This window comes from Crocuta crocuta, unplaced genomic scaffold, assembly GCF_008692635.1.
Source record: "Crocuta crocuta isolate KB4526 unplaced genomic scaffold, BGI_CrCroc_1.0 scaffold811, whole genome shotgun sequence".
In the NCBI taxonomy this organism is placed as follows: Eukaryota; Metazoa; Chordata; class Mammalia; order Carnivora; family Hyaenidae; genus Crocuta; species Crocuta crocuta.
The window spans coordinates 822,624-880,487 of NW_027530352.1; the positions used below are offsets into that span (position 1 = coordinate 822,624).

The 57,864-nt window shown below is 45.2% G+C and overlaps 5 protein-coding genes across 5 annotated transcripts in view; 2 read left to right on the forward strand and 3 right to left on the reverse strand.

Annotated features, from left to right (window-relative positions):
• SLC17A4 (solute carrier family 17 member 4) overlaps positions 1-5,609 on the reverse strand; it is a 15,580-nt gene extending 9,971 nt beyond the window's left edge. Inside the window, exon 1 of the mRNA XM_077765714.1 lies at positions 5,522-5,609. Coding sequence (XP_077621840.1) covers positions 5,522-5,609 — 88 coding nt within the window. The remainder of the gene's footprint in view (positions 1-5,521) is intronic.
• Positions 5,610-33,866: 28,257 nt separating this feature from the next.
• Positions 33,867-34,262, reverse strand: LOC144232876 (histone H2A type 1-A). The gene has a single exon (XM_077765716.1). The coding sequence runs from the start codon at positions 34,260-34,262 to the stop codon at positions 33,867-33,869; it is 396 nt and encodes a 131-aa protein (XP_077621842.1).
• A 248-nt stretch (positions 34,263-34,510) lies between these two features.
• On the forward strand, positions 34,511-34,918 carry LOC144232877 (histone H2B type 1-A-like). The gene has a single exon (XM_077765717.1). The coding sequence runs from the start codon at positions 34,527-34,529 to the stop codon at positions 34,905-34,907; it is 381 nt and encodes a 126-aa protein (XP_077621843.1). The 5' UTR covers positions 34,511-34,526; the 3' UTR covers positions 34,908-34,918.
• Positions 34,919-38,509: 3,591 nt separating this feature from the next.
• LOC144232878 (histone H2B type 1-A) lies at positions 38,510-38,927 on the reverse strand. The gene has a single exon (XM_077765718.1). It carries the CDS (start codon positions 38,891-38,893, stop codon positions 38,510-38,512), a length of 384 nt encoding a protein of 127 aa, XP_077621844.1. The 5' UTR covers positions 38,894-38,927.
• LOC144232925 (histone H2A type 1-H-like) lies at positions 38,892-40,725 on the forward strand. The gene is made up of 2 exons (XM_077765768.1): positions 38,892-38,915; positions 39,222-40,725. Exons 1-2 carry the CDS (start codon positions 38,892-38,894, stop codon positions 39,612-39,614), a joined length of 417 nt encoding a protein of 138 aa, XP_077621894.1. The 3' UTR covers positions 39,615-40,725.
• Positions 40,726-57,864: the final 17,139 nt, after the last annotated feature.

Sequence of the window (57,864 nt, forward strand, 5' to 3'; positions counted from 1 at the left end):
TTTTTTTTTTTTTTTTTTTTTTGAGAGAGAGAGAATGAATCTTAAGCAGGGCCCATGCTCAGTTCAAAGCCTGACATGGAGCTCGATCCCATGACCCTGAGATCACGACCTGAGCCAAAATCAAGAGCCAATGCTCAACCCATGAAGTCACCCAGGTGCCCCGTTACAAACATCTTCTCTTACTATGATACGCTTGTCACACTTGATGAAGCTGCTGTGATGTGTTATCACTAGCTAAAAGTCCATACTTTATTCAGACTTCTTGGTTTTTACGTGATGTCTGTTTTCTGTTCTAGAATCCCATTCAGGATAGCATAGTACATTCAGTAGTCACATGTCCTTGGAATACGTATGGCTACGACACTTTCTCAGACTTTCTTGGTTTTTGACGACCTTCACAGTTTTGAAGAGTAGCGGTAAGATAGTTTGTAGAACGCCCCTCAACTGGGATTTGTCTGATTTTGCTTCATGATTGGACTAAGACAATGTGCTTTTGAGTGGAAGACGGCCATTCTCATCACATATCAAGGGTCCATACTATCAACATGACTAATCACTTAGCCTTCACTCACCTGGTGTGAGGTAGTATCAGTTTCTCCACTGGGCAGTTCCTCCTGCTTTCTCCCTTTCCAGACCATCCTCTGGAAGAAGTCACATGCACAATCTCCACTGAAGGAGTGAGGAACTACACTCCCCCTCCTTCACGTGGCATGTACACAAATATTTTTTATTTCTTCTGCAATGGATACACACACATTTTCTGTTCTGTAAAATCTCCCTGAATTTTTCTAGTGAAACCACCAAGATCTACTTTGTTTTAAAAGGGGTCAAAAACTTTTTGACAACTTACTTCACTTCTTACATGTGTTTTTTTGACATGAATGATTTTTCTTAATTCAAATTTAAAATTGTATTTTTACAGAAGTTATGGATATTCTCTCTTTCCCTGTAACTAATGCCTTCTACATTTTAAATGCTTCTGTTTCCCTTGTCCCCATCTGCTCCCAGAATGTCAGCTCTCGTGTGTAGCTTCCACTGCAATTTCCTTCGTGATCTGAGTCTACTTTTTTCTACATTTATGTTGTCTATTCTGTTCCTCCACATATTTTCCTTGAAGTTGTAGACACAGTGAACTGGATTCGTAATTAAGTTCTTTCATTCATTCTTATTCAATCTTCATTTTCTTCCCTTCTTCATACCGACCGTCTTCTGCTCCACTTGGCTTGCTACCCCTCTGCCTCTTCCATGACTTTTTTACACCTTGGCTCTACATCACTGATCCGATTTTCTGTAGTGATGATTTCCTTCCTTGCTGCAGCTAATTCCATTTTCACTCTGAAGTAATGTATTTTTCTCTTTAGTGTCCTTTTACATCTACAGTGGGTGGTTCTTTCACATTCTCCTGTTGATCTACTTCCTACTCTCTAAGCTTCTTCTTATTCTTGAGAACTTAAAATTAGAAACTTCAGTGTTTCCAGATAAAACAAGGACAGCAGTGTTATAATGGTTAGCAATCAGACTGCTCAGCTTTAAATCCGGATGGCGCCTCTTTGTGCCTTGACGCTTTAAACCTTACTTCCTCTGTGCTTGAATTCTGGCTCCAGTACAATGGGGATGATGTTAGTAGCACCTTCCTTGAAGGGTTGTTGTGAGGATTCAGTGAATCAATCCATATAAAGTGCTCAGAACAGTGCCTGGCACAAAACATGCACATACTATGCGATGATCGCTCTTTTGTCTAATACATTCTTTATATTTCTTTTTGTGCTAAAGTATTTACCTGGGTCCCTCGTGCTTCATCCCTGCAGTTGTGGACCATAAAGGTCAATCATTTGTGATTTTGTGCCCACGTGTTGAAACTCTTGCCGTGGGCCACCTTTGTGGTCTGAGGTGTCATGTGGTGGTAACAGCATGTGTGGGGGGAGGGGGGATGGTTTCTTGGAATTCTTTCAGTAATTCAAGGGAAGTAACTACTCTTCCATTAAAATTTTTTTTTAATGTTTATTTATATTTGAGAGAGAGAGAAAGAGAGAGAGAGCTAGCATAGGCAGGGGAGGGGCAGAGAGAGGGAGACACAGAATCTGAATCAGGCTCCACGCTTTGTGCTGACAGCACAGAGCCCAATGCAGGGCTCAAACTCATGAACTGTTGAGATCTTGACCTGAGCCAACGTCAGATGCTTGCCTGACTGAGCCCCCGAGGCGCTTTGGAACAGTTCCCTAGTTTTAACCTAGATAGAGATACTTTTTCAAGTGGTGTGTGTGTATTTATTTCTGTGACTTTCAGAAAGGGATGTTATTGTAGACTGGCCTTTTGGTGACATTCCTCCCGTGGGCTGGGGCTTTTTCCATGTGGGTTCTTGATAGTGAGGACAAAGCTGTGCCTGGTGCTGTTTGTGAAGATTCTCAGTGCCATCCTTGCCCTTCCAAGTTCTCCACAGTAACATAGAGACAGATACATGGAAATAGCATCTCTCAATCTACCATGCAAACAGGATTCCAACAATGTGGGCATTCTGGCAAGGTTTGGAAGGGTGGACACGGTGAGAAGCCATGATGCCACGAGGCGGCTATGGGCCCCTGTATGAGGCTCATTGATGGTAGACATGGGATTTCTGCCTGTGATGTTTGGGTGTCCCCTTGAAAATCACTCACTCAGGGGGGCACAGAGTCGTCAGAGGGGCCCATCTGTCCCGCACTCCTGGGCTTCCCAAGAGGGGCTGATATGATTCTTGCTCCTCTAGCCCTCCGAAGCCTGTGGAGCCTCCCAGTCCCTTATATTAAGCCTCTTTTTTCTTGAACTATATAGAGCAGCTTTTGTTTTTCTTACTGAACCCAGACCGAAGCTCACAGGCCTCTGGGAGATAGGGGATAGGAAGTTCGATGTGGTGTCTGTCCCATTCTGCCCCATGAACCCTTACTTGACCCTATTAGAGACATACCATTGACTTCTAGAAGAACCTCACGGTCCAGGTTTTCCCGGGGTCTCTAGGTGGACAGGAGCATAAGCAACTCCATTATGTGGCCAGGTGACTGGATGTGACATGTAATGGGGGAGGGGCATTTCTATGTGTCCCATGGAATACCAGGGTTTGGTTCAGTGAGTCTCTTAGAAACACAGTCATGCCGGAGCCCCTGGGTGGCTTAGTCGGTTAAGCGTCCGACTTTCGCTCAGGTCATGATCTCGCGGTTCGTGGGTTCGAGCCCCGCGTCGGGCTCTGTGCTGACTGCCAGCTCAGAGCCTGGAGCCTGTTTCAGAGTCTGTGTCTCCCTGTCTCTCTGACCCTCCCCTGCTCACGCTGTCTATCTCTCTCTCTCCTAGAAATAAATAAAAATATTAAATTAAAAAAAAAGAAGCACAGTCATGCCCAGCAAAGATGGTAGTACCTTTGGTGGCACCAGCACCCAGAGGAAACCCCAGCAGTGCCCTGAGGGTATAAGGCAGAGGACCCAGGAGTGTCCGGCAAGTGTGGGCCAGAGAGAGAGAGAGAGAGAGTTGGATGGAAACTGATGTTGGCCAACAATGGATGAAACAGCCATCAGGGTCTATTCATAAGCACTGTGAGAAATATTTGGAAGCTCAACAAATAGCCAGGTGGGACAATGAGGAGTAGTTGGGGTGCTGCCTCATCAGAATCTAAGAAATTATTATTATTAGCATGATGCCATTTGTAATGACAGGTCAGATGGGTTACAAAGGGATTTCCTGATATAGCTGTAGCTCCTGGGGTGCTCAGCACAAGACTAAGCAAGATGATAGGGTGGATGCCCTAGAAGACTGTAGAAGAAACCAGGAAGATCACCTATGAGTGCCACCACTGCCAAAAAGTAGGTTAAGCACAGAACACTGTGTGAGAGCTGATGATTATCAACTGTATATAAAGTTTATATATTTTTTACTGTGTGCCAGGCATTGTTCTAAATGGTTTACATATTATAAGTCATTTAATCCTCATTAATTATGATATGAGGTATATACTACTATTTTGTTTTTACAAATAAGGGAATGGAAACACACAAAGTTTAAGTAACTTCCCTAAGTTCACACAGCTCATAAATGGCAAAATCGGGATTGCAAACATAAGTTTATACATAAGTTCCTTATATTTCTGATCTTGGAGAGAGAGAGAGTTAGGATTGGAGAATTTGGCCAATGGTATAGTCCTATAGACTCTTAAGTGTTTAGAAATGGATGAGGTCTTAGAGATACAAGAGTCAAGCTCTCCCATTTTGCAGATGAGGAAGCTGAGGCATTGGAATAGTATTCATTCCAGGTCAAATGGTTCATAGTTAACTGTGGATGGAGTATTGGAAGGCACATCTCCTGATTTCTTCTTTGGTAGGTAAGATTTGGAGCATCCTCTTGTCCTTGAGATATGCCCACTTCCCAGCAGACACACTGGCTAAAATGTTAAGTATTGCAAAGCATCCCATCTTGGTTAGTGCTTTACTTTTCAAAGGCATTATCTATTTTTAGGTTTATTTATTTATTTTGAGAGCAGGAGAGAAGGAGCATGCACATACATGGGGGAGGTGCAGAGAGGGAGAGACAGAATCCCCAGCAGCCTCTTTGCTATCAGAGAGCCTGCAGAGCCTGCAGTGGAGCTCGAACTCATGAACCTTGAGATCATGACCTGAGCTGAGATCGAGAGTCGAATGCTTCACCCACTGAGCCACCCAGGCACCCCCTCAAAGGCAGTATCTTATGAAAAGGTTATATCCATAAGAAAATTAATGAATCACATAGCTATGAGTCATTAGGAATTTAGAGTAAACTAAGGTGTTCAACAATTTTTCTGAGTGAGAAGCACTCAGTTGTGCTATAGACAACATGGAGGAGAGAACGCAACTTCTAGGATACGGTGGAAAGGAAAAGCCTTCTCTCTTTGAGGCAGGTCTGGATCTGTCTGGACAGAGGGATCTAATGGGATGCTCCCGGGCTTAGAATCAGAAATACCAAGACTGATTTCCATGGTTTGTACTTAGCATCTGCTCTGAATTTTCATTTATCTGTAAATATGTCTTGATACCTACCTGTCCTATGTACCTTCAAGGTTTCTTGCAAGAAGTCAAATAATTCTCAGTAAAAAAATGCTTTATAGCAACATGGATGGACCTTGAGGGTGTTAAGCTGAGCGAAATAAGTCAGGCAGAGAAGGACAAATATCATATGTTTGCACGTATAGGAGGATTAGGAGGAACTTGACGGAGGAACAAGGGGGAGAAGAAGGGCGGAAATGGTGGGGGAAAGGGAGAGAGGCAAACCATGAGAGACTCTTGAATGCTGAGAACAAACTGAGGACTCATGGGTGTGGGGGGTGAGGGGAGAGATGGGCATGGAGGAGGGCACTTGTGGGGATGAGCACCGGGTGTTATATGGAAACCAACTTGACAATAAACTATCTGGGAAAAAAAATGCTTTATAGCTATATAGAGTCCCTGGCAATTGGTGGTAGCAAGAAGATGCTGTGTGTCATCAAAAGGGAAGTCAAAATGACACAGACCCCAGTATGTGAATTTACCTTTCCTGGAGGTTTGCGCTTGAGCCATATTGAAATTACGATCACTGGAAATATCGCCCGCTGCCTTTGCTTCTGCTCGACTGGACATTTTGGTTGTCTTCTCCCAGGGACTGGTGTTCGCCTTCTGAAATAAAAAAACACAAAAGCAAATATAGGGTGAAAAGTGTCCAACATCACACATGGCACTGCCCCAGTTCTAAGAAGTAGGAGGAAATATTTGGTGGGAAAGGTACTAGACCAGGCTTCAGGGGACCTGATATGTTGTCCCGGCTCTATCAGTAGCCAAATGTGTGGGCTTAGGAAGGCCACGGTTACCCTGGTCTTAGTCTCTGCTAAGTCTCTGCTTCTCTAAAATGAAGGGTCCTGCATGGGTTACCTTAATGGATTGTAATATTCTTTCTAGTTCTGTGTTCCCATGTCTCTCAACTGATATATGTATAGACTGGATGTTAAAATTGACAGTCTGAAATTTCATCTAGAAGATCCCAGTTGATTAAATTGCCCAAAAACCTGTCTATTATAAAATCTTGAAGATACCAGATAAAATACGACAAACATCTTTTTAAAGACATAGCTCCAAAGATAGTAAGAGATATCCCCATGGACGTAATGAAAAGTTTGCAGTATGAGCTAAATTTTCAGTGACCCTGGGACTGGGGTGAGGAGCTGACAACAGTTTCAGTCTTGAGCTCGAGGTCCCTGGGAATGAGAGATGGAGGCTTGGACCTCTGCCAGGAAGGCGATTATAATGGAGATCCTAGTATCTAGCCAGAGCCCTCGCAGGAATTCGGAACTGAGTTACAGAGGCTCTGTGCCTTGCAACAGTGAGACAATGATGACTTACACCGTCCTGAGCTCCTGTTTGAAAATAAAGAGCCTCTCCTGAAAATTCTGAAAATTCATCACTATGTCATGGAGAGTCGGGGGTTGGCATTTACACTGTTTTTATTGTCTGAGAACTCTTTCACAGCTGAACAACTCAACTAAGAACTGGGCCCAGGCTGATTTCCTCAACACAGATCCCATGGAATTACTGAAGGTGAAGCTCCACTTAATGACTTCGAGATCCAAAATTGTAAACAGTCATGGAAGCAACCATCCAAAGCGAATTCTCAGATTCAACCTGTAGCCAGATCAAATTGCTGAGAGCTTCCAAGGGTAAAATAAACTGATAAACGCATTATATAAGCCTGCTTGAAACAATTGAAGAAATATAGTATAGACTCTAAAACATAAGAAAAGACCCAAAAGAACAGGCAGATGTAAGAAAGACTACTTGAAATACAAATGACAAACTTAGGCATTAAAACAGGAAACTAAGTGACTAGATGTAGCTAAAAGACTGAATGAGTGAAATAGAAGGTAGAGCTAAGTCATTGAGACAGAATAAAGCTCAGGGAGGTAATGAGGAGTAATAGCAACGTTAGGGGGCCTGGGAAATGGAATGAAAAGGTCCAGAACATGATCACAATGAGTCTAAAGCCTGAGAAATGAAGTTAAAGCTACATCCAGCTACACCTACGTCTACTCAGAGGGCTCCCGTGGGATACAGAAAGCATGAAACCCATCTGTAACGATGGATGCCATAAGAGGTCATTGGCAGGGATGAGAGGGTAGAAATTAATAACAGTATGGTATCAGATAAAGGAGTGGGGCTTTTTAAACTTTAAGATAATAAATAAAAAGACAAAGTATGAGAAAGTGGGTGAAGAGTGTATTAACTATCAGGACAACATAAACACAGATGAAGAACAGATATGGGAGCATACACCCGCCTGCCTATCAGAGACATGGACGTGTGAAGAGCATGGTCTTGTTATTTCTTACCTATTTGCTTGCATAAATATTTAAAAGACTTCACCCCGAGTTTAGGCAAAAGTGTAGGGAAATAAGCTGTTGTTGGTGGGAATCAGTGCATTTTTCCACTTGTTATCGGTGCTTCACAGCGTCTGGCGGAGAGTAATATGCATGGCCACACGCAAGTATGTTCCAAGGCATCTTTTTCGAACTTTTTGAACAAGTAAATAATTAGCACCTAATTAAAGGTCATTAATATTTAAGTAGTTAAGTAAAGCACATATTTGTTGGAATACTATACAGCCCTCAGAAGGAATTAATAAAATCTCTCTATATAAGTATATAAAGATTGAAAAGGCATATTAAGGAGTGCCTGGGTGGCTTAGTTGGTTATACATCTGACTCCTGATTTCATCTGAGGTCATGATCTCACAGGTTTGTGAGTTTGAGCCCCACATCGGGCTCTGCTCTGACAGTGTGGGGCCTGCTCAGGATTCTCTGTCTCTGTCTCTACCTCTCCCCTGCCTGCTCTCTCTCTGCCCCTCCTTCTGCCTCTCTTCTCTCTCTTTCCCTCTCTCTCCTTCTCTCTTAGAATAAATAAACTTAAAAAAGAAGAAGAAAAAACATATTAAGTGAAAAAAGCAAGTTGTAAGTTAAAAGGGATACATGAGCCCCGATGTTTATAGCAACATTATTTACCATAGCCAAGATACAGAAGGGCCCGAGTGACCACTGACTGATAAATGGATAAAGATGTGACGTATACGTACAGTGGAATATCAGGCAGCCATAAAAATGATAAAATCTTGCCATTTGCAATGATGTGGATGGAGCTAGAGTATCATGCTAAGTGAAATAAGTCAGAGAAAGACAAATACCATATGATCTCACTCATATGTGGAATTAAAGAAACAAAATAAACAAGCAAAGACAGAGAGAGAGAGAGAGAGAAACCAAGGAACAGATGGAGAACACACTGATCATCACCAGAGAGGAGGCAAGTGGGGCGATGGGGGAAGTAGGTGATGGGGATTAAGGAGGGCACTTGTCACGATGAGAACTGAATACAGAATTGTCGAATCACTACATTGTACATAGTATGTTAACTAACGGGAATTAAAATAAAAACTTAAAAAGAAAGGACAAAGCAAGTTATAGAACAATAAGTACCACAGAAATAAAATAAGTAAAACATACATAAACATAACATTACATTATGTATTTTGTGTGTTTGTAAGTGAACAGAAAATTATGAACAGAAAAAGACTAACACTGATACAGTGACAGCTCTCATCTACATTGTCCTACATTGTCTGGTCTAAAAAAAATTTTTTTTAATGTTTATTTTTTGAGAGAGAGAGATGGAGTGTGAGCAGGGAAGGGGCAGAGAGAAAGGGAGACAGAATCCAAAGCAGGCTCCAGGCTCTGAGCTGTAAGCACAGCGCCCGACGTGGGGCTTGAACCCAGGAACTATGAGATCATGACCTGAGCCGAAGCCAGATGTTTAACCGACTGAGCCAACTAGGCGCCCTCTGAGCTCTGGTTTTAAAATTAAGCTACATTAATCTGGAAAGAGTAGTCATTCCCTTGGGAAGGAATGGACACCAGGGGACTTAGCTTGATCTGTGGTGTTTAAATGAACGACATTAATATATTTATAAATTATTACTGTGATTCAATATATTTAAAACAGCAGCAACAAAATAAGTGTCATGAAACCTGTGGCTACCATGTCTGGAGCCTGGGAATCTTTCATTCTGATTGATGCCATCACAGATTGTGTGCCCCTGTGTACATGTGTGGTTGTGTGTGTGTGTGTGTGTGTGTGTGTGTGCACCTGGCTGTTAAAATGGGACTCTTACTTGGGGCACCTGGGGTGGCTCAGTCAGCTAAGTGTCTGACTTCGGGTCAGGTCGTGATCTCACGGCTCGTGGATTGGAGCCCTGCATCGGGCTTGTTGGCACATACCTCGCTTCGGATCCTCTGTCCCTCTCTCTCTTTGCCCCTCTCCCACTTGTTCTCTCTCTCAAAATGAACTTAAATAAATAAACAAACAAACAAATAAAGTGGGACTTTTACTCAATTTGACTGAACCCAGACTATTTTGAGAAGAAAACAATGGGTGCTGCCTCCATTCCCGAGTGATGGGAGACCACCATCCAGGCCCTAAGAAGAAGGATGTTGAGCCCACTTCAAGGGCACAAACTGCCGAGATGAAGAAGCTGAGAGAGAGATTCTCAAGAGAAAGCTGCTGGTTTGGTCTGTCACTCATCTGCCCGCCTCCACGAAAGAGGGGAGGCGGGCGCTGTCCTGCACTTTGTGTCAGATGATAGGGCTGCCTGCAGGGGACCGTCCAGAGAGCCTGCCTTGTGTCCCCTGGAAGTTTGGGTGTGCGCCTGCGAGCAAGAGAGAGAAGGGGCTGGTGAGCGACACGTGCCTCAGCCCAAGGGCAGGAGGCTATGCAGAGAGGAGCAAGGGTCCCTGCACCGCCCGTCGTGGTCCCCGAAGGCCTCCCGGTAGCAGATGCAGACTCCTTCTGGGCCAGGTGTGGATGACTCGGAAGGGCTCCAGCCTACAGCCTTTCAAAATCCTGCCCAGGAGAACTGTCTATAGGGGCCACGGGACCCCAGAACAGGGGAGTGGGCTGCAGGATGCCTGGCAGCTGACAGAGGCACGGTAAGTGTGGGGACCTCTCTCAGGGACCCAGCATTGAACGCCCACCCAAGCCCAGAGACCACCAGTGCCGGACCACATGAGTCCCCGTCCCAGACCACTGCCAGCCTCTTACCAGCCACCCCTCTGACTCTCTAGCGGCCAGCCCTAGAAGGATCAGAAGCCTTAGAAAGGTGAGGCTAGAGGCTGCCTGAGAAAGGGAACAGGAAGCCACACCAAGTGACCACCCACTGTGCTAGGGCCCAAGTACAGTTAGGGCGACGCTCTGGTGTTTACATGTGTAGTTAACACGCAATGTTGTGTTGGTTTGGGGCTTCTCTACCTGACTTGGCGCTCATCACCATGACCGTACCCTCAGTCCCCTTCATCTGTTTAAGGAGAAACTCTACTTTTAGATGAAGTTTGGAGTCATGGCCTTTCCATCGGACCATACCTCTTAGTTATGACCTGCCATCATGCGAAAGCTGAAGACACAGCCAGCGGACTGTGTATTCTGCGTGGTTCTGGTAACCCCGGGAGCAGTCTTGTCAAATGAAGGGAATGGGATATTTTGTTGTAGACCTAACTTGTGTATCATGTCGGCCCCTGAAGGGCAGTTGGCTGAGCTGAAAGGAGATGATCTGTCACAAGGATCCAAGTCGTGGCTTTCAGACTAAGGTTTTTTTTCCCAGCGGTCAATGCCTGCAAGGACTCTCTGGAGAGGTCAGTGCCCGCTAGTTCGTTCATTGATTCAGTAAATGTTTGTTGAACCAGCGAATGGAATGTTATGCATCTTTAGCTCTTTCCCTTGCATTTGTGGCCAAAGGGCTTTGTTCTCATTCAGCTGCCCCCTTGCTGTACTTGTGAGGACGGAAGCACATGCCAGTTTTTCTGGTAACCAACACCCATGTCTCACGCATCGTCCCCAGCACCATCCCTTGCCCCCCATCACATGCATCCTGCCCTTGTCCTCCACTTTCAACTTGGACTGCCTTATCGACTCCAGCTGGGTCTCCAGGAGAGGCAGATGGAAAAAGAAAACCCTTGCGGCGCCTGGGGGGCTCAGTCAGTTGAGCGTCCGACTCTTGGTTTAGGCTCAGGTCATGATCTCACAGTTCATGGGTTTGAGCCCAGAGTCCGGCTCCCTGCTGACAGCGCGGAGCCTGTTTGCAATTCTCTCTCTCTCCCTCTCTGTCTGCCCCTCCTCTGCTCATGCTCTCTTTTTCTCTCAAAATAAATAAACTTTCCAAAAAAAAAAAAAAAGAAAGAAAAAGAAAAACCTGAGAGTGACATTTGTTATGAAGAAGATGAGGGTCACAGTGACAGCCACTGGATAACTAGCAAGAAGAAAGCAACTGCTTTACCAGGTTGTATGGAAAGTTCCATGTGCACTGGAATGAGGATGGTGAGAAGAAATTAGTCCTGAGCAAGAGCATTCCGGGCCAGTAGGTCTGTCCAGTGCCAGTGCGGAGTGAGTGAGCAGGTGCATGCGGGAGGGGAGACCTAAGTGGTGGTCAGAGCCATACCACATGGGGTCATGCCGGTCAGGTAAGGGGACAGGATTCACCTGACTGCTGAGTGATGCATGGTCTCTAAGGGAGCACAGGCAGAGGCTGCAATCACCTGTGCAAATGTTGACCACATCTGGGCGAGGCTGGTCATGGGTTGTTTTGGAGTTAAAGCCAACAAGAATTGCTAAGGAGGTGGGAAAGGGAGGAGAGAATGGGGCAGATCTTTGGAGATTTCTAGATGTATGGCTTGAACAAATGAGAGAATGGCATTGTGTTCCATAGAGATGGCAAAGTGAGAAGCGGGAAGGAAGCAGGTTTCCAGAAGAAAAACGAGTTTCATTTTGGACTGGTGGGTGTGAGATGCCTGTTAGACCCAGAAGAGAAGATGGCCCAGGAGACACTGTGTCTACGAATCTGTAGGTTGGGACAGGGGAAAGGGTCAGATGGAAATCTGAAGGTCAACCCCCTTCCCTATTTACTTACAGACTAAGTAGATGAGGAACAACCTGTAAAGATGCTGAACGAGTCATCCTTGTATCCATTTACCGTTTCCCTTGCCGAGACTGATTTTCTGTCCATTCCCTTCACGTTACCCCTGTCTTCGTCTTCTACACTTCAGGAGTTCACTGTGGAGTGAGAATTTTCCTGAAGGTCCCATGCTCAGCTGCTAGTAGCTCACATGTTTTTATACCTGGTCTCAGCATTGAACATTTCCTCCGTGTACAAAGCAGCTTGTGACTCGTATTCATAGCTCCAAAATCAGTCTTCTGCCCTAAACCCTTCACCCAATAACTACTTCCCAAAGCCATGGGATTCCATTTTGTTTTACTTCTCCCCAAGCATAAATTCATTGGAGGGGTCTTGTCTGTTGTGATTAATTCGATCTTTTAGCCCTGATAAAATCTTCCTTTTCAGAATTCAGCTTTTACATTTATTATCTCACCATAGATGGGATCAGTGCTTTATTATTATTATTATTATTGTTGTTATTATTATTATTATTAATGCATTGTACAAATATAAGCCCAATAGATGACTCTTAAGATACAGGTATCTAGTCTAGTTCCAATATATGGGTAATACTCACCCTTAAAAGCATACTTTAAAATTGCTGGTACACCTCCATATGCTTCAGATAGTTTAGACTCTCTCTCTCTCTCTTTCTGCAGCTATTCTTTAGGGTGTTTTTTTAAAATGTTTGTTTTTGAAGGAGAGCGAGACAGAGCACGAGGAGGGAAGGAGCAGAGAGGGAACACAGAATTGGAATCAGGCTCCAGGCTCTGAGCTGTCAGCACAGAGCCTGACACGGGGCTTGAATTCATGAACCGTGAGATCATGATCTGAGCCAAAGTTGGACGCTTAACTGACTGAGCCCTCCAGGCGCCCCTCTTTCTGCAGCTATTGTTTTGGATGATTTTATTCTCTAAAGTTTTATTCCCTGGGATTCTGGGGCTCTTGTTTCTTCTAGGAAAAGGTGATATTCTCTTTCACTTTTCAGAATTATCTTAGGAAAGAGGAGTTCTCTTCTCCACCCCACAATCTCTACCCAATAACAGCAAATGAGAAAAAGACCCATCCCCATCCTCTCAAAAGCAGAATATTGAGGGGAAAGCCTGAAGACTAACCTGAGAGAGTGCAGGGTCCTGATTTCTTTCTGGTAAATGCCTCCAAGTTTTTCAAAATTTTCCATATAGCCTTACACCCCGGGAGATAAATGATTACCTCAAAACCTTTAGACTTATGTTACCCAATGGGAAGATTTTACTGGGTCAATGGTTTAATCTTTAACTTTAATTGTTTAATTGACAAGTAGACCAGGGTCATTAGCTCTTCCTCATGCTTCAGGGCCAGCAGAGGTCTCTTCCATCTTCCCTAATCTTCCGATCAGAATCCGTGTTCCTTCTTTGTAGGATCCTGACACCTCGTGCCCCCTGTTTACAGTGTTGTTCATTCTGTTCTTCATTTGGCTGGGGTATGTCCTGTCCCCTTGAGTCCTGTCTCCACCAGGACTGTTTGGAAGAACTAGGCTATCCACAGAGTAGACACTTAGGATCCACTTCGGTTGACTCAAGTGACTTGTGGCTTTTGATTATAGCTACTGGCACAGAGACCACTGGGCTTTCTATGAAAACTAACCACCTGTGATTCTGCTCCCTTTCGTAGCAGAACATCTCAGAAGATGCACGCATACCTGTGTTCTGTTCCGTTGCCTCCAGTTCTCTCTGGAGCCCACTTGAGACGAGACGGCCCTTGGCGAAGCCATCATGACTTTCCATGCTGGAAGATAAGGTTTCATCTGATAAGCCCGATAGCTTTCATCACTCACTTCTTCCCTGGATTGTTTCGCTTGATTTTCACGTGAGATTTGGACCTAATTTTCCTTGTGTCTCATTGGTTCCTCCTTCTGAATCCTTTTAGCAGATTCTCATGTTTTCTCTAACCTCCTATGTTGGTGTTCATATTTCTTCTCTATTCAGACTCATTCCTGAGATGAGCTTGGGCTCCTTATACGCCCTTCCTCTGACTTCTTCCCTCAGCTCAGAACTTCCCCTCCTCAGCTGCCTTCATCTCTCCTTGAGTATCCAGGAGTTGCCTCGGTCTTACCATGACCGCAAGAACCCTCTCCATCTCCACCCCCACTCTAGGGGGGCATTACATTTCCCCAGTTAATCTTGCCCCAACCTCAGAGGCTTCCTTAATTATCTGCTCTTTCCATAGGTACCGAGTGTTCATTCCACCAGCATGTTCTGTCAGCTCTACCTTCAGACCTTTCCAAATACCATCACTAACCGTTTCCTCCATTCCTTATGCAATCACCTGTGTCTGGGGTAAACAGAATGGACTCTTACCTGGCCCCTTCTTTCTCCTCTCTTTTAGTGCATCTCCATCTGGCATGCAGAATATTGAAAATGTAAATATGATAATACTACTTACTAGTTTAAAGTCTTCCAGAGGCTTCTCCCTGAAATTAAGACAAAATGGACCAAATTCAGTGTCTTGCAGGTATTTCCAGACTTCATAACTTGGCCATGCCACTTGCCGACCTCCAGTCCATCCACTTCCTCTGCCTTCCCTGTGGTGCTCTTTCCTGCCTCAGGGCCTTTATACTTACAGTTCCTCCTTCCAAAATGCCCAAATCCCCAGGTTGATTTCAAATGTTTTATGATGTTATTTAAAACAAAAAACACTTGAAAATATTTCTTCTAAGAAACCTCTAATGTGATGTTTGGATAGTAATCCCAAAAGATTATTAAGAGAAAAAAAAAGTTTGAAGAAAACAACTCCAAACACCAGTCTAAAGAAGTCGGTTCAAAAACCCTGAATACACTTCTGTGACTCGGGCGGATGCCTGGCCACGTTGCCTGAGAGCCCTGCAAAGTGAATCGTAGCAGGAGGGCCAGACAAGACTAGATTGGAGCAAAGAATTTTATTTAAAGTACTTTTACTTCCAATAAATTATAAAAATTACTACTCAGGGGCGCCTGGGGGGCTCAGCTGGTTAAGTGTCTGACTCTTGATTTCGGCTCAGGTCATGATCGCACAGGTCCTGAGTTCGGGCCCCGTCTCTGGCTCCGCACGCTCAGTATGGGATTCCTTCTCTCTCCCTGTCTCTCTGCCTCTCCCCCTCTTCTCTCTCAAAATAAATAAACTTTTAAATAAATAAATAAATATTACTACTTATAAGTAGAGTCTCTGAATTTCTGTGTCCTAGCTTTCCTCTCTACCCTTAATGGCTATAAAAACAAAATCCTCATCTTTGTGTTTCCTCGGAAATATACATTTCTGGTCATTGATGTAGGCCTGTGCCTCGTCTTTTTCCTCCCTTTTTCCTGTCGTGGCTGGAGGTGTGAGGTCTGGAGGTGGGAAGACCAAGAGCTGGATCAGAGTGAGGTATGAAGTGACTCCCAAATCTCAGCTGCTTCTAACAACAAAGGTTTATGCAATGTTTGCAAGCCCTGTCCATTGCGTGGTGACTGTCACTGTGCACCAGTTACCATGACTCTGGGGCCCACCTGACAGATGGGGCGCATTGTCTGGGATGTGGGTGGTCTCATGGCAGGTCTCGTGGCAGAATCAGAAGATAAATCATGGTGACCAGGGTGCTGGCTTTAAAGAGTTTTAAAGGTTTTGCCTGGATGTCAGTTCCACTCAAATTTCTTGGGGCAGAGCAAGTCATATGGCCAAAAGGAGCAAAACTAGTTAGAGATGTATAGCCCTTCCCAAAGGAGGGCCAGGGAATTTTTTTTTTTTTTGAGAGACAGAGAGAGTGAGGGAGAGAGAGAGAGAGAGAGGGAGAAAACCCCAAGCAGGCTCCATACTGACCATGGGCTTGATACAAGGCTCGATCTCAGGACTCCAGGATTATGACCTGTGCTGAATTGAAGAGTCAGACATTCAACCAACTGAGCCACCCAGTCATCCCTCCAGGGAGTATTTTTTGAACATGAATATAGTTTAACACAATCTAGGCTTCCATTAAACTGGCTTCAGTTAAGGCTCCTTTTTGCACACAAAACATGATTCCTTCCTTCCTTTTTTTAATTTTTTTTTTAATGTTTTATTTATTTCCTAGAGAGAGAGAGACAACGTGAGGAGGGGAGAGTCAGAAAGAGAGGGAGACACAGAATCTGAAGCAGGCTCCAGGCTCTGAGTTGTCAGCACAGTCTGACACGGAGCTCGAACCCACGAACCGTGAGATCATGACCTGAGCTGAAGCCGGATGCTTAACCGACTGAACCACCCAGGTGCCCCTCCTTCCTTCCTAAGACAACGGGTTCTCAAGTCCCCTGAGCCATAGCACCAGGCCTGATTTTCGACATTTTTATGGCATTATCTCATCAGTCGGAATGCGGCTTCTGTTGTTCCAGAAACCCACGAATTAACAAGATGCCTTCTGTACGCACACCCCATGTGTGAGGCTAGAACACAGACAAGGCAGCTGCTAACAGGGGAAACACGGTAGATGCTACTGGAATCTGAAATCGCACAGGAGGCAGACAACAGTCCCTGAAGGTGGTTCTGCACCCAACGGTGAGGACAGCAGAGCCCTCAGAACTTTCTTCCAGGCTCTTGGCTCTACCCTCTGGGTGCTTCTTCTTTCTCTGCCATCCTTTTTGGCCATATTGAAGAGTCCTTGCAAACCAAGCATATTTCTTGACGTACCTCTGACAGTACAAAAAACGGGAGGACACCAAGTGACGTTTTAACCTTTGATCAGTCACAGCCTCCTGTGGCCTCTTTATTCAGGTTGGTAGCTCTTTGGTATCACACGACCCAGAATGTTCGTCAGTTTCTTATACGGTTGGGTACGTGCATCAGTAGCCACACCCACATCTCCTCTGGAGATTTGATTCTCCATCTCTCTCTCTGTCTCTTTTTACCTCCCACTTCCCTTCCCACCTCTTGATTTTGGATACTTTGAGTCTATCAGGCTTCAATAGGAAGCCATCACTGTAATTCAATTTCCTTGGGCCATTTTGCCAACTAAAGTGTTTCACAGGACATTATCACGGTCCATTGAGAGATCGTTGTAACAGTGAGATGGTCACACCTTGACTTGGTATTTGCACAAGGCCAAGCTTAAAAAGATCTTTCTTGTTTAAATAATTTCTTGATTTTACCTTTTACCTGTTGGTGTTGAGAAGACGTCACTTCTTTCAACTGAGGAAGCTTAGGGTTTTTAGTGTCTCTAAATTTCTTTCATTCCTATTTATAAACCAGCCAATTACTTTTGATGGTGTTTTTTTTGTTTTGTTTTGTTTTTTGTAGTACTTTGTCAAATGTAGTCAGTAGCCAATCACACGACATACATTTATTTTACCAAAAACTTCACCAAAGCCAGTGAGGTCGATAGGGAAATTAGCTGTAAGTTATCATAGGTAAAACACTCTTCTAAATGTTTCACTAGTGCAAATTAGGGACAACTGTCCTAAACTGTAATAAGAGTTTCTTTTTGTCCTCTTCCCATCCCTGGAGCCAATGCCAAAAAATTGTTTAGTCTTGGCTTTGTTTTGTTTTCAGTCTGTGGTAACATCCTCTGCTCCACTCTGCACTAATTTCTGCATTGGTTAGGAATGTGGTTAGGCTGTGTAACCAAGGGAAACCTCCATCTGTGGTGTTTTATTTCCTTTTCATGTTGCACGTGTAGACAGACTGACAGCACCCCCGTTCACCATTGTCTTCATGTCATGTGGATGGGCAGCCCCCATGGAAAACATTGCCAGTCTCATGGCTGAGGAAAGAGAGTATGCAGAAAATGTTGACGGCTAGAAATTAAATATGTTATTTCTGCCTAAATTGCATTGATCACGGCAAGTCCCGTGAACTGGATGGACAGCATGTGGCAGAAAGGTACAGTCCCTCTTCTGAGGAAGGTAGCAAGTATCTGTGTGCACATAAGTAGAATAGAAAAATCGAAAAAGCCTGTTTCCTTCTGGCTTCATGGAACTCGACTCCTAGTTCTGAGCTTTCTAGGCGTTGGAAAAAATAAAATTCTATGTGCTTAAGCCGTTGCTTAAAGTTCAAGAATTGAGCAGTGACTAATCTGGTACGAAATTCACCTTTATGGAGTTTTATTGGTTCCCCTTGCCTTTTCCCCACATTTCTGTTTTCTTACATTTCTGTTTTCTTAATTTGGGTACTTTCTTTTTTCTTTATTAAAAGAATTTTTTAATGTTTATTTTTGAGAGAGAGAGAGAGAGAGAGAGAATGAGCAAGAGAGGGGCAGAGAAGAGGGAGACACAGAATCTGAAGCAGCTCCAGGCTCCAAGCTGTCAGTGCAGAGCCCGACGCGGGGCTCGAACTCACCAGCTGTGAGATCATGACCTGAGCCAAAGTTGGATGCTTCCGCTGAGCTCTCCTTGGACACTTTTTTATTTTGTTCTCTTATCTGAAGTTCTAGGGAAGAATGTTCTATCTTCTTGTGTGTGGTATCCTGACCGTTGCTCACATTGGATTGTTTCTGGAATGTATACTTTCTGACTGTGTGAGCTCGTAGTTAATGAACTGTACTTCCAGAATCTTGTCAGGGCTTGAGGGATTACTTCTCCAGACAGACTTTCTGTTTGCTTCTGCTAAATAACGTTAACCTGAGGCCACTTGTATGTACATCTTATGACACTGGTCTTCCTGTACTATGTCAATAGCATATATGTGAATCAAAAACTAAAGTATGCAGAAGCCCGTAGTTGTCAATTTTATTGGGAAGGTTTTTTTCTACCGTCTAGAATATGGGCCAAGAAAGAAAAGTGATTTGTGTGAGCAGGTTTGCCCACCAGCACACCGTGGCTTGTGCGGGTCCTGGCTTTGTGTGACAGCAATAAGGAGAAGACTGTCTGTAGTGGGGGCCGTAATTCTTACATCAGTAAACAATAATTGAGAGTTATGGGTATAGTCAACGAGCTGATGGACATAATCAGAAAGAGACAACTTCGGGGCTCTTTGATGGCTGGCCCCGTACCTTCTGATCTGGCTGGTGCAGCTGACCGACCACGTGATGGTGGAGATTCTGGACGGAGTAAAGGAGCGTAGTTTCAGGCGGGATGCGTGTTAGTGTTTGCTTCTGCTTTCTTTTTGTAGAATGGTCTTGGACGTACACCTACGTGAATTAATGTTCGGTTCCGAGCAGCTTTAGGAAAATGGACAGGATGGTAACAGTGGCCCTGGGGCATAACTGCCCACGAGTCACCTCCTCGGGTCCTTCTGGGCAAGACTTGGAGAGAGGGACCCTGGAGACGATGTCCGGAAGGCCGAGGGGCTTCTCCACATTTGTCCTCAGAGGGGCCAGCGTGCCCTGTGTTTGACTATTGTGTCAGTAATTGATTTTATTGCTTTTAGCAGAAATTTGCCCTTTGGCCTGCTCCAGGGAAATGGACTTGGCCCTTATTGAATGTTAGACCTTTGTCAGCTGGCACTGAAATGTCCTCAGATGGACCTAGAGAGATGTTATGGAAAAAACTCTCCTCACCCACTCCCCACCTCTGCAGCCCATGATCTGAACTTGGCTCCCTCAGGGCACAGCCATCAGCAGCTCCCTCCCTCAGGCAGTATAGTGTGCCCCACGGCAGACCCTTCCCAGAGGGGAGCTTCGCCTCATACCCCAGAGCCAGCTGGGATTTCCAGAAGCTTCTCTGCCACACAGTGAGCTCCATGCCCCCTCCCACACCAGTAAGGTCTGGGTCTCCGTCCTTGGTGCCCTGTTCAGCCCGAAGGGCGCCAGCTGCCCCTTACTTCTGCTCTTCCTCTGTTACTTGGACTTCCCTCCAGCCACCTCCTCCTTTCTCCAGTCCTTTGAGTTAATGGTTCTTCCTACTAAACTTTCCTCACTCAGTTCACTGTGTGGTGTCTCTCTCCTGATTGAGGGACTGATAGAACCATAGACTTGGCTTTGTACCTATTATTGAATATGGAGCCATTTTGATCATATTTTGGCCTTATGTGCTCATTATTTAATGTTCTCTCAGAGGTGACATCTAATCTTTAATGTAGGAAATACATTGATCAACACTGATCACTTTGGAGCATGTTTTTTCACGAGCTTTGACCATACTAGTATGTTTTCTACCTAAATAAAAACGAAGCGTATTTTTGTGTGATTTATCTGTGATTCAGTTTTCTCTCCATACTTTCCAGAATTTTTCTGCCTTTTTAGGGATGGGAAAAAAAAAAAAACCCATAGCCAATACACACACACATACACACACACACACCCGGAAACAGTATGATATTTCATCATCAAACATGATATTGGACTTTAGGTTGAGATATATTCGGCCCAGGTTAAGAATACTCTTAGTCTTGTTTTACTAAGCACTTTTCAGGTAAAATAAGTAATAAGTAGGCACATAGGCCTTTTGGGCAAAATTTGAATTTAACATGGTTTTGGGTCTTGGTATTTTTTTTTTTAGCACAAATGTTATTTACTTTGATAGCAAAATCTATGTTAAGATGTATGGTTTTTTTAAACTTATGTTTTTGAACTTTAACAATAGTTAATAAAATAACATAAAGAGTGAATGAGAGGGTTGTGAAGGGAATACTTGATTATGACATTTTTGGGCTAAATATAATTTTGGGGGTCTACTGCTATTTGAAATATCCATGTAAATTTTGTACATTATACATGTATATCCAATTTGTTTTCTGGAAAAAATAAACTAATTACCATCAAGTTCATATTAAAGTGCTTTGTATAGAAAAATGTAGTCCTGCTTCATTGAGCAATGGGCTTCAGGACATTGTATTGGAAGGCAGTGGAATAAATGATGTATTTGTGTGTGACTTAAGAGGTAAAATGACTTGTGAAGAGAAGAAAGATATCCTGAGGAACTGTAGCATTGATGTGAAAAAGATGAGCAAATATTTTCAGAAACAATTTCTTAAAGTAAAACAACCCTAAAATTTAGGAATATCTTTCTACCAAATGTTTGTTCTTTTTTTTTAAGTTTTCATTTAAATTCCAGTTAGTTAATATGCATGAAATATTGGTTTCAGGTGTACAATTTAGTGATTCAACATTTACATACAACACCCGGTGCTCATCACAAGGGCCCTCCTCCATGCCCCCCCCGCCTGTTTCCCCCGTGCCCCACCCACCTCCCCTCTGGTGACCATCAGTGTGTTCTCTACAGGTAAGGGTTTGTTTCTTGGTTTGCCTCTCTCTTTTTTTCCCTATGCTTATTTGTTTTATTTCTGAAATTTCACATAAGTGAAATCATATGGTATTTGTCATTCTCTGATTTGTTTCTCTCTAGCTCCATCTACGTTGTTGCAAATACAAGATTTCATTCTTTTTTATGGCTGAGTCATATTCCATTGTGTATATACCACATTTTCTTTTTTTATTTGTTTATTTTGAGAGAGAGAGAAAGTCTGAGTTGGGGAGGGGGAAGAGAGGAGGATAAAGAGAGAATCCCAAGCAGGCTGTGCACTCTCAGTGCAGAACCCGACTCGGGGCTCAAACTCATGAACCGTGAGGTCATGACCTGAGCCGAAGTCAGTCACTTAACTGATAGAGCCACCCAGACGCCCCTACACCACATCTCCTTTATCCAGTCATCAGTAGGTGGACCCTTGGGTCATTTCCATAATTTAGCTGTTGTAGGTAATGCTGCTACAAAACATCATGTAGATGTATCCCTTTGAATTAGTATTTTGTATTCTTTGGGCTGAACCTAGTAGTTTAATTGCTGGATGGCACGATAGTGTTATTTTTAACCTATTCTCTGGGAATGCAGACTGGTGTGAAAACAATATGGAGTTTCCCCAAAAGTTGGTTCTTTTTTTTTCTTTTTTTTTTTTTAATGATGAGACAAATTTATTAAAAGAAAAGATGACTGAGTTTCTTTAAAAGTGGCAAATCCTAATTAGACCCTGAATACAAGTGATATCCCTAAGACAGTCATTTTCAAAGGATGAGCAGTTAAAGGCTGATTTTGTGTTCTCTTCTTCCCTCCCCCAAGGGATATTTGCCAGTGTCTGGGGACAGTTTTGAATGTCATAACTAAAGGGAGAGGTGTGATCCTAGCATCTCCTGGGCAGAGCCCAGGAATGCTCCTAAATATTCTACAACACACAGCACAGCCACCGAAACTGAATATTACGCCATCTAAAATGTTAGTAGTCCCAGTGTGGAGAAACCCTGACTTCAGCCAAAGTGGCTAAGAAAAATTAAAGTACCAAAAAAGCACATCAGGTACATTTTAAAAAATTGTTAGTGTAACAGAATTGCTACGAGGCCAGTTTAAAATTAAGGCAGAAGTGGTAAAAAGCCAATACTTTGTAATACTGTATACAGTCGACAACAGAGAGCAGGCTATCAGCAATCCTTACGCATTTCATAGTAGGATCCAAAACATAAAGCTTAGAGTAAGAAAACGTGAGGGGAAATTAACCCATACACAAGGTAGGAGGTCCAGTGCGTGTGTGTATTTTAAATACCTAAAAAACATCTGCAGTAAATGGCATTATATGTAAACGTCATGAAAATGTAACAATTTTCAAAAAAATTGGAACACAGAGAAGAATATATAAGTAGTTCAATTTGTTTTGTTCTATTTTCTCTTAACCAAAGGTTAGTTCTAGAAGAATTGAGAAGTCTTTGCACCTGCCCATCTCACATGTCATTCCTCTGCCACTCTGCGCCCTCGTCACTCCCCTCTAGAATGAGATTATGTCAGAGAAATCCCTGGCAGGTAAGTTTAAGTAAAGCCAATTTCAAATTTCTAATAAAAGGGATTCTTTTTGGAAGAACAAAAGATAACATCTGATTAAGGAAAAATATCAGTTACGTGGCATATATGTTAGCCTTAGGACCAAGTGTGAGCAACTATAACACACTGCAGTACGTGTGATGTCGTCACACCTCTTAAGCACTTGGAGGGGTTTGGAAGCTGGCCGCCATACTGGGTATGCAGTTAAGTCACGGGAGAGGATGATACTGCCTTAGACTTGACCGTGTTAAATGCTATTATTGCTAGTAGTTTTGTCCCATGTTCCACAACAAGACATATGGTGGTGACGAGGACTGTTTCTTGCAGGGTTTTGACACTAATGACAATAAAACTATCATCTCACTATTGCACATATGATGCTGTGCTTTTTTTTTTTTTTTTGGTCCATCCAACAATTTTTCAAAAAAACCCATTATCCTCAGTCTACTAAGGATTTTTCACTTTACAGTACCTATAGCGAGCATTTTCAAAGGTATTTTTAGTAACCATTGTTATGAATATGGTACTGTCACAGTGTTGACTAATTTGGGGAGTCACCTTCGTGGACGTACCAGTATTGAATCATCCTGTGCTCTGGGGAGGAGCCCAGGAGGCAGTCTTCCAGGTCTCCAGCTACAGACCTGCTGCTTCAAGACATTAGAAACCATAGTGTTTTCAAAAACAACTAAGTTTCCAAAACAGGGCCTGTGATTAATTGTGCCTTCCTTGTTTATAGTGGCTCTGAATCACACAGTCCCGTGGTAAGACACGATGCATCTTTCTGCTGAATTTATTATTTGCAGATGTAATAAACATCTGAGTTCACCAAGTTGATTGCAATTAATTGTACTTATTATTAGGGTTGCGAAATAAGCTTGTGAGTGCTGCCCTCTGTCTTAACGTCAAACACGGCGATTTTATGTCCAGGCTTGCCTTTTAGCGCTTCTGAAGCCATCTCGTGCAACAGCACTGTTTCCAGAAAGCCTCTGAAGGTGTGTTAACTGGAAGGAGAGTAGGAGAAACAGGTTTTCGGATAAAGGAAGAGGTCTGACCAGAAGAACTAATAAATGCCCCGATGAAGCCCATGAGTTCTGGTCTTTAAAAGCTTTCAGCCACACGATCAGAGTACTGTGCGCACTGAGTCAGTCCTCTCTGAAAGAAGGCCATAGTATCTGTTTTTGCTACTTAGATGATTGATACTCTGTAAGTCTGAGATACAAGGATCTAGAACCTTGGGGAAAGCCTTCAACTCAGGAAAGTCCATTATGGGAATAATGAGTAGATTTTATTTCTTCTCTGTTTTCTTTAGGACAGGGAAAAGAAGTTCTTCCCATAATCCCTCCCTCCTCTCAGAAAGCATGTTAGAATTTGAAGACAAAGAACAAGTGAGTGTGAAAAGGGTTGTTTTTTTGTTTTTTGTTTTTTTGGGGTTTTTTTGCTTCTCCTTGTCCTCTGTGCATGTATTTCACCCAGGGGTCGCTCTCAGATGTATGGTTTTTTTCAACATGAAAAGTAAAACAGCCAGTAATTTTACCAGGAAAAAAAAAGGGTTTATTTGGGAATAACAGAGGAATTGGAATTTGGGACACACAAGCTGTGGCAAACCACAGGCAAGTCCAGAAATCAAAGGAGAGGGATATTGCTGGGGAGAGAAAAGGAGGAAGTTGGGAGGGGCTGCTTTAAAGGAAAGTGAGGGTTCAGGGTGGTGACAGTTTCTCATTGGCTGAATTGTGGTATTAGGTATAAGAAAATATTGGCTGAACTTGTTGTTAGGCAAGAAGAAAGTACCTTCCTCCTGCTGGACTAGTAAAATAGGGTTCTTCCGGCACCTTCCGGCCTCCTGACTCAATTTTTATTTTATTTTATTTTTTTAAATATTTTTATTTATTTCTAGGAGAGAGAGAGAGACAACATGAGCAGGGGAGGGTCAGAGAGAGAGGGAGACACAGACTCTGAAATAGGCTCCAGGCTCTGAGCTGGCAGTCAGCATAGAGCCCGACGTGGGGCTTGAGTCCACGAACCGTGAGATCATGACCTAAGCGAAAGTCAGATGCTTAACCGACTAAGCTACCCAGGTGCCCCCTGACTCAATTTTTAAATGAGGTTTCCTTTACTCAGTTTCCTAGTTTATAGACAGAGGTGTGCTGGTAAATGTTTAATGACTGACTCTGAGAGAAAAATAAGCACACACACATACGTACATGCAAATATATGTATAAACACATGAATAAAATTCATGCTACTGCTTGAAGGTTGATGTAAAAATTTCTGTTAAATATTTCTTTACATAGTTGTAGAAATAAATTTTAAGCTAAAATGCTTCTTTGAATTTTAGGTTAGACCCAAAACTTCAAGTGAATTACTATTTCTTGCAAAATAGCAATTTTTGTAAATTTTATAGAATTATAGCCATTGTTATCATTTTATTGTCAACAACTGTGTCACAAAGTCAAACCACAAATAGCTGCTTGGTTGCTATCCATTTCCATGACAAGAAGTGACTCTCACCACTGACCAGTGAGTTCAGTGCTGGCATAAATGTTGGTTATTTTCTTTTATTTCTTTTTTTAAATTTTCACCGAATCAGAAAAATGTGTAGGAATATTTCTCAGATGTCAGTGACATGCGCAACCACCTTGGCCAATCAGATACTGGAAGAATATTTGTTAAATATTTTGGGTTATTTACAGTGTCTACAGACACATGTCTGATACAATGGCTACTGATACGTCCCCCCATTTAAGCTTAATCCACATTTTCTCCACGATATCCTAGATAATCAACAAAATCTTAAATTTGGACAGTCAACAAAACAATAAGTAAAGTCCTGATTTACAGCACTCGTTGATTTCCATGGTGTAAAAAGCCTACCAGGCTGACTTCTGGTGAGTTGGGAAGATGCGCACAGGAGCATGCTGTTAAACGGTGCTGTCATTCAGATGAAATTGGTGCAAATAGCCTCAGGACCACAGATTATAGAAAATGTTGGCAAATAATTAGGAAGTGGTGAGTATTTTCACCTGTTGTAAATTTAATTTAATTGCAATTTTATGTAATTTAATGTTTTCATAATGGTGCTGTTGGACAGCAAGCTTGCAGAATAGCCAAGAAGGTTGTGACTGGGCCCATGAGTCAGTTTGCTCCCACCGGAGCCAGCTCCAGCACGGCACTGGCTCTGTGGTGACAACTTGCAGGGAGTAGCCTGCCAAGGTGACACCTCAGTGCCGTTGATGGTGCTCTTCTGTCTCCGTCACTGGGTCTTGGCCTTTTCTCTGCATGGCATTTAGTGACTCCATCACCCAGACCCAGCTCAGATAGTCTTGTCCTTGGAGAATTCAACCCAGTAGCTCTCAGAGACTTTCGTACATATGTCTGCTAGAGCAGAAGCTCAATTTAAGCCCTAATGATTACGTGACATTATCTGGTTCATTTGTTTGTTCACAGCCCTATCCACAAGCTCCTTAAAAGATTGCCTGGTTTGCCAGTAAGTTCCCAGGGCCAGGCGCAGTACCTGTCACACGGGCATGCTTGGTAACCCTTGCTTGATGAGTGGGTGGATGACATTTTAAGCCCTTACGTACTGATATTTCGAGGCTACACACTACACTTCCTAGCGTATTTTTCCTCAATACCCACTTGGTTCATTTTTAGATTATTCTGTTTAGGGCTTCTGCATGGACTCTAGTACTTGAGATTGGTTTCAAGTTTTCCTGTGCTACTTTTGTCTAGTTTTGATCAGAGAAATGCTAGCTCATAGAATGCTATAGAAGTTACTGTATTTTTCTATTGGTTTATAATACCTGGATTTGTTTGCTGGTTTACATTTCTGGCAGAAATAGAAGGCATCGAAGAATGTATCATCAAAGAACTATATTCAGAAGTCATTAGAAATCATGTATTCTTGGGGCACCTGGGGGGCTCAGTCAGTTGAGCGCCAGAGTCTTGATCACAGCTCAGGTCTTGGTCCCAGGGTGGTGAGTTCAAGCTTAATGTTGGACTCTGTGCTGGATGTGGAGCCTACTTTATTTATTTTTAAATTTATTTATTTTGAGAAAGAGAGCAAGTTGGGGAGGGGCAGAGAAAAGGAGAGAGACGGAATCCCAAGCAGGCTCTGTGCTGTCAGTGTAGAACCCGATGCGGGGCTCGATCTCACAAACCTTGAGATCATGACCTGAGCCGAAATCAAGAGTTGGCCACTTAACTGACTGAGCTGCCCAGGCACCCCAATGGAGCCTGCTTTAAAAACAAAAAAACCTGTTCTCTGTGTGACCGTGTTATTAATATGATATACAATTAGCTTTATTCATTTCAGTTTAATTTCAGAATTTGCTTCTTTTCCTTTAGATTTCTTAAAACTGTGAAACATTAACATGACTCCATTCCCCCCTTTTTACACAAGAGCGGCATGCAGTACCTAATTTCTCCTCCTTTCTGTCTTCACTTCACAATGTATCAAGGAGTTCCTTCTCTGCCAGCATGAGAAGGCTGGCTCCAAACGAGACGAGAGTTCATCCACTGGGTGCTTAGCCAATAAAAGCGGACACCAAGCTTCTGCAGTGAGGACACATGGGCCCCTCTACAGTATTATACAGAATGTTCCCTGGTCCTAAAAGTCCCCCGTGCTCCATCTACCCATCCCTGGCACCTCCCACCACCAAAGCCTGACAGCCTCTGCTCTTTTCACTGTTTTTATAGCCTTGCCTTTTCTGGCATGTTAGATTCCTACAGTCTGTTATCTTTTCGGAATGGCTTCTTTCATTCAGCAATGTGCTTTTAAGATTCCTACTGCCTTTTCATGGCTTGATAACTCATTCCTTTTTTTTTGTTTTATCACAGAATAATACTTCCTTATGTGGATGTACCGTAGTTTATTTCTCTAGTCACCTATTGAATTGTGAATGAAACTGTTATAAACATTTGGGAGATAGAATGACAATTGCTGGTTCAAACAGAAAACTAATGTTTACTTCTGTAAGCAACTGTACCTTTCAAAGTGGCTGTGCTGTTTTTCAGTACAACCAATGATGAATGGTAATTTCTGTTGCTCCAACCCCTAGCCCAAATAGATGGTGTCCATGTTTTGGATTTTGGCCCTTCCAATAGGTGTATGGTGGTATCTCATTGTGGTTTTAATTTGAAATTCCCTAATGATATTGACTAGTGATAGTTCATGTGTTTATTTACCACCTGTATATCCTTTGTAGTGAAAAGTCCTGTTGTATTTTTTATCCACCTTCTATTTGGATTGTTCGGCAATTTTAGCATAGAGTTTAGAAAGTTCTTTATATTTTCTAGCTGCTGGCGCCTTGTCATGTATGTATTTTACAGCTATTTTCTTTGAGTCAGTAGCTTGTATTTTCATTCTCTTAAAAGAGGGTATTAGTTTCTTGTGGCTGCCATTGCAAATTATCACAAACTGGGTGGTTAAAAACAACAGAAATTTATTCTTGTTTAGCTCTGGCAAGAAGAGTCAAAAGCAAGTGTTGACAGAATTGGTTCCTTCTGGATGCTCAGAGAAAGAATCTGTCCCATGCTTCCCTCCTGGTTTCTGGAGGCTTCCAGGAATCTTTGTTAGTCTTTCTTGGTTTGTAACCATATCCCTTTCATCTCTCCCTTCATGTTTCACATCATCTTCTCTTCTCTGTGTCTTCTCTTTTGTCTCTTATAAGGACACTTGTTATTGAATTTAGGGCCCTCTTGGGCCCTTAAGATGATAAGAGATCCTAGATTGCCCAGAATGAACACAAGTGCCAACCTAGAATCCAAGCAGAGCCTAACTGGGTGGGATTCGGGAGAATCAGAAGAAAGCTGTCAGGAATGGTATATTTAACATATTTAATTTCTCTGTGATAAAGGGAGAGGAAATTCATCTGGGAATTCCCAAATTTTCCTGCCAGATTTCAAAGGGAAACTGTCAGGGATCTAACAATATTGTTGTTTTCAGAGAATGCAATTGTCTTATTTTCAGCGTCGTGTTCTTTGGGGGTCATTGTTGTATGATGGTCATATATTATTGGTTGATTAACACCCTGTGTGAAAACATCCAAGTAGCTTAAAATAGGAAGACAATTCTATGACAGTTTTATTTCTATTTCTACTAGGTAGAAAGTGAAATGTGTTCCAGTTCTGCTAAATATCAGGATTTCAGAGGACTCATGGGACAAGAAAAGAAATTATAAGTGAGAGACCAGCTATGTCACTGCCCTCATATGGATTCCAGCAGCACAGGACAGGACTGGTTGATGACCTCATGGAATAGAGTCACAATGTTCTGATGATCCAAAAATAGCCTCAAATGGCCAGCCATACCACTCATTTGGCTTTTTAAAATTGCCTTATACTATTAGAAGAAAGGAAAATTCCATCCCTTAGCTAAAGTACATGTTGTTTCTTCACCTCTCACACCCTTATTCTCCAGTTATCTCTCAGGGATACCCACAATTAAAAATAAGGCCATTTCAGGGGCTCCTGGGTGGCTCAGTTGTTAAGTGTCTGACTCTTGATCTTGGCTCAGGTCATGATCTCGAGGTTTGTGGGATTGAGCCCCACATCGGACTCTGCATTGATAGCGCAGAGCTTGCTTGGGATTCACTCTCTCCCTCTCTCTTTGTCCCTCCCACACTCGCTCTAACTCTTTCAAAATAAATACACATGGGGGTGCCTGGGTGGCTCAGTCAGTTAAGTGTCCGACTTTGGCTCAGGTTCATGGTTTTGAGCCCCTGGTCAGGCTCTGTGCTGACATCTCAGAGCCTGGAGCCTGCTTCAGATTCTGTGTTTCCCTCTCTCAGCCCTTCCCCAACTCATGCTGTGTCTCTCAAAAATGAATAAGTGTTAAAAAAAATTAAAATAAATACACATAAAAAAAAGGCCATTTCATTTCACCAAAAAGAGTACTGTGATAAGGGCCAGGATTAAAGACCAAACACATTTAATTGACCACGGGACTGGTGCTGGGATTTTTGCCGTATCACTTGAATTTGCCAGACAAAAATGTGAATAAAGTGAAATAAACCCATCACTGAAATAGATTAAGTACAGAGGGAGGGAGACCCTTGGAACAGAAATCAAAGCTGCTGGGACTGACAGAAACAAACACAGACACACAGACATCCCACTTCTCTTTCAGCAGCCACACATTTCTTTTTTCTGATGTCACCTTCATTTGTTAATTTTCTCTAAGAGCAAGAGACTCAGCCACGGGCAGCTCGGGATTAAGTTTCTGAAGTCTTTGGATTACCCTGCGCCCCACAGATGTTCCCCTTCGCTCTCAAGGCCTGGAAATCCCAGGGCACATTGTTACTGGCCCAGCCCAGGCCATATTTCCGCTCACTGTGGCTCAGACAGTGCCATTCCTTTACCGGCCGCATCTGCAGGCCACAACTGCCTTGGCTGTTCTTACCACTCCAGTGTTCCTCGCAGCAGGTTGTGAATCCTTCATGAAACGGGAGACGCCAGAAAACAGTAGAACAAAACAGAATAACATAGAAGAGCAATCTCAGAATCCTTCCACAATGGTATACTGTTTCCAAAGCCTTTCCTTGTAGTTACTGGCATGCATGTGGATTTCCCAGTGTGACTTCCCTAATACTATAAAATGTATTTCTTTTTAGATTTAAAAAAAAAATTTAGTGTTTATTTTTGAGGGAGAGGGAGAGATAGAGAGTGAGTGGGGGAGGGTCAGAGAGAGAGCGAGAGACGGAATCCGAAACAGGCTCCAGGCTCTGAGCTGTCAGCACAGAGCCTGATGCTGGGCTCAAACCCACGAACCGTGAGATTATGACCTGAACCAAAGTCGGATGCTTAACCGACTGAGCCACCAGGCGCCCCCAAAATGTATTTCTTAATGTGTGTTGTAGTAAAAAGAATTGGGTATAAATGTGCACCTTTGAACTCCATCAGTGCTGTCATTCCCAGAGTACATGCTTGTGTAACCTGTTACTCTGAGCGGTGAGGTAGTTCCCCTCATTTGGACTGTTGGCTAATGGACAAGCTTCGAGCTTGATTGCTCATTTAACCCCTGTGCTCCTCAGTCACCCCTTCAATGGCGATCAGATATACTTATTTCCCCTTCTGGGCTTCAGCATCGAGCCTTCTGTCTCCTAGTTCCTTCCCAGTATCATTTGTCTTTAATTCCCCCACTCCCCATTTTTCCACAGTCCGATTATTACATTTCTTTGACTAAGTGCTTGCTATGGCTTTCTGATTTCATAAATGAAAGACAACCAACATTCACCAAAAAAGTCCTATTTATTTTACTCATGAAAAAGTTCTCATCTAACACAGTTTGCACGAACCGGAAGTAATACATTAACATTAACATTGTGAAGTAGCTGTATTTACTATTACACTGAATATTACTGAAATACAGTTTTTTGAAACTTGAGCACAGCTTCTTCTCCGAAAGCATCAATGGTTTTGAAGAGAATTGTTAATTTCCAGTATTATTAATTTCCCAGTGAATTGTGAAGGATCACCCTACAAGTGTTAGTTGCACCTCATTTTATTTTCCTTCTGGTGCAGCAGAATCCTTTTAATATCTTTTTCAAAAATGTGTCTAATACTCCAGAATAGTATTAAACAATAGAGTAAGAATAAGTCCTCTACCGGTAACTACTAATATTCCACTAAGAAACAAAAGCTATCCTACAGAACACACTAGCAAACAATGTTTAAGCACCTCCTGAATTTAATGTAAGATTTCCCTTTTCCTTTAACTTTATAAAGTGAATTAAGTTTTCTTTTACTCAGCATTCAAATAACCTTCCATTCTTAGATGGATCCCAATTTGTCACTGGTAATTTTTTAAAAAGTTTTCTGTTTATTTTTGAGAGAAACAGAGCATGAGCAGGGAGGGGCTGAGAGAGAGGGAGACACAGAATCTGAAACAGGCTCCAGGCTCTGAGCTGTCAGCACAGGGTCCGACGTGAGCTTTGAACTCACAAACTGTGAGATCATGACCTGAGCCGAAGTCGGATGCTTGACTGAACCACCCAGGTGTCCTTGTCATTGGTGATTTTTTAAGGGCTGCTGGAGTTAGTTGCTCACATTTAATGGAGGGTTTTTGACACTTAAATCGCACTGTACAAATAGCATGCTTCCTTCATTGGATTTTATCATATTTGTCCAAAACATGAGACTTTTTTCAGAATTTGGAACCATTTCATTAGCTGTAGATTTGTCTTGTCCTTAAATGTCTAAGAGGACACATGCTTGGAAGCCTGGTTTTTGAGGCTGGTAGCTCATTGATGAACTCAGTTTTTTTCACCCACTTATCTTAGTTCTTCCTCATTTTTAAGATTTAAGTAATTTATATTTTTCCAGACATCCTTATGTTTCATCAGTACTTTTAAATAAATTAACATAGGTTTTATTTAATGTGTCCTCATAATTGTAGGACACATCCAATTCTATAGGCTTGGACAACAATATTGTTAAAATAACTTTTTTCCTTTTTTTAATATTTTTTATTTCTAGGAGAGAGAGAGAGAGAGCGTGAGCAGGGGAGGGTCAGAGAGAGAGGGAAATACAGACTCTGAAATAGGCTCCAGGCTCCGAGCTGGCAGTCAGCACAGAGCCCGATGCGGGGCTCGAACCCACGAACGGAGAGATCATGACCTAAGCGAAAGTCGGACGCTTAACCGACTAAGCCACCCAGGCGCCCCAGAATAACTTTTAACTCTGTGAACATTTAGGGATTTTTGTAATGTGTAATAATTGTGCAGATTTTTGTTTTGCATTATGTTTGGAGAGTTTTAATGATTTGTTTTGTCCAAGACTTTTGCATTTGGCTGCTTTCCTTTTTCATTTGTTTTGTGGGTTTTTTACTCATAAGCAATACTAAAGTATCAGAGAAACGTTTGCAGGTGTCTGGGTAGCTCAGTCGCATAAGTGTCCGACTGTCGATCTCAGCTCAGGTCACTATCTCATGGCTTGTGAGATCCAGCCCCGCAACAGGCTCTGTGCTGACAGTGTATATCCTGCTTGGATTTCTCTCTCCCTCTCTCTGCCCCTATTCTGCACATGTGCACATACTCTCTCAAAATAAACTTGAAAGACATTTGCTTCATTTTAAGTGGGTAAACCTCTTGAAAAAATCAGTCCCTAGTATTTATTTTTTTTTAAGTTTTTTTTTTAATGTTTTATTTATTTCTAGGAGAGAGAGAGAGAGACAGTGTGAGCAGGGGAGGGTCAGAGAGAGAGGGAGTCACAGACTGAAACAGGCTCCAGGCTCTGAGCTGGCAGTCAGCACAGAGCCCGACGCGGGGCTCGAACCCACGAACCGCGAGACCATGACCTAAGGGAAAGTCGGACGCTTAACCGACTAAGCCACCCAGGCCCCCCAGGCCCTAGTATTTAAATAATTGATAGAAAGCTGCCTTGTCACATTACTGGCTTGACTATTGCTGCTAGTATTTTACCATGAAAATGCCATTAGGCATTTGAGATACAACCAACACACTAAAACTTACCTTCTATCCATTTTTACTGTTTCTCACAAATAGGTTTGAAATGTTTATGCCCTTTATCTTTTGGTTAAGTTATGGTTACACATTTCAGGATATGGAAGAATCCTAGAACTTTTGGAAGGTCTCTTGCTGGCGGCACTTGAGAAAAATGCCTATAGATGCGTGTTGATTTGCTAGGTGCTTGGCTGCCTGTAGGCACGTTCTCCAAGTTTACAAATCTCCTTCCTTCCTATCTTCACGTGATCTAACTCTATCCTCACTGAAGTACAAACCCTACAATGGGATTCCACATCTTCATTTTTCATGGGATGTGGGCTGTCACCACAGCTGTCGTCTAAGTTTGCTCCCTTTGCCCCCCCCCCCCCCGCCCGGAAGGTGGCACCTCTGCCCCCAGGAGCCCGCCAGGCGGCTGCTCTGGGGGCTTCAGTGCCATCGGGAGCTCCCTCGTGAACTGTACCGCTCAAGGTCAACTGCTCCCGAGGCCACAGTCCCCGTTAACTAGGGCGCTTTCCGGAATCCTGCGTGAAAGAGAGTTGCGGTCAGTTAGATCCGTGTTTGTTGCTGAATCAGCCACTGCTTAGTGACTTGTGCCTAAGCCCTTTCTCAGAAACTGTGAGTGGCTCTGAAAAGAGCCTTTGGTTCACTTTGGGGTTTCCCCCTTCCCTCCAGACGTTGACGTCACTCGCTGGGCATCGCTGTGCTTGAAACACTACTTGCTCTGGACTTTGTGGTGGTGGCTCTCGGTCTTCTTGGGCAGCAGCACGGCCTGGATGTTGGGCAGGACGCCGCCCTGCGCGATGGTGACGCGGCCCAGCAGCTTGTTGAGCTCCTCGTCGTTGCGGATGGCCAGCTGCAGGTGGCGCGGGATGATGCGCGTCTTCTTGTTGTCGCGCGCCGCGTTGCCCGCCAGCTCCAGGATCTCGGCCGTCAGGTACTCGAGCACGGCCGCCAGGTACACGGGCGCGCCGGCCCCGACCCGCTCGGCGTAGTTGCCCTTGCGCAGCAGGCGGTGCACGCGGCCCACCGGGAACTGCAGCCCGGCTCTGGAGGAGCGGGACCTGGCCTTGGCGCGGGCCTTGCCGCCCTGCTTCCCGCGTCCAGACATGGCCAAAACACAGCTGGGTTCCAACGGAAGACTCCAGTTAGGCGGCGCCCCAGGCCTATTTATAGACTGACAAAGGTTGTAATCTGCTATCTGATTGGCTGATCGCCTGGCGTCCAATCAGAGGGCCTTCTTGGAATCACCTCATGTAGCATCATCCAATCAGATGTTGGCCGCCTGACACGTTGAGGAGCGATGTACCTATAAATACCCCCCTTGCCTTCTCCAAGCGACCGTTGGTGGTGGTTTTCGAGCTGCTCGTTAGCCATGCCGGAGCTGACGTCGAAGGGCACGACCATTTCCAAGAAAGGGTTCAAGAAGGCGGTGACCAAAACTCAGAAGGACGGCAAGAAGCGCAAGAGATGCCGGAAAGAGAGCTACTCCATCTACATCTACAAGGTGCTGAAGCAGGTGCACCCCGACACGGGCATCTCGTCCAAGGCCATGAGCATCATGAACTCGTTCGTCACTGACATCTTCGAGCGCATCGCGGGCGAGGCGTCGCGCCTGGCGCATTACAACAAGCGCTCGACCATCACGTCCCGGGAGATCCAGACGGCCGTGCGCCTGCTGCTGCCCGGCGAGCTGGCCAAGCACGGCGTCTCCGAGGGCACCAAGGCCGTCACCAAGTACACCAGCGCCAAGTAGAACAACTGTCACCGGATAAGCTTCATAACCCAAAGGCTCTTTTAAGGGCCAGCCACAATTCTGAAGGAACTGTAAGCTCATTCTTGGTGTATGTGGAGCAGGTGTTCCATCTAGACAAACTGCTGGTTTTAGAAGCAGTTTGGTTTCTTTGCCAGGTTCACTCCGCTCACACCATGCTTGAAAAAAAATAGTGGTTGGTTGCATGGACTTTTAGTTCTAAATATAACTGGATAGTTCATGCTTTTGTACTCTCGAGAGGTCTAGGTAAAGCAATTTGGTTTGAACAGAAAGCTCCAATAATCCTGTGTCATTGGAGGAGAGGCCCTTCCCTGAGCCATAAGGGCCTTGGGGAATATGGCTTGCCTTTAGGAGTCTGTTTTCAGTGCTCTCTTCCCCAAGGTATGGGAGATTGGGATTTGGACATGTCCTTTTACAGGACCCAACTGAACCTGTCACATCACAAATTAACAAGCTGCCCTGAAGGTTCAGCTTAACATTGGTTTGCACAAAATTGACATGTTATCTGGGCTGAAGTGATTGATGGATGACAGAGGGACTGGGTAGGCATCGGGCCTCAGAACCTCTGGGTGGTTATTGGTGCCAGGGGGTGGGGTGACCTCTAGCGTGTTGTGCCCCAGGACAAGCTCTGGGGCTGGAATCTGGCCAACGGTGTTCACCTTCTCGTTGTGTAACTTCCAATAGGATCAGCGACTTTTCTGTGCCTTGCTGACTCATGTCTTTCTAAATTCGGATCAGCTTCCAAAATGCTATTCTCTTGTATTTTCAATGTTGGGGAATCTTTGAGAATTCCTGTACTATGAAGTGTTTTGCCAGTCACTTTCTCTACAACATCTTCATCCTTTTGGACACACACTTTCTAATTTAGGTCTGCAAGATCGCCTTCCTCTGCTACTCTCTCGATACCAAGGATGCCCGCAACCCCACTGCCGGCTGTTTCTTCTAGAACTCCATTTATGCTCCACTCAAATTCCATCAGTAGGGTTACTACTTTTCATTTTTTGCTTATACTTTCATCTTGGTGGCCAAGTCTCTTGATTATTTGTTTTTGTCAGGTAAAGTGGTCACTGGAAGACAAAGCGGCAACTAAACGTATGTGCTTTTAATTTGTGCAGTGATGGAGTGATATATGCAGTGTCCAGTAACCCATTTTTTTTTGTTTTTTTAAATGTTTTATTTTTGAGAGAGATATAGACAGCGTGAGCAGGGGAGGGTCAGAGAGAGAGGGAGATACAGAATCTGAAACAGGCTCCAGACTCTGAGCTATCAGCACAGAGCCTGACGTGGGGCTTGAACCCATGAACTGTGACATCATGACCTGAGCCCAAGTTGGACACTTAACTGACTGAGCCACTCAGGCACCCCCTAACACATTTTAAAACAAGTGACAGGATAAGTCATGTGATAGATCACGATGCACATCTGTTGTTTGTGTGGTGACTTGTGAACTGAAGATCCAGCAATGAAGTTTGTAATTTATATGGTTACTACTGACATTTGAACTGTGTTGTTGGGCCGCTGGTGTCTTTTAACTGAATTGTGGTAACATTTATTTCTACCAAAACCATGCACTGTGAGAACTGTCTTTATGAACTAAGCACTCTGCTCAAGGGGCTAGGAAAAATAGCAGTAAAATGCATCAGTGGAAGGTGAAGTGTTAAATAGTGGAAAACCTGGAAAAAAAACAATTGGGAAATAGAATGGTGGAACTATTTTAAAATTTTTCATTACAATAAAACTATAATAAATGCAAAAGTAAAGAAATAGCAAATAGGGGTGCCTGGGTCACTCAGTCGGTTAAGCATCCGATTCGATTTTGGCTCAGGTCATGATCTCATGGTTCATGGGTTCAAGCCCCACACTGTGCTCTGTGCTCACAGTGCAGAGCCTGCTTGGGATTCTCTCTCACCCTCTTTCTCTGCCCCTCCCCAAACTTAAAAAAAAGGGGGGACAAGGAAGTCCTCAGGGAAGGTGTTTCTTGCCCTCAGAGACCCAGTAAAATAGAACGTCTCTTACTTCATCCCATCTGCATGAACACTGGGACCTGTAACCAGCATGTCAGGGTGTGGAGAGCTGAGGCCATCAGGGCATTGGAGCCAGCACTCTAATCATCCCACTCCTGAAACATCTGTGCCTTTGGGCACTGTGATGAGTGACGTTACACCAACTTGTCCATTTGGTACTTCCCATTATTTCCCGCTGAAACATGTAAGAGCTGTGTCAGTTTTGGTCTGAAGAGAGTGGTTTTAACATTCTTACTTTCCTTTTGCCCATATAATCTGAGAGACTTTGGGTAATCAGGGTAGCCTGTAGAGTGGCCACAGTTGACGGGGTGTGGGAGCTGCATGCCATCTGCCTTACGGGAGTGGCCGGGATCCCTGAAGAGACAGTGCGGGTGCAGTGCTCAGTGTGTGTTCCTGGAGGACCCTGGCTGAGGCATGCAAGGGCCCTACAGAGGCCGTCTTGTTGTGCACACGTGTGTGGGGCACTTCTATTGAATTTTATTGCAAATTCAGTTTTATCAAGTCGTACTAAAGTTTATTTCATGCAAAGAAAGCATACATATTTTTAAATCATAAAAAAACGTGATTTAAATTGAGGATTCCAGCTAAACCACACGTTTTTAAGGCCGTTAAATTCAGCTTTACTACTTGGTTTCCTCTGAGTCTAGATGATCTAGGAATAGAGGACACTGTTTACTGATCATTCCTACGACAGGATAAGTGGTAACGTGTAGAAAAATATGGCAAAAGGGAGGCGATGCAGGGAGTTACCATTTACCAGTGGCGGCTTGCCAGGCCAGTTCCAACATGAAATAGGTGGGAATGTTTACCTTCCAACACCAACATGTTCTCTTCAAATAACCTAGAAGCATCAGAGGACATCACATGCAGAGGACACCGGACATAGCTTGAAGGCAGCTAAGCTTGTCTACAGGAGCAATTCCTTTACAGCAGCAAACCAAGAAAACCCCAAGTCACACTTTCTGAAGGTCCCAAAAATCTTTCCACAGCCTCATCCGTAGTCGGATTTTGAGCCCGTTATAGGAAAGATTTTGAGCTGTCCTCCCAAGCAACCAGTGCTGCTCAAAGAGCTCTTTGAAGAATTCCTATTGAGATGGTCAAGCCTCCCATGAACACTAGTAGCCCTAAGAATCGGAGATCAAGCTTGTCAACTTTACGAGCACTTGCTCAATCAGCATCAGTTACAAGTCTCATAGCACTGAGGCACCTCAGGGGATCAGTTGGTTAAGCATCCAACTTCTGCTCAGATCATGATCTTGCAGTTGGGGAGTTGGAACCCTCCAGGAGGCTCTGGAGGAGGCTCTGCTCAAGAGCCTGGAGCCTGCCTCAAAAGTAAAATGTTAAAAGGTCTTTAGCACACCATTAGTCCTAAAATGGCTAAACTGCACTATTCAAGTAGACCTAGTGTCTACCTTCCAGTTTTATACGCCATAGTTTGAGTTCTCAAACTAACCTAGGAACTGTCCCTATAGGTTGAGTGCACAGCTCTAATTCAGAAAAGCTATGTGGCTCTGAAAAGAGCCTTTGGGTTACTTTTCAAAGACGCTTACTTGTACAAGTTCACTTGGAGCTGGTGTACTTGGTGACGGCCTTGGTGCCCTCGGACACGGCGTGCTTGGCCAGCTCGCCGGGCAGCAGCAGGCGCACGGCCGTCTGGATCTCCCGGGACGTGATGGTCGAGCGCTTGTTGTAATGCGCCAGGCGCGACGCCTCGCCCGCGATGCGCTCGAAGATGTCAGTGACGAACGAGTTCATGATGCTCATGGCCTTGGACGAGATGCCCGTGTCGGGGTGCACCTGCTTCAGCACCTTGTAGATGTAGATGGAGTAGCTCTCTTTCCGGCATCTCTTGCGCTTTTTGCCGTCCTTCTTCTGCGTTTTGGTCACCGCCTTCTTGAACCCTTTCTTGGAAATGGTCGTGCCCTTCGACGTCAGCTCCGGCATGGCGAGGCTGCAGCTTTCTGCCGTTACAGCCCTATAATTTCGGCACCAACGACTCAGATCTGCACCAAGTAAGCGACTAGCGCTCCGGTTCGGCCAGACTGGTATTTATAGGCACAGTGCGGATGTGACGTACAGAGCAGACACCATCTGATTGGATATCGGCTGGAGGCGTGAATGTAAATCAGGTGATTCTGGCGAGACTTTGTGATTGGATAGATGGCATCAGCCCACCAGATAGCCAATCACAACCTACCGCCAGGCTATAAATAGGTCCCAGTAGCCGCTCTTTCGGCTGTTGGGCTTTTGTTGTCCGTTGGTCGTCGTTAAGTCCGGACGCGGGAAGCAGGGCAGCAAGGCGCGCGCCAAGGCCAAGACGCGCTGGTCGCGGGCCGGGCTGCAGTTCCCGGTGGGCCGCGTGCACCGCCTGCTGCGCAAAGGCAACTATTCGGAGCGAGTGGGGACCGGCGCGCCCGTGTACCTGGCGGCCGTGCTCGAGTACCTGACGGCCGAGATCCTGGAGCTGGCGGGCAACGCGGCGCGCGACAACAAGAAGACGCGCATCATCCCGCGCCACCTGCAGCTGGCCATCCGCAACGACGAGGAGCTCAACAAGCTGCTGGGCCGCGTCACCATCGCGCAGGGCGGCGTCCTGCCCAACATCCAGGCCGTGCTGCTGCCCAAGAAGACTGAGAGCCACCACCCCAAAGTCCAGAGCAAGTAATTCCCAGGTCGGGAGTCCCAGCAAGTGACCTGAACGGTTTTTAAAAGGAAACCAAAGGCTCTTTTCAGAGCCGCTCAAGATTAGTGGAGGTTGTGCATGAAGTGCGAAAGGCTAGGAGTACAGTAGGCCAGGAATAGGCTGCCATAGCCCTATATCTGCATGCCGTGCATCTTCGAAAGGTTACGGCACTTGGGAAATGTCTTTTGGTTCTATTGACGGTTCTTTGAGCTTTAAAGTTGAAGCTTTGCCAGAAGGCTGACCTCGGGAAGTTTAGTCCCCACATCCTGGAGGATGTGACTAACTCCTGATTACTTTAGCATTACGACCACCGCTTGGTTTGTACATTGATGTAATCAGCCCGTTTAAATGCTAATACTTTGAGTTAAGGATTCTAAGTGGTTGGATGAGAAACCGGTGTAAGCCTGCAGCTTCCACAGGGCAGTCCCACAGCACGTCATTCTAGCAGGATGCATGGCTTAATGTGTCTTCTAAAGAAATTTTCCCTCAACACGTTAATATTCAGTGTCCTGAAATATGTGGATGACATATTGGAAAAAAGTCAGGTTAATCTTAAAATTTAGAGAAGAGGCATTTGTGGATATTTGAGACCTGTGGCTTCACACGCTTAGTCAAAAGCACTAGAGGGGCACCTGGGTGGCTCAGTTAAGAGTCTGACTCTTCGTTTCAGCTTAGGTCATGACCTCGCAGTTGGTGAGATCAAGCCTGGCGTTGGGCTTTATGCCGACAGCTCGGAGCCTGCTTGGGATTCTTTCCCTTTCTGCTCCTTGCTTGCTTGCCCTGTCTCTGTCTCAATGTTTTAAACATTTTAGGGGCACCTGGGTGGCTCAGTCAGTTGAGCATCAGATCGGCTCGGGTCATGATTTCATGGTTAGATAGTTGGAGCCCCACATCAGGCTCACTGCTCTCAGTCTGTGTCTGCAGAGCCTGCTTCAGATCCTCTGCCCCCCTCTCTGCCCCTCCCCTGCTTGCACGCTTTGAAAAAGAACTAGAATTAAAATGTAGAACAGCATGTATCTCCAAACAGCTTGGTGTCCCCTGTGTGGTGGAGAGATACTAGTGCCAGTCTCCTAAGCAGGAATGTGCCAAGGTCTATCATAACTATTTGAAATTATTAAAATTTTTTTCAAAACTACAAAAAAGACATCAGTTGATTTGTTTGTACTGTGAACACCAAGAGAAACTGGAAAGCAAATGAACATTTAGACTGTCATATAAAACAAAATGCCAATTACAAAATATGGAGTGGTCTATGTTATCTAACAGAAAAGATTTCTCATTGGTTTTCTTAAAAAGCCATTCCTAGATACTCACGATCTCCACAGAAGGTATGTATAGAAGCAGTTATGAAGGTATAAACTTCTATGAGAAGTTGAAAAATGAGAACAAAGTACATAATACATTGATTAGGGAAAATTAGGTTATGAAAGAGCTAATGTCTTGAATTAACGTATATAAGTATTAGTTAATGCAAGCACTTGGGGAGGTTATAATTTTCAAGACTAAAACTGCACAGATACCTTGAAAAAATCAGATCCTGTTTAGAACACCGCAGTTGGGGCAGTTAAGACGGCAGAGTCGTAAGGGGACCCTGAAGCGGGTTTTGTCCCAGGAGCACAGCTAGATCAACATCAAACCATTGTGAACACCTAGATGACTGATGTGAGGATTAACACTACAATCTGCATAATTTGAGTGAGAGCGCGAGAGGCAGGCACGCAGTGCGGAGAGCCAGGTTGAGGTGCCGCTGAGGATAGGGAGCCACTTTTACAGAGATGGCACAGAGAGAGAGAGGGCAGGGGACAGCGCACCGCATTGGGATCTTGAAAGCTTTCCCCCCAAAAGTGGCTGGAGAGAAAGGAAAAAGTGGAAACACCCGCAGGGGACCGTCGCACGGGAGACCCGTTCCCCGCGACCACTGACGGGAAAAGGAGAGGGTTTCAGTGCCGCAGTGTTTTGACAGTCAGTGGAGAGCAGCGTCTGGAGTGTCGCGGCCCGGTGCCCCTGGAGGTCTGGCGAGGACCCCGGGGAGCTGGCAGCACGGCCCGGGGGCCCGCGGGTTCCCCGGCTTGGAGAGCACTCGGAGGAGGCAGCACGGCCTTTCCAGGCCGCAGAGACGTAGCCGCAGCCCCCGGTGTCGGAGCACGGATGCTGCGCGAGGGCAGCGCACTGGCGCCGGCTGCGCTCGAGATTCACCAACAACTCTGAGCCTCGGTCGCTGTGCAGCCACGTTTTCTGGGACAAGACAGCACGCGGCCGTCGCTCAGCGAGGACCTCCCCCAGGAAACAGCACAGGTCCAATCCCGAAGGGTCTCTGAAGGGTGGAGTTTTCAAACAGCCGCGTCTGAGATCAAACTCGAGGGAGGCGCTGCCTGGGAGGCGGACAGCTCCGACGCAGGCAGAGTAAAGGCGGGAGCAGATGGAAGTCGGAGACGCAGGAGGGGTGACTGATCCCCCTTCCGTGAGGGCAGGAAATTCCTGCTGCAGAGACTAGAGAGCAGGCAGAAGCACTTCGCCTCGGGGTCACCTGCGCTGATGGACCCCAGCACCGCCAAGTGGAGGACGGAGGCATTACGTCAAGCCCCGCCCACCTGCCTCCCCCGGGCGCATCTACCCTTAGGGCAAGTGGGCCTGACAATCGGCAGCAGGCCCGCCACCCAGAAGGCCAGCACAAATCCCTTCCACCTGCTGAGTCTACACATCATAGAGTGCTTGCAAAGTCAGTGTAGAGGAAACGGAATCTAGCTTCATTGGGGTTTCTTTTCGTTTGTTCATTTGTTCATTTTCTTTGCTTCTGTTTTCGTTTATGTTCTTTGAATTCTTTTTCTTTTTGGATACAGAGAGAGCAAATTTTTTATTCTATTTTATTTTCTTTATTTTATTATTTGAAACTTGTGTTTTTAAAATTTTGCAGTCACATATGTCATCCATGCAATGGGCCTGTTGTATGGATGTGGGGAAGGAAAACAGGGAGGTGGCTTGGGCTCCCGTCCCCTGACATGTGGTGGGGCCGTGCGGGAAGCTTTGGGGAAGTACTTGAAAGGTCCGTGTTGCCCCTCCCACATGAAGGGGGACTTCAGGTGGTGACTCAGTGCCCAGGGACATCCTGAAAAAGACATTCGCTCAGTCCAGCTCAGCATGGGACACTACTAGGAGCATGGCCAAGCTTCCGAAGATGGCGGCCATGTCTGGCACAGCCGCATGATCGGGGGCCACCACCTTGTTCAATTCTCGGTAGTCACCATCATCCACCATGAGCCATTTGGCTTTTTTACTGGCTATACTGGGCTGTTGAAAGCGCTATGGGCAGGGTGTACAATAGCCACTTGGTGTGGTTCTCAGGTAGTGTCTCCTATTCCCTTAACCTCCCCCCTTCACCCCGCCAGACAACTGATTTTGTTTGACAGTTAACACTCTTCATGAAGATAGCAGCTCAGGGGTTCCTGGTTGTCGTTTCAGTTCAGAGCTGGTTTGATGAACCCAGAGGGAGAATTCACAGAGGTTTTTAGTTAGGCCTTGTAGGTTGTTTTTCCCCAATCTGTTCTCTGATGTTGGAGAAATAAAAATCTGGTATTCTTGTGAGAAAGTATGGTCAATTTTCAGTGTCAAAAGGACCCTCCTGAACATAACTGTCTGTCCTCCATAACCATCAATGGCACCAATGGGCCGGGAAACTTCCGACAGCTTCAGAATATTGGGGTACATTCAGCTCCAGTACCTACCAGAGGCGTCACCCTTGGTTTATTTCTGGGGACCAGTGAATGGTGAGCTCAACATGGGAGCTCTGATTGCTCCTAAGGCCCCCACCTGGAGACGATTCGGCCTGCATCCTAAACCCAGGGCACGGAAAGCACTCACCCTGAACAGGACTGTGTCCCTAAGGCCTCTGTTGGAGCACTGGGTGCTAGGGGTGGTAGGGGCAGACAGGGCAGGTTTGAACTATTGTTCAGGTTTTAAGGCTTCTGGAAGGCTGACCAGCACAGTATTGGGTTACCAGTTTGTCTTTTCAGGTGAAGTCTAACAGTAATGGAGTCAAGCCACATTTGCTTCCTGATTATTTTTACCAGATCCTTTATAGCTAATTGGAATAGGCTTTGACTTCTCAATCTCCATCTCCATCTCAGGTCTTTCCCACAGCCCGTACCTATTCCCAGGATCTGTCCATTTTCCCCAGGTCAGCAATGCATTGCCCAACATCATCAATGTCTTGTCCCCTGACTGAGCTTGGCAGAGATGTCAGTGTCCTGTGCCATGTGCCAGGGACAGAGCGGAGAATCTTGACTGTCATTCTTGGAGGAAATGTGGCCAGATCAGACTCTTCAAAGACAGGAGCATAGATGGCCTGTCTCATTTCCAGCTCCTGGAGAAGTTGCTATACCTCCTCTATAGAGTCTCAGGGTCCCATAGCCCAGGGAGATGTCCCTCATTGAGCCAAACCTCCCTGCAGGCTAGAATAATCTAGTGTGTATGGGACTGTGTACTTTGGCCCCCTGAGCTCCATGCAGGTGCTGCCAGAGAGCAGGATGTGTGGTGATGTTTATCTTCTCTGCCTTCTGTCCGGTCAGGGAAATACCCATCGCCCTCGAAGCCTTTTAGCCACACCAGCCACGCCAGCCACACCAGCCACACTGGGACACTTGCCCTGGCCTCCTGCTGGAACTTGGTGGCCATGTTGATAAGCTCTGTGGGAAAAAAGTGGGGGAGGAGGTGCCTGGCTCACACAGTGAGTAGAGCAAGCAACTCTTGATCTCAGTCAGGGTCATGAGTTCAAGCCCCGTGGTGGGCATGGAGCCTACTTAAGAAAAAATAAAAAGCTCCGTGGGCGTATATTCTCTCACCATGACTGTTTCCTGAGCTGGGGGCCGTCCCGCTGGCTGTTTTTGTTCCCCTTGGTGTTGGAGTCAGACAGGACAGTGCGTCTTTGGTTTCACCATCAGTCACCACGCACCCTCCCCTTCATTCTCCTCACCTCCCCAGGTCCACCTCTTCACATCATAGCCAGGCTTGTACATGCCCCCGCCTTCCTAGTTTTACACCCCAGCACGCTAAGGTCTCGGGCTTCCCATCCCCCTCTCCCCCTTGCCTTCAATCCCCACAGGCGGCAGGGCAGCAGACAACTGCGTGTCTCTCTCTAACCTCAGCTCTTCTTCCAACTTTCTAAGTCAAGCTACGTCCTATCGTTAGGTATTGGCGGCCATCAAACTGCCCCCAGGAGGGGCCCTCCCACTGTGGCAAAGCCACTGGTTTCCCTCCTTTGCGGCCTTTCTCTGTGTACTGTTACTCCAACAAATGCATTGGACTGGCTGTTGTGTTCAGAGGGTCCCCCTGTTGATGTGGCAGCCCACGGGCATCTGACCCATAGGGTCACCCCTCCCGGCATGGCCAACCTTGGGCTTCCCTCTCAGATGCCTCTTCCCCAAGACCCATTTCTTTGGTCTCCCGGTTGGCTCCCCAGTTGTCTGCTCACAACCTTGGGAGTTCTCTGAGTGAAATGAAAAACTAACCCTGTCCACAGAGGGCAAGGAGAGACTGAGGCAGCCCCCTCCAGGTTGATGGGGGACAGATTTAATAAGCACAGGAACTTGCATTCAAGGCTTGTCTTGAGCAGCAGAAGGACGAGTAGGTCTCTACACCCTCCCACCAGAATCTTAAGAGTTTGGTAGAGGCTAACAGGGTTCTCCCTCAGGCTGTGCCCTTGAAGGGACTCCCAGTACAGGACCAGTGGGTGGGACGTGCATTCCAAGGACAGGAGTCTGAGTAAGGAGCTTCCAGTTGCCTGGGCCAGTTTGAGGGCCAACCAGCAATCACATCCTCTCCGTGACCTCCTCCAACAACATCTGTCAACTGCTCCCCCTAGCTTTCCGGGCAGAGCCCAGATTGCACAGCTTAGCAGGAAGAGGTAGCCCCTGCCTGGACTTCACNGGCTTGTCTTGAGCAGCAGAAGGACGAGTAGATCTCTACACTCTCCCACCAGAATCTTAAGAGTTTGGTAGAGGCTAACAGGGTTCTCCCTCAGGCTGTGCCCTTGAAGGGACTCCCAGTACAGGACCAGTGGGTGGGACGTGCATTCCAAGGACAGGAGTCTGAGTAAGGAGCTTCCAGTTGCCTGGGCCAGTTTGAGGGCCAACCAGCAATCACATCCTCTCCGTGACCTCCTCCAACAACATCTGTCAACTGCTCCCCCTAGCTTTCCGGGCAGAGCCCAGATTGCACAGCTTAGCAGGAAGAGGTAGCCCCTGCCTGGACTTCACCGGACTCTTTTCCTACCGCATTGCACTTATTTATCCTCCATGTTGCACCTATTTATCAATCTACTTCGACTCCTTGGACCCATTTTGCTTTAATTCACTTTTTGTCTTTCTAAGTTATGTTCCCTCTCTGAAAGATTCTTCCTTCCCTTCTTCATTTAATTAGCTTCTATAAATCTTTCAAGATTATTCTCACACATTATATCATTTGTGAAGCTTTCTTTGATCGTCCCCCATCGTAGGGCCACTTGGATGTTCCTCTTTGGTGACCTTGTTGAACCCTGAATGAATCCCAATTATAGCATTTAGTATATTCCAGTAGAAGTTATTAATTTTTATGCCTGTCTCTTTTACTCAACTACAATTTTTTCATGTCTTAATTGTTTAGCTTGTCACAGTGCCTGAAACACAAAAGATACCAATCAATGGCTGGTTGAGTGCATTTATAAATACATTTTTGTTCTGGATTTCGTCTATTTACTATTCAGTATTTTAATGACAAGATAATAGCAATATAGAACATCGAGGGAGGAAGGCACCCATGACTTGAACATTTTGACAAATTTATTTGTTTTTCTGTATGTTTTCCACTGGCCTTTATGAATATAGAATACTTTTTATTTCAATATGATTTTTTAAAACATTGTATTATTAGATTTCTTTTCTAATTATTTTCACTAGGTACATAAGTCCATCAGAAGACCTTTATTGAGCACTTACTATGCACACAATGTTCTAAATGCTTTATGTACTTGATATTGTTTAATTTGCCCAGTAATCCTATAGGTAAGTACTATGATTATACCCATGGCACAGAGGAAGAGATTAAACCTGTTTAAGACCACAGAGCTAGCATCAGAGCTAACATTTCAACCCAGATGTTCTGACTCGAAAGCCCACCTTACGAACTCCTGTACTGGAGTGGATAATTTACCACAATTTACCACAATTTACTGAAATACACCGTTCTTCCATTGTTGACTACCAAGGAACGCTGTTCCCAACGTTTTATTTTTACAATTAGTGCTGGAACGAACATTCACACGCAAAGAGCTTTTTCCTCCTTCTAAAGTATTTGCTTAAACATTCCTAGATAGAGGATAACTGGGTCAAAGAGCATGTAGGAGGGGCACCTGGGTGGCTTAGTCGGTTAAGCGTCTGGCTTCAGCTCAGGTCACGATCTCATGCTTTGTGGGTTCGAGCCCTGCGTCTGGCTATGTGCTGATGGTTAGCTCAGAGCCTGGAGCCTCTTCGGATTCTGTGTCTCCCTCTCTTTCTGTGTCTCCCTCTCTTTCTGTCCCTCTCCTGCTCACGCTGTCTCTCTCTCTCTCAAAAATAAAAAAAATTAAAATAAAAAAAAAGAGCATGCAACATGTTTATGGCTTTCTCTGCACGTTGTTCAATTATTCTTCCAGATGGTTGCATGAAAAAGGCATCAGCAAAGCTGTTTTATTTTGCATTCACAGAATTTGGTGTTATTTAAATAAAGATTTGCTTCATTGGTAAGGTAAAGCACGGCCACATTATTATTTTAATTTGCATTTGTTTTTATCAGGGTGAGACTGGACATTTTCATTCATCCATATTTACAGATAGACAGTGTAGATCTATGTTTGTTTTGCCAGTCAGTCCTATCTTGTGAAATATCACTTTGGGTCCTTTAAAACACTAATTGAAACAACAAATTCAGATTTGGTTTTCAGATTAAGTTTTCTAACACTATAAAACTTAAATTATATTAGACCCTTCATAGAATATTTGTGAGATCTGAATAAAACAATTTTACAATGTTGTCAATAAGAGCCAGTGGCGTTTTTGAAACTGCCTCTCGAGGAAGAAAATATTCCCCATTATCTTGAAATGTGGTCACACGTGAGCAGCTCCTTTAAAGTCTAGTGTAATCTTAGCCAACACCAGAGGGAGCTCGGCAGGCATTCTGTGTGAAAATGTATGCAACTTTTAATGCATTTCTGAAATGGCACTGGAGAAAACGTACAGTGAAATTATGAATCCTGCACTTAATAGTCCTCGGGTGAAAAATAGAAACCAATGCTTAAAAAATCCATTCAGACTTCAGCCTTTCTGTGAACTAGGAAAGATATAAAGTAAGAATGGTGATTTACTGAACAATTGTAGGGGACCTGTGGGTGGCTCAGTTGGTTAGGCATCCGACTCTTGATCTCAGCTCAGGTCTTGATCTCAAGGCCATGGGTTCAAGCCCCATGTTGCACTGGGCATGAAGCCTACTTAAAAAATAAAAAAGGAACAATTCTAGAATACCCAAAGATGCCTGTATAGGTCTTTTATTTTTTAAAATTTTTAAAATTTTTATTTATTTTATTTTTTTTAATTTTTTTACAAATAGTATATTGTCAAGTTGGTTTCCATATATGTACAGGTCTTTTAAAAATTGCTATTTCAGGCTCCCGTGAGCATGGAAAGCAGACAGACCTGCCTCCAAATCCAGCTGTGCTGCTTCTGAATTGAACCAGTTATTATCCAACCTCTGTGTTCCTCCATCTCCTCCCTTGCACAGTGTGACAATACCTCCCAGGGGAGCAGGGGCCCAAATCCTAGACTGCACCAATCAATTGTCTGGCACATAGCTCGTGCTTCAGATGTGTTTGTGGTTTTCTTCATCTCGCATGGTGCATTCTGCCCCACTGCAGAATCCTTAGTAATGTCTGGGGAGAGTTTTGGCCAGTGGAGCCTGGGAGAACGCTTGAGTCAGAAGGTCTGGGTTTGAGTCTCGGCTCCATCTCTTTCCTCCTGGGTAATGGTGAAAGTTAGGAGACTCGAGCCTCCGTTTCTTCATCTAGAGCACAGAAGGAAGATTCCCTCGTGAGGTTCATGTGGACTTTACCAGCGCACGTTGTAATCTGCTCTCCTTTGCTTGCGAGGCCGTGTCTGACACAAGTCCTGTGGCCACACTCAGAATTCACCACAGAATTAACCACGGTCTGACTTCAGGGTACTGGCTGGAGGAAGGTGATTCTCGCTATTGATCACCCAGTATGTGACGATTCTGTATTCAACACCTGATGCCCGTTGTTTAAGATGCGAGTGTGGAAGTGCATCGTGAAGGAAGCCAAGTGTGGCCTTCACACCCAAGAGCCTGTCTTCTCTGCTCCCTGCTCCGCCTTCAGCCAGGGAAGGAGCTCAGCTGTCCACACTTTCCTATCAGTTTTCCAATGGCTACTTTGGGGCCCACATTTGTCTAAACAGAGAATAAACACCCACACTATGTATCTGAAATGTATGCATAAAATTTGTAGTTAGGCCTCTCCCATTAGATCAGAAGGTTACTGGAAACTCCTTTTTTAAAAAAAATTTTTAAAAATGCTTATTTATTTTTGAGAGTGAGAGACACAGAGCAAGCAGGAGACGGGCAGAGAGACAAGGAGACACAGAATCCGAAGCAGGCCCCAGGCTTCACTGTGTCAGCACAGAGCCCGACACAGGGCTCACACTCATGAACCGTGAGATCATGACCTGAGCCGAAGTCAGACGCTCAACCGACTGAGCCACCCAGGCGCCCCTGGAAACTTCTAATGAACCAGTGAGGAACCCCACTGTGGCTGACATTACAGGTGTCCTGTGCAGTTTGTGAACTAAATGGTGCACAGCTGAAAGTCATGTGTAGTGTTTGGGCCCACGGCAAGGAAGCCAGTTGGTGGCTGTCAGGGAGGGGCGGCAGCAGCGAATGTGGGCGCCCTGTGTGCCAGTGGGGAGGACAGATGGAGTCTGTCCCTTCCCACGCCCTCGGGGAAAGGGCGCCCTTGAATTTGGCCTGTTAACCCTACAGCAAAGGTCATTTCTCAGAGGGGAAATGTAGAAGATCCCAGGTGAGCGAGTGTCTTTCAGTGAGGTTCGGTGGGAAGTGATTGTGGGCCTGGAGAGCCCCCCCCCCATTTGCTCGTTCTCCCAGCTAACTCACCACAGTAAGCCCTGTGTCGCCCCAGGTGAGGAAGAACTGAGGGGAGAACCAGTCTCCCCTCCTACATTAATGCCCGCACACGTTGGGTGGGGGGGGCAGCCTCACCCAGCTGAGTGAAACAAGACCAAACAAGGCCCACTTTTCACATTTGGCACAGAAGCATCCAGAAGTGGAGGGCCTCGGGAGACACCCCAGTACCTGTGTGGTCCCTGACCCAGGCTTCCCTGTACCGACACAGAAACTGCCCCATGATCAGAGAAGACACCGGGATCCTCTATCTGTGAACATTTGCTGCTTCGAACCCAGAGTTTTCTGTCTAGAAGCTGCTTACTGAGGGCAGTTGTTCAAGCAGGAAATCTGGGCTGTCACATCACCCGGGGGAATCTGTTCTCATTCTTACCAGGAAAGACGCTCTAGTTTCTGCGGAGCATAAGCAAGCATCGCCTGTGGGGTTCACTGGGGGGACCTTGTTCAGTGTGGTATGGGCGGTCTGGTGGGTATACAGCAGGTGACGGCTCTGCAGCTGTCCTGGCCACCCACTCAGCGGGGTCCTGGGGTTCAGAGGGGTGAGATGGTGGCACAAAGGGGGAGCCTGATTCAGGGGATCAGCCAAGGGAGTCTGAAAGGGCTCTGGTTTAGTGAAGGTCTCTTTTAAGTGACTCAGCATCCCCAGTGAGATGAAGAAGGTTTGAAGAGCAGACATCACCCCCTCCCCAATCCTGGCTCCCAGCACACAGGTGGTGAATTGATACTGGTGGTACTCTAAACCAGCGCTCCCGAAACTGGCAGGGTTTGGGTGCAGTGTAGAGGTTGTTTGAACTCACTCTTGGGATCCACTTCAGCCAGAGAGCAAGGGGGAGGAGAGGGCACAGAGCTTGAGGAAAGATTCGGGGACAGAAATTACATGCCAGGACTTGGTATCATCCAACTGGACGTCCTCTTTCTTGAACGACATCTTCCTTTGCTCTTTGAGAAGCTGGCTTCCTTCAAGCCGGAGACTCCCGTCTGCTAAGAACACATTTATCAAACAAACCTTCCCACAAAGGGAAACACCTTAACTGCAGCTGAGACAAAATCTCAATAACATGGAAGCCTTAAGAAAAAGAAGTTGTATTAGTTTTCTATTTCTTTCCTCATAAATTACCATAAACTAAGTGGTTTAAGCAACATGGATTTACTGTCTTAATTTGTATAGATTCAGAAGTCTGACCTGGGTCTCACATGGCTAACATCTAAGTTTTGGGGAGATTTTCCCTGTTATAAATAGTCCTGCTAGTAAATATCTTTTCCCATCGACATCTGTTGTGTTTTCTCCCCTTAGGATAGGTCCCTAAAAGTGAGTTTCTTGTTTGTTTTTTTGCCAAGAACTTTGTTTTCTTTTCTTTCTTTTCATAAAATACTTGTTCTTAGTGGAACTAAGTAACTAAGTTTGGTCCCTGTCAAGGGGACTGACATGCCATTTTGACTAATACTCTAAAATGTAATGGATATGGGAGACCAACCACATGTCCGTGACAGTGGGTGAGATAACCAGGAAAGCCAAAGGGCAAAGAATGGACCCTACCAACACCAAGACTTAAGAGGCAAGTGAGGAATATTGAGAGATAAGAGAACCAAGAAGAGCTTGGTATCTTAAAGGTCAAAGAAATAGTTTCAGCAACAGGTAGTGACAGCGCATCGGATGCCGCAGAGGGCCCCGTGGGAGGAAGGTTAGAGTGTACCTGTTGAGTGTAACAGATTGGTAAGTATTGTTGACCTTTAGGTTGTCTCTTACAGAAGAGTAGAAGACCGCTTACAGTGAGCTGAGGAGCCCATGGGAGGTGAGGAAGGGCAGAAAGGAGTCCAGAATATTCTTCTGAGAGGTAGAATGGGAAGGGAAGGAAGAGATGGGGCATGGTGAGGGAGAGAAAGCACAAGTTGGGAACCACCCAGTAGCGGCATCTGGGATTCTTGTCATCTCCCCCTTCTTAGGCTTCATTTTCCTCTCGTTATAGTTACCCTGGTTGGTTGGCTCTGCAGACCCTTCTCCTTGGCTAAAAGGGTAAAGTGTGTGGTAGGAGATGCGAGGTTTCCACCTTTGGCCCATTGCTGGCAATTTCATCCACTTGTTGCCCCTTAGCTCCCTCTTCTTTGATCTGAACTCCATCTCTTCCCTTTATAAGAACTCAAAAAAAGATCTAAAATGGGGTTTTCCAGCCTCATCTTATTTGGGGCTTTAGTTTGTTTTTACATGCTTTTGTGTCCTCACCAAATGTATTTCCTACTGCCTTTTAGAAGATCCTTTTTAGGCATGAGTTCATCAGAGCTCCCTGTGCCTCCATATTTATTTATTTGTTTATTTGTTTATTTAGAAACTGCTCTTTCCTTTCTTCTTCTTCAGGATCATGTGTTCTTCTAATGTGATTGCGTATTTTCGTGCCAAGCTCTCCGAGAGCTCCTGTAAGGCCTTTGGAGACACTAAGCTCTGAAAGGTTGTAAGAGAGTCTTCCCTCCCTAAACCGTATGTAATTTGGAACAGAAACAAATGTGATAAAATTATACATGTGTGCCAAAATTAAAATAGCTTCTGTCATTTTTTTTTTTTAATTGCAAAGTTCTGGGCAAGAATTTACCAAAGCTGATCTCTCCTCATCAGGGGGCGGTGTTTGCTCTTCCTACTTGCCGAGCAAGTACTTTATCTCTGTGCTGCGTCCTCGGACGCTGGCTTCCTCTACTAGACTCTGAGTTCTTTCTTAGCTTGTCTCCTCACTTCTATAGGTGGCTGATTGAAGGAAGCCATTTTGGTGTCCCCAGGTCCCCAGGGAGGAGCCGTCAATTATGTTTGTGTCTTTTCTGCCTTCCTCTATCCTGTCCTCTCCACTTCCACTCACATACGGATGTAAGAAGCATGATAAGACAGCAGAAAGTAGACATGATTACAGATGAAATCAAACATGTGCATCCACAGGGCTGGGTAGTCGCATGCACTGATCCTCCCCAAAACTCCTGTGAGCAGTGATTTCTGTCCTAGCTCCATTGCACAGGTGAGGATACTGAGAAGGATTTGCCCAAGGTCCCCGTTACGGGTTGAATTGTGTCTTCCCCAAATTCATATGTTGAAGCCCTAGCCGTCAGTACCTCAGAATGTGACCTCACTTGGAAGTAGGGTCATGGTAGCTGGAATTAGTTAAGGTGAGGTCAGACTGGAGTAGGGCCGGCCCCTCATCCAACATGGTGGGTGTGCTTATGAAAAGGAAAAATTTGGACATGGACATAGACATATTCACACAGGGGAAATGCTGTGTGATGACAAAGGCAAGAATTGGGGTGATGCTTCTACTAATCAAGAGACACCAGTTATTGGGTAGCAAACTCCCAGAAGCTGAAGGAATGGCCTGGAACAGATTTGCCCTCACAGCCTCAGAAGGAACCAACCTTTCTGATCCCGTGATTTCAGACTTGTAGCCTCCAGGACTGTCAGACGGCACCTTTCCACTATTTGTGCACACCCCAGTGTGGTACTTGGGTACAGTGATTCTGGAAAATGGAGTGAGTTCCTAGCAAAGCTGGGGTGTGGGCCCAGTCCTTCTGACTTTCAGCCTAATGCTCTTTCTCCGATAGGCAACTTTTCTCACTTCCTGAGGAGAAGCGACCACTTCCACTGGATCCTCTAGGACTGCCCCCAGGAAGAGGTGGGCTCTGTGCTGTGCTTGAAGATAAAGAGTGTTCTGGTGCATGAAAAGGGGCATGGGGGTGAAGGCGGCATAGACAAGTGCAGGGAAGGCTCCAGGCCAGTGTGGCTGGAACAGGGTGCCCATGTTAGGAAGCACCTGGTTAAAACTTTTGCATTTCCTGAGTGTTACAAATATGATCTTGGAGAGGTTTGTAAATCTGCTGGAGATCAAAGTCGAGGCCAGTAGGGAGTCACTTAACATTTCTGTGTGTCAGAGCATACCTTTAATAGAAGGTCGGGCTCGCACAGGAGCAAGCTCTTTGGCTGCCTGCGCACAGGTCGGGAATGGGGAGGGCCAGGGCCATGGGATGCATCACACAGCCCGGTCATGTAAGCAGACAGGTCTCTCCTGGGTGGGCACCTGATCTTCAGAGATGAGGAGCCATCGTCTGCGTTTGGAAGATGACTCCACGTGTCCTTTAAGGCAAAACATTTGGAGGTGATGTTTCTCGGGAACAGTTGATGGATGCAGTCTCACTTTGGTGGTGGTGGTCGTGGTGGTGGGAGGTGGTGGGAGTTTTTTCTTTTCTTCTCTCCAAAGAAAGTGAAAAGTTAAGTATCAACAATGGTCAAGGGACTGACAAAAGTGAGCGGTTTGGGTTGAGTTGCCCCCAGGGATACTGAAGCACAAGATCAGCGATGGGACTAGCTGGTCTAGTCCTTGAGAGGTCTTCACAATGACCTCTGTAAGCCCGGGAGATGCCGAGCCAAGCAGAGAAGGAAAGATGAAGCAGCTGGCTGCAAAGCTTGGTGCATATTTCTGCTCTCCACCCAAGGGTTTTTATATTGAGAACCTCCATCTGTTAAAGGTCATCACCAACCCTAGAGCGTGTGAACCGGGCCCGCCAGCCCCCTGGTGACAGCATGTTTGATCTAATTGCAGGCTGCCCTCTTTGACAGCTCTTTTTGACTGAAGAAGTGTTGCCTTTTCCAGCACTGGCTTCATTTGTAGTTACACAAATGCTGTAATCCTGGTGCAACAGCTGAGGATGCTTCTCAGATCATCGCTCTGCAAAGTGGATCGTTAGCCATAGTAACGCTTGCCCACAGAGTGCTATAATTATGCCTGTGGTAATCGGTGCTGACTCAGAACAGCACAGGTCTATAAAAAAGACACAAAGAATGTGTGCCAAGCAAGGATTTCCACACAGACCACCCTCCTCCCCCCCCTTCACATGTACAGTGTTCTCACTCAATTCTCTACCATCTGCACTCAGATAACTAGGGGAGTAAAATTTTGTCTCACTGTGTAGGAGAAAATAGTTGTTACATTTGGATAGAAGAAGGACTGCCTTATTATTTGAACTAAAAGTGTGATCTCAATACAGTGCAATAGAGCAGGATGATCAAAGATTTGAGGGTCTCAAGCCTCCCAGACAAGACTGGCCATGTCATGAAGTGAAGAAGACCCCTGCCCACTTTGGAGGGCTCTGGAAGGCCGTAATTCTCCAAAATTATTCTTTCAAGTGATCATAGAAGTCAGAAGTACCTTTAACCATAGCAAAGCCTTTCTAATCAGCAATAAGAAATGAGGTGGTCCCTAAATACATGATCTCACTAAAACTTCCCAACAACCTATGAACCTGTTCTTTTCGTTGTTTCTACTTTGCAAGAAGAAGTTTAGAAAAGTTAAAGCAGGGGCGCCTGGGTGGCTCAGTCAGTGAAGCAGCCGACTCTTGATTTCATCTCAGGTCGTGATCTCATGGTCCTGAGATCGAACCCCCAGTCAGGCTGTGTGATACTGAACCTACTTGGGATTCTCTTTCTCCCTCCCTCTCTGCCTCTCACCCTTTCTTGTGTGCACATGTGCTCTCTTTCTCTCTCTCTCAAAATAAATAAATAAACGTTAGAAAGAAGAAAAGAAAAGTGAAAGCACACAGCAATATTGGTTGTAACCAGGAGAAACCCAGTGCATTCTGACCCCATCCAACTGTTCTGCCCCCTGTTTTATACTAGCATCATAAACAAGTGGGACCAGATCCTTCCAGGAGGTCTTAGAATAAGGAGTAGAGAATGTGAGGGGAGAACGGGCTTCTGGAGCTGGTGGCCCCTCAAGGGGATTTCAGTGGAAAAGGAAAGAGAAGGTGGCTTGGGGCCTTGAAGACAGGCTGACTCACCCCCCACCTGTGCTGAGCCTTGACCCTAAATGGTGTTTTCCTCCTCAACTCTGAGAATAGCGGGAGCCAATAGGGACTGTAGTCTGGTAGCAAAGGTTATGGAGCCATCATCAGCTGGGCAGGTCAGTGTTGAGACTCTAACTGTGCTATGAATGGACACAGATTTTCTCTCCACCCCACCCCACCCCANTTGCAGTATTTTCCTTACATTTTTCCCCTTCCATTTTTCTTCAAATACCTTTCTTTAGTCTTTAATTCGCTGGAAACAGTTGCCAGTATGGAAGAGAAGGTGTGTGGTGAACTATTTATAAGGATTCCATATTTGTCAAAAAATTGCTTTCTTCCTTTCCATTTCTTGCGGATGAATTTTAGGTCCCATTTATAATGCCTCCCTGGTCCTCCCTAACAAACTTTGTATTATAAAAGATTAAGTGTGTGTGAGAGGGGTGTGAGGAAAAAAATTACCTGAATCAAGTGTTATGTTCTAGAACTTTCACCATGTGTGACTCTACCCATCACAAAACTCACACGTAGAAGACACCTGCTGTGTTTCACTGCCTGGTATTCCTCTTCTTTTTTCTGATAATTAATTCTCTGTCGTGAAACATTCAGGGTCATTTAGGAAGGTCAAACTTGAGAACGAGGGCGATTGGACCATCTAGACCAGGGCTTGCCAAACCTTCCTGTAATGAACCAGACAGAACATAATCTCAGCTTTGCAAGTCATACCGCCTCTGTCATGCCTACTTAACTCAACTGTTGTAGCGTGGAAACCGCCACAGTCAATATAAATGCATGACCATGACCAGATGTGACCCACACTGGGCTGGATTGGGCCCACAGTTGTAGTTCACCCACCCCTGGTCTGGAGGTTGCTAGTAATGCCCTTTGCTTGGTCCAGAGATGGGTATGTAATCCAAGCTAGGCCAATCGGAACACTCCCTCGAACTTTCTTTTGAAGCTACCAAAAAGTAAGCCCTGCAGTTCATTGGTTGTGAGGATGTGAATAATCTGGAAATGCTAAGAGCCATCTTCTTTGCATGGTAGGAAGGTTCGGACAGAGAAATGGAAGACAGAGAGAGAGGTGCTGGCGTTTCATGAGCCCCTAACCCCAGATCTCCCTTCCTGACTTCTGGCTCTGTGTGCAAGATAGATTTTCTGGAAGCTAGTTGGAGTCTGGAGTGAGTGCACACCTCATGGGAAAGGACTATGCTTTCAAATTTACGAATTGGAATAGAGCTTAAACGAGAAGTGAATTAAATGCAGGCAGAGGGAGTCTTAAGGGTCCTACAAGGATACAAAGTCAAGACCCATGGTCATCATGAATGGGTGACACAGACCCAGAGGGGCCACTGGATAACCGCATGGGAGCCCATCCAGGGGGGTCCAGGGGCAGAGATGGGATGAGGGAATGGCGACTGTTTTGAGCTTTCTCCCTTAAGAGGGTGGTGAACCAGCACCACCATGCGCCTCCCATACTGCTGTCTTGCCTCCCTGATGAGTGCACCGAGCACTACAGTTTATAATTCAGCTTCATTCCCTCTGCCCATCACACCATCTCCTCACCGACCATGTGAAGTATTATTATTGCTACTGTTTTAATTTCCGTTTAATCAGCGACGACACGGGTTCAAACAGGACGTACATGCATACACGTAGGTCATGGGCGGTGGGCTCAAGAATCTAACCCTGTTTCCTGATTCCAAGTTCAGATGCGTTTCCTCTCGTTTGCATAGGCTTTTTGTGCGTGCGTGTGTTTCGTTTTGCTCTGTTTTTCCTGTGACATGCTCTTTCTGACCTGGAATGCCCCGGCATATTTTAAACTTTGGAGCCATTTGCCCTGATGTCTTGCTTGGGCTCTTCCTGGACATGACATATGACAGGTCCCAAGAGGCACTCTAGCTCATAAATCACCCGTCAGCTTTTTTAATCTTCTTTGGGGCAACAGTGGCTAGCAAGGAGTGGACAATCATGCCTGTAATTCAAGTACGAAACGCAAATACTTGCTCACTCTTGCGTCCCAAGAGGCATTTCTACGATGTCGATGTCGGTGCTGAAAGCTCTTCCAAACTGCAAGCTATTGTTTTCATTACTAAAGACATTTTTAACATTCTGCAAGCAGCTGTCAGAGAGAGAAAGGGAGAAGGAGAGAGATCTAAACAACCTTTCTCTTACTCCGTAAAAAAAAAAAAAAAAAAAAAAAAAAAAAAAGATATTT

Bases quoted from the DNA above. Each gene is read 5' to 3' on its own strand.
- LOC144232878 (XM_077765718.1), bottom strand. From the start codon at position 38,893: ATGCCGGAGCTGACGTCGAAGGGCACGACCATTTCCAAGAAAGGGTTC.
- LOC144232877 (XM_077765717.1), top strand. From the start codon at position 34,527: ATGCCGGAGCTGACGTCGAAGGGCACGACCATTTCCAAGAAAGGGTTC.
- LOC144232876 (XM_077765716.1), bottom strand. From the start codon at position 34,262: ATGTCTGGACGCGGGAAGCAGGGCGGCAAGGCCCGCGCCAAGGCCAGG.
- LOC144232925 (XM_077765768.1), top strand. From the start codon at position 38,892: ATGGCGAGGCTGCAGCTTTCTGCC. The intron at 38,916-39,221 runs GTTACAGCCCTA...GTCGTCGTTAAG, and splicing joins CGAGGCTGCAGCTTTCTGCC to TCCGGACGCGGGAAGCAGGG.